Genomic DNA, 72089 nt, shown 5'->3' on the forward strand with positions numbered 1-72089 from the left:
TTGTGCCATCAGCAACCTGCTGAGGAGGCACCTGTCCCTTTGTCCGAGCGGAACAAAGTACTTGTGACAGGCCTCCAGCTAGACCCCATGCCCTGAACATGACCCTCTGGGGTCTGCCATTCATCCAGCTCACCACATATTTACCCAGTCCACACTTCCTGACTTTGACTATGAGGATAACATGGGAGACAGTGTCAAAAAACAATCAAGTCCAATCCTTTGCTCCTTACAGGATTACCTGAAAATAAACTATGTATCTAAATCATTTAATGCTTGCCAATAGAGCTTGAGAAATTCCAGCAATTACCTAGGCGATCATCATAAAAAAACATAACTCTCAGCTTTCCAAGATCTAAATGAGAAAAACAATATTTGTAAAAAATTCTGATGGATACAAGATTGAAACACACTTTGGGCTAAGTATTAAGGTATGGCTGAAGACATCAAAGACTGCCTTTCATTTTCGAGGCTAAAAGCTATGATATGATTTCAGCAGAAGTCTCTGGTTACTTTTGTGCTATGAAGTGCATCATAATTATATTACTTTAAAGTTAAATGCATGTATGTTTAAAAAACCCAACACAGTTTGTGTCAAAGGACAAAAACATCCTTTGAGGAAAATTGCAATATTATTAGAATTATATCTTTAGTGGAAATTACTCTCCAAAATTAGTATGTTATTTAATTAGATGAAAAGTATTTAAAAAATAAAGAGACACTATGAAACATATGTGTCAGTCACCTATAAAATAGATTATATAGAAATACATTATTATTATTATTATTATTATTGTTATTATTATTCTTCAGGCAGGCTTGCATTTTCCAGTTGGTGACAGTTTTAATGTTATTTTTCTCCACACTATGTTAGTATCACAGTCAAACCAATCAAACCAACATGCACAAGATGCACATCCTTGAGGAGAAATCTTACACCCTCACAAGGGAAGTCAACTATGAAGAGAATCCAATGCTGATGTTAAATCAAGGCTTCATCCACTGTGTTCAATTACTGCGTAAATATGCACTATGTGTATGCTTTGAATACCGAAACAATAAATTTCCTCCTACGGTGAGATACTTTCTGTGCTATTTCTCTTAGCATATTGTTGCTTGGTTTCATATATTCTGCTACCTCAAGCTCTTTTCAAATTATGTTATAAAAAGCTCAAAAGATCTGGTTTGTATACACAATCTTCCAATGAAGAAATAACTTTAAGCTCTTCCGGCAGATATTTCAGGAACTACTTTTGGAAAAGTCTTCTTAGATAAAATATGCTGAAGACACTATCCAAAACTGGAGAAAGATCAGTGGATGAAGAAATAGATCAGTGTTGGCAATTTTCAATGTAACAGACAGAAAATTATAAGCAGCCCAATACAGTACTAAGGAAACTCCATGTGCCAAGTCATTATTCTGCACTCCAGCAAAACAAAGTGCCTCAGTAAAAATGGGGTTGTAGTCTTAGATCCATATCATGATTAGACGAACCTTGCTCAGAAAACCTTTATATTTCTTTTGTCTCATTTGTGAATTGCTTTGTGGAAATTTGTACTTAAACACGTTAATTTCTCAGGTCATATAACCATTCTCCTATGGAAAAAAATCAAGCATGTATGAATTAAAGCTAAAACTCTTGTTCTTACACTGTGAAATAATTGTAATTTACTAACTACAGGTTAGAGTGCTATGGTTTTCAAGCTGTGGTACTTGCATTGTTCGCCATTCACAAAGACTGCTTTGTTAATCCTCAGAATGGCACATGAAACAAAATTAAAGAGCAGAGGGTTTGAGGTTAAGAAGGGAACAATTATAATTCTGACAGACTAGAGGAAAAAGGGTCAATTAAGCAGAAAAACGAAACCTGATTTTAGAATGTGGTGCTGAAAATAAACAAGAAGGGACAGTAGTTTATGTAAAGTGTTTATTAAATTAGTATTAGACATAATTTATTAGTTGAATGCTTATTATGAAATATAGCTAATTGTTTGTTAAAACTAATGTTTAGTGGGACATTGTAACATTCTTAACCAATTGCACCTTTCATGGCTGATATAAACAGACAGAAACCTTCACTGAAAACTTGGTCCCTGGTTCCTGGATTTTTGGGAGTCAAATACCACATTATCCCTTCAAACAGCAATTCAAGAGAGGAATGACGAAGGATGAAAAAGCTGTCAGAAGAATGTATTCCAAATACATGAGCTTTTAGTTCAAACAAATAAGAAGTATTATTTCCTTTTCTCCCTTCCTCATGGTTTCTTTTCCTTCTTTCTTTCTTTTTCTTTCTTTCTTTTTCTTTCTTTCTTTTCCTTCTTTCTTTCTTTTGTTCTTTCTTTCTTTCTTCCTTTCTTACTTTTTCTTTCTTTCTTTCTTTCTTTCTTTCTTTCTTTCTTTCTTTCTTTCTTTCTTTCTTTCTTTCTTTCTTTCTTTCTTTCTTTCTTTCTTTCTTTTCTTCATTTCTCTTTCTTTCTTTCTTTCTTTCTTTCTTTCTCTCTCTCTCTCTCTCTCTCTCTCTTTCTCTATTACTCTCTCTCTTTCTCTCTTTCTCTCTCTCTCTCTCTTTCAAGGACAGAATGAATAGGAAGGAAGGAAAAAACCCAGTATGTAAGTAAACAGGGAATGAAAAGACAAGGCATGAAAAATTATAGGCTGTCTCTGCAGTTGTCACTTACCATTTAAATAAAAAAAAAATAGATGGCCTCAAGGTAGAAGCCAGATGGATTTAATGTGAAGACATTGAAATGTTCCAGGGTCTTCTGCAAAAATGTGACCTGATCCTCCTGACTTCTGTCTTCCTAAACGCTATGTTGGTGTGAACCTATGCTGTTGGAGCAGCTGAATCAATATGAAACTTTTACAGAGAGAATAAGGCTTGCTTACCATTCTTATACAAGAACAAGATTAGCAATTTTATTATGGCAGATCTCTTTCCTGATACAACACACCAGATTCTGCTGCCTTGTCGCACACACAGATCTATACAGCTGTCAGCAAACTTATTTCATGAATGAATTCAACACAACGTTTTCAGTTCTGTTTTTAGTTACCTTACAGAAAAATGTATCCTGAATTGCATGAGTAACTGTTAATTCATTTTCCTTATTCTACTCTTGAGATAACTTGTTAAATTAATCCTGCCTTCATTTATTTTATGGTGTCTTCATGTTTAAGTGCTGACTTTGTGAGCATCTGTTTCAGTCATTGTTGCAAAGCCATTACTTTTATGAGCCTTATGTATTTTAGATAGATTTACTGTTGACCTTTGTTAAGAAATTGAATGTTTTTGTTGTTACTAACATTTCTATAATTGATATTGTTGATATTGTTAGTGCCACCAGCGTACTTTCTTTAAATGAAATACTATGTCTTGGCTGATAATCTCACTTAACTATAATAAATCAGATAATTGTTATTTAATTTTTCTTGGCTTTGAAACAAAATGTATCTTTAGCCTCTTCAGTACTAGGCAACTATAAATTGCCACTTATTTCAAATACACCACTGATGTAGTTTGTGAGTTTCTTTTCTTGTTTCCTGTTCCTCACTTTCACTTGCCATCAAATAATAAAAAACAGCTAATAATGCTGCTTAAGTTACTGCTATGTGACTGCTGAGAAATCCAACATAGTCTAAGATGAATGAGGAAATACTTTTTAATCTACTGAAAAAAAAAAAGCATTCTGGTATAGAAAAGCAGCATGAATTAATTTGATTTCCAGCACGTAGATAAATTACCTGAATCAGAGGAAATGTCTACTTAAAAGGTTTGCTCCATGGCATATACGACCTGGCATATGGACTATGGAAACTTTAGTTTTCTCTAAAGCACAAACTATTCTCAGTATCATGCATCAGCTCTTTTGCTGTAAATTGAGATTCAATGTTGCAGTGGGGTCTCCTGCAACATCCAGAGACAGTGGAGCCCGTGGAAAGAAACAGGGAGCAATCCTTGACAGAAGTTTCAGAGATCTTTATTTTCCAGCCACATGGCCAGGGGACTTGGGAATCACCAGACAACCAGGGTTCTCTCCCGGCAGGGGAGCACAAAATAACCAATGGGGAATGGGATTAGCGTACATGTGACCAGGGAGCAGGGAAACCCCATGCCTAGGCAGTGCCTCTACCCTAGGGTCCCCTCTCCCAGGACCCCATGGCGGGGGGAGGAACCCCAACAATTCAAGTGCACAGTTTCAGAGAAACTGTATGTCACTTATAATTTTCACATTGAAGCTGAGTTCAACTCAGTCATCCTTAAACAAAGCACAAACTAAATGTCCAGTGAAAGTGGTGAATATTTTAAAGCCCTCAATTTTTTGAGCCTATGGGATGAATTGTCTTTGCCTCCCACAGCAGGCAATCCTAGTTTAACATATGGGCTAATGTATCCATTTGGTGGCCAGTGGAGGCTGCTTGATTTAAATCATACCAGACAGTATGGACCAAATCCCAGCCTGGTGAGTGATAGGATGCCATTTATCCAACTGCCTCTTCCTTCCTGTTTCTATCAGTAAATCCATGGACACAATCACATCATAGTAATGAGATAAAAGAGTGAGAGAGCTCATATTACACTTTCCTATTGTTAGAGTTATTTAATACTTCTTAGAATAAAATCATGTTGATAATATCATCCAATTTGGCACTGAAGTTCTACTTTGCTATTAGCCACCTCAATATGATTTTTTTTGCAAGTTTAGACAAAATGTTTTGGCTGGTTCTGAAAAAATATTTTGCTTGCTTTAAAAATTATTATTTCAGGTAACTCTAAAAAACCAATACTTTGAGTGAACTCCTTGAAATACAGCAGTTGGAATTGTTTGCACTGAAATCACACTTTCTAACTTCTGCAGAGAAATTTCTGCAATATTTCTAGTCACCATATAAGGCTTTGAAGCCTTTGAAAAATTGAAAAATGTGCACTGAGAAGATTTTTTTCCATGTCAGAAGTCGATTCCCAAAACCCACTGATCCTTGAGGCATTTACCAGATATTCAAGACTCTCAAGGCTCTTGTAGCTCAGTCTCCTAGGACTAAGAAATGGAGTCAAGGAAAATAGAGATGGAGACTTCACTGAGAGCTTTGGAAACACAGTCAGTGCTGCTAGCTGGCCAGGACAGAGCAGAAGGGACCGCAACAATACAGATAAGAGATTTTTGGGGAAAAAATGCAGAACAGTAGAGACTGTTTTGCAGAAAACACTGTAAGGAACAGTGGGTATGATGCCCTGCAATGAGGAGGAGCATCCACAGGATTTGAAAGTAACTAGGCCAAGAGGAAGAATGTAACAATGACAGTTAAGTGGTAGAACTGAAAAAAACAAGCTGGAGTGGTTGTGACAGGACTCAGAAAGCCAGAAGGCACTGTGCCTGCTCAAATTCCCTGAGGTCCACATCAGATCCAAAATACCCTCACTGCCTGCAAGTACAGCAGGTGTAATGGCTATTGCTGCCCCTTGGATCCCGTGATATAGGTCCAGGAAGGCAATGCTTCTCATATCTCTCTTTGATACCATGTGATTTTTAGGGACAGAAAGGACAGAGGAGTAAATGCTTTAGAATGCTTTTTAAAACTTCTGAAAATTTCATATAAAGTACTCACTGAAAGAATGATTGGTGGGATTATGAGCACACAAAAGTAAAGAAATATCAACATTAAAAGTACTTTCAATTTAGGTCATTCAAACATAGTTATTAAATAACCCTACATTTATTTTTACCTCATTCTCCCTCAGTATAAAGCAAAAGCTTGATTTGGGCATATTACTCCAGTTGTCAAGTAACAGAGAGGATGCTGATGGGACCTCTCTCTTATCTGTTGCGGGAGTTTGGGGGTGCCACTGAAATGAGCTAGCGGAAGGGCTAGAGGATAGGGCTAATGGAAGACTAAAGACAGCATAGCTTTGAAAGCAGTGCTGTGTCAGTATTTATATTTCCAAGACATCCTGTCACTGCTGCAGCATCTTTGCTGTTTCAGACAAGTTATAAACCAAAGTTTTCATAGGCAGACATTAATTGTGCATTGCTCTTTTATGGGTGGCATTTTAAGACTATATTGAATGATTTTCAAAGTGCTGAGCATTCACAGCTTAAGTGAGGTCAGTGATCCAATCCTCTGAATCTATTAAATGGTAGAAAATGATAATTATGCCAAAAAAGCTAGCCATATAGTTTTAAATTAGATACCTAAAATGAGTGTACATTTAATAAAAAGATTCCCATTCCTCGGCTGGACGTCTTAGAGTAGGATTGATAATATTTTCGAATGAGGAAGTCAGAAATGAAGCCTGGACAGCCACACCCTTTAAGCGATTTTGAAATAATCAGCATATAGGTTGTTTACCTCATGGCATAGAAATTTTTGCTCTGAGTATTTCAAAAGTTAAGTTTGCAATAACAACAAGAAAAAGAGAATCATGGGAAGTGATACCCAAAATGAAGTATGAAGGGCTTTTGTCTCTAAAGCCAAAAGTCTAATTATATGGGATAGGTTTCTCAACTGCCTTAAGTTACACTAAAGGGGTAAAGCCACAGTTATTACCTTGCTGATTATCAGTACTATAAATAAGCAATTGCTGCATTTGCCACAATGAATGTGAATGTGCAGCTATAGGTAGAGAAATGTCAGCCCTGTATCTCCAGTAAACAAAGGTTCCTTTTGTTTTACAAAATGATTTGAAAATTTTAGATTCTCTGGGCTGAAGTCAGAGAAATGCCGAACAGCTTCTACTATAGAGTAGCATGCAATTCCAGACTACAATTCACTTTGTATCCTTAAAATGAAATACATGCCCTGGAATAATTTTCTCTCACTTCTAGAAATTGCATGATAATCTATTGTTTAAAAATATAAACTAAATGAAAATCATTATGGCATCAAGTGGGGTTTTTTGCAGACAGGGAAAGCACAGGAAATGTGGCAGAGCTTTACCAGAATGGAGCACTTTGCTGCATCTGAATGTATTGGCACATCATGAAGTATTCTGCCAATTAATTCTGCCTGCAAGCAGGATTTCTTTGTAGGCTACACCCAAATGTCTTCTTTTCTTCAATTAGTTTTTCTGTTTCTTTGTTAGAAAAAGACAACAAAGTTTTTATATCATATACATCAATCTGAAATATCTAGTCAACTTATAAGCCTTTGAAAAATTGAGAAATAGATTTTTTTCCATATCAGAAGTTAAGACTCCTGCAACCTACAGATGCTTTAGTTTTATGAAGTCAAAACACATTACTGTCAGAATGAGTTCTTTATATTTTTGACTAATGGCTGAGCTGCATACCTGCAATAATGATAAGACCAGAGAAAACACTAGCAGGCATTCTCTTGTGCAGTGCTTGCAGTGCCGAAAATGCCCGTCTGACCAATACATCAATATAACTCTAAGAGATGAAACTGGACTTAGTACAATATCGCCCTTATAAGATAACCACCAAAAAAAAAAAAAGTAAAAAAAAAAAGAAGAAAAAAGAAAAAAAAGATAACAGCCATCTGTCTTCAATAGTTTCAGTAGATTGGGTGTTCAATACCTGAATCAAATGCCTGCATAAAGCTCTACACAGGCCAGCCCTACCTGATCACACTAGAAATAATCATCAGCATGGCTGAACAACCACGGTTTTTCAATGATAACTTCATTATGGATTTCAGTGGGGCACAGTAATTTTCATATAGTGATTTGTCTGTAAATATTCATGGTAGGGCTTTTCAACAAATTGGCTGATTTACAGAAAGCTCTTTCAAGCTTTAAGGATTAAACTTGCTGCAGCTCTTCAAAAATCAAAGGTACAATTCTTAGTTATTTTTCTTCCCCTTGAACTTTAGAAATAGTAGACCATAGCCCAGCAGAGACATTTGCTATGTGAAGTACCTAAGTGTCTTTCTGAAATTCAATAGTCATTTTCTTGGACTCATTATGCTATTGCCTGTAGTTAAATATCCAGGCATAGCTATAGGAAAAAGAAAGTCTCCCACAGTGGAGAAAAAAACCTATGAAGCCTTAATACAGTTGCTTCTAGAGATGATAGAAACATAAACACAAGGTCGAAGAAAGTATGGTTATATTCTGATATATTTACAACCCCACCTACAAGAGGAGAGGAAATTACACCCTAGGGACCAGGATACATTGCTATGTATTTGCTCAGATATTTATCTTGAACCAAGTTCCAGTTTCTTCTCTTGGTGCTTCTGACTCCAAATACATGAACCTTCCAAGATATATTTAAAGTTTCTTCCATTTCAGTCAGATCCATTTTAAAGGATTTCAATGGCCTACTGTGGAGCAAATGGGCACAAATATGTTGGCCATCTGAGCCAAAACTGAAAGAAAGTTTGGCATACACTTATAATTACACTAAATAAAATAGTATTAAAAAAATAATAAATAATTATATTAGGTTTTCATGGCCAGGTTTTTGTGGCAGGGTGACTGCAGGGATAGCTTCTGTAAGAAGTTGCCAGAGGCTTCCTCTGTGTCCAGAAAAGCCAACGCCAGCTGGCTCCATGATGAATGTTCTACTGGCCAGGGCTGTGCCAATTAGAAATGGTGGTAATGCTTCTGTGATAACACATTTAACATGAAGAAAAAGTTGGGCAGTTGCAATTGTGGCCAGAGAAGACCAAGTAAGAATATGTGAGAGGAACAACTCTACAGACACCAAGGTCAGTGCAGAAGGAGGAACAGGAGGTGCTCCAGAGCTGAGCCAGCGCTGAGATTCCCCTGCAACCTGTGGTGCAGACCATGGTGAAGCAGCTGTGCCCCTGGAGGCAGATGCATGCAGAGGCAGCCCATGGATGGAGGATCATGGGCATGCAGAGATCCATCTACAGCCCACGGAGGAGCCCCACACTGGAGCAGGTGGATGCCTGAGAGGAGGCTGTGACGCCATGGGAGGTCTGTGCTGCAGCAGGCTCCTGGCAGGGACCTGCAGACCTGTGGAGAGAGGAGCCCATGCTGGAGCAGGTTTCCTGGAAGGACTGTATCCTGTGGAAGAGTGACACACGTTGAAGCATTTTGTGGATAACTGTTTCCCATGGAATGGACTCACACAGGAAATTTCATGAAGAACTCTCTCTTGTAGGAGAAGACACTGGAGATGGGGAAAGACTCCCCTTCTTGAGCAGTGGGAGAAACTTGTGATGAACTGACCATAACCCCCATTCCCTGTCTCCCTGCACCACTGGGGGTGGGAGGAAGAGGTGGGAAGGAGGTAGGGGTGGGGGAAGGTGTTTTTAGCATCCATTTTTACTTCTCATTATCCTGCTCTGATTTTGTTAGTAATAAATTCAATTAATATCTCTAATTCCAGCATGTTTTGCCCGTGACAGTATTTGGTGAGTGCTGCCCTCATCTCAACTCATGAACCCTTCATTATACTTTCTCTCCCCATCCAGTTGCAGAGGGGAGGAATAGAGCAGTTTGGTGGATGCCTGGCTGTTGGGGTCCCTCCCCTGCCGTGTAGCCCTGGGAGAGGGGCCCTGAGGGCACAGACACGGGGTTTCCCTGTCCCTGCTCAGCCTCGTTCCCATTGGTTGGTTTGTGTTCCCTGCGCGGGCAGAAGGACCCTTGGTCCCGTGACTGTGACAGTTCCTGGGCAGAGCCCCGGCCATGCGGCTGGAGAAATAAACATCTCTGAAACATCTAGCAAGAATCTGTCTGTCCATATATATTTCCTTTCCACGGGACGCCTGGTTTGGTATATGAATGTTGCAGGATCCCCACTGCAACATAATGGTGGAGAATTGAGAGCAGAACGATCCCCGATCCCTAAGCGACTGATTTGTGTGAGTAAACCCTGGAAACTTTGGATTCCTCTTCTTGGTTTTGCTTTGCTATTCCGTATCTAAACTATGGAGGAACCGTGGGAAGACTCTTGGCTCTCAGAGCCGCATATGGACATTTATCTTAAACTTAAAATGATTCTTGAACAACGATTTGTGAATTTTAGCTTGATTCAAGCTCAAAAAGAACTGAAACACTTCCTGGCATGGTTGTTTAAGAACTTTTTCTATGTTTCTTGGGATTTAATTCTTACCAAGGGCTTTTGGAAAACCGTTTGGACACAGTTAATACTGGAGTCAAAATATATGCCGATGGAAGAATATTTTCGTGAATATTATTTAGTTACCAAGACTGTTGAGCAATGTCAGCTGTGTCCTGGCGAAGGGAAGCCTGGCGCAGGGACCGTGCGGCCCAGGCCACGTGCACCGAGCGCTCTGCGAGCAGCAGCGAGGCAGTTCCCGGGCACCACCGGGTCCCGCCGCTCCCGCCGCAGCGTCGGTGGCGGAGCGAGGCGCGGCGGGAGCGGCGGGACCCGGTGGTGCCCGCCCGGCCCTGTGCAGCGCGTGGCGGAGCGAGCCCCGTGAACGCCCGGCCGAGAGGGGCGGCACGCGGGCGGCGGCAGCGGCGGTAGAACGGAGCCGCGCCCAGCTGAGACGCGCGCTGGAGCAGGGCACGGGGGGTCGTCGCTCGGGGGCCCGGCCGAGACGTGGGTGCAGCGCCCGGCATCGGCAGCGAAGCTGCGACCAGAGGAGGCGACGCATGGAGAACTGAGCGGCGCGGCCCGGCCCGGCCCGCGCAGCCCCGAACGCGACCCCGGGAAGAGCGCGCAGGCACCAGCAGCCCCGACAATTCCAACACGGGAGCGACCGAAAGAGAGAGCAAAAACGCAGCGAGACAGAAAACAGCAGCCACTCGGAGAAAGGAAAAGATCATAGTAACTAAGATCTTAGGGATAGTAAAATGGTATAATGTTAAGCAAAATTATGGTTTTATAACAAGGTGTGACAACCAGCAAGACATATTCGTGCATAGAACTGCTATTAAAAAGAATAACCCTGAAAAATGCATCCCAAGCTTGGGAGATGGAGAAGTCGTGGAATTCAAAATTATACGAGGTAGAAAAGGGTTACAAGCATCGCAGGTCACTGGGCCTGATGGTGTTGATGTAAAAGGCAGTATATATGCTAAAAATCGTAGTCATGTTAGACAGTATCTCTATTGTAAGTCCCCCCTACAGTCTCCCTTTCCTAATCCCACCTTTCCCTTTATCCTATGTCCTGTTACCCCCAGTGTATTCCCAATCCGTTTTTTCACCCATGGTTTCCCTTACAAAACCATGCCTTTGCCAATTGTTTCCCCAAAAATCCCTTTCCAATGCCGAGTGGGGGATGAAAAGGGGAAGGGAAGAAGTTAAACCCTCTCCTGCCTCAGTTTCCCCACAAAGCATGCTCAGAGAGTTCTGTCTCCTTTCTGTCAGCCCTAAGATGTTCCAGAGAATCTGTTTGGACATTTAAAGACTCAGGAGGGTGGCTTGTTTTGTCTTGAAACTGTTCTTGTTATGTTTATCCAGTTGTTTTCATTCTCCTTTTATTAAAATAAAACGGGTGAGGTGTTGGGGTCCCTCCCCCGCCGTGTAGCCCTGGGAGAGGGGCCCTGAGGGCACAGACACGGGGCTTCCCTGCCCCTGCTCAGCCTCGTTCCCATTGGTTGGTTTGTGTTCCCTGCGCGGGCAGAAGGACCCTTGGTCCCGTGACTGGAACAGTTCCTGGGCAGAGCCCCGGCCATGCGGCTGGAGAAATAAACATCTCTCTGAAACAGCTATCAAGAATCTGTCTGTCCATATATATTTCCTTTCCACGGGACTCCTGGTTTGGTATATGCATGTTGCAGGATCCCCACTGCAACACCTGGCATCCAGCCAGGGTCAGCTCATTACAATTACTCTTTTCATTTATTTTTATTATCAGAGAAATAAGTTACAGTGTTTGAAAAAGCACTCAGGCATTAGGTGAATGAAGTTTTGGCTACCACAAAAAGTGAATATATCACTCTTTACTCCTTCCTTACTGCAGGAAGGATCCCAGCAGTATATTTTCTAGTATTTTATCCTAACTAGTTTTAAAAATCTTGTGATAAATGGCTGAAGCTCCAATGGAGAGGGTAATAAAATTTTATGGCTGAACTATATCTCATTGTCTGAATAAAAAATAATAAAAATCTCTTTTTCTCTGTTTTGAATGTCATCATCTTATTCCTCATTATGGATTTAGTCCATCTTGGTGTTTTCATCTAGTATATATCATCATATGTGAAAATATAGGCTATTCTTATATCTTATTCTGGTCATTGTTTATCCAACTTCAGAAAATTAGATTAAGATTTTCAAATACTGCAGGAAGTTTATCCACAGAAGTGCTACTAAAAATCCTCTCAAATCCTTTTTTTAAAATCCATTGTACTGCTTTGAGAATTTCAGCCTTGATTATGAATTTCTGTGGCTTCACCAGCTTTCCTACACTTCTCTGGGTTCTTCATAAGGTCCTAATACATACAGTGTTCATACAAGGATTTTCAGTTCTAGTTACATAATTTCTACTATTTTAACTTATTTCCCACTCCGAGCTTCATGATACCTTATATTTTATTTTCCTAAACCTGAAGTTTGCTGCTGAATGGTTCACCCAACTGATCAAGCCAACCCAGTCATAACTACCTCCTTCCCCCATGATGGTTTTCAAACCTTTTAAAATGGGAACCAGACCTTCACATAGTGTCTAAATTACTGCTAAGGTGGGCTGAGTTGCACCTTATGATAATCTGATGCTAGAAAGACAAGATGAATCTTTCCTCTTTGCTTTTGGTTTTATTACCTTCTAAATAGGATGCAAGAATAAAATCACAGCCCAAATTGTATGTATTAGTGTAAAATGCATATATTTTTCTGAAGTCATCAATCATCTCTTTAATGATTAAAGGCACATTGAACAAAACCACAAGGAAAAAGCATATTAGACTACATTCCTGACTTCCAGATTAAGTATGTTAGAAATGCTGTGCCACTTGCTCAGTTGAGCCTTGTGAAAAGTCAACAGGCTGCCATACAACATCCAGAATGATACAAATGTATAAACTACACAGTTTTAGGAAGTTCTATTCCATAATCCTGCTTTATCCTTTGAAAGTAAAAGGATGAAAGCAGCGTTAACAGAAAAAAATATTAGGTCTATATAATGAAGAATTTACATCTAACACCAGGTATTTCCAAGCAGCTCCAGCACAGTAGAATGTAATCAGTGATAACATATATCAAGATGCAAAAGCCTTTTCAAAACTAGTGGAAAAATAGTTTCTAATTGCTTTTATATGATGTACTAGATGCCATGAATGGGGCTCAGAGGAACAGAGCACTGTGCTAACATTTTCCAAAATAGTCCACGCTGAGTTTTTAAAACCAGATGAGGTAGAAGTAGGTAGGAGGAAGGATCTTGACTTCATTACCTGCTGATGAGATACAACTCCAGAAGATGGAGAACCTGCTAACTTTTTACAAATTGAGTCACTTCATCCCCTGCCACAGTAAGTAGAGAAGGGAAAGCGTCATCAGCAATGATACTATCTCAGAATTACAGAAAAAGAGGAACATTTGTAATTTTCATGATAGCTCAAGGAAAGACTCAGTACTGAAAGACATTAAGGAGACTATGATAAGTTCTAAAAGAACTTTCTTCTACATTGTGCCTGTAACAAAATCTATCTACATTTTTCAGGTTTGTCTCATTCTAAGAGAAGTACAGTGGACTGTATGAAATGGAAATAATATATATTTTCCTGACAAAAATAACATAGAAATCACACTTTGAATATAATTTCTCAATATTAAGTGCCCTAGGTTTAATCTTGTTATGTTGAAAAGTGTAATAAGCTCCACCCAACATATCCAATAAATATATTCCCAAATTTCACCCCAGTTTCTACTGCATCAGGAGTATTGTGAGAAGCTGGTTTTGATAACCATGCTGATAAAGCAAGAGTTGGTCATAAAAAACCCATACCAGTAGGTTAGATTAACACTGAAATACTGGAAATATATCTGTAGTTCAGAAATCTCCATTTCTCACTTAAAAACCTACAAATATTTCAAACCTGGAGGGGTAGAGAGGGCACTAAAGACACAGATTTCTCTTTTGTTTTTACACAAAGTAAGTTATAATATTGTACAATCAATAATTCTCATCTACTTGAGCAGGATGCAGTGGATGTGCGTCAGAATTTAAACAGGGTAGAGAAGAAGCGCACTTAGAAAGATCACCCCCATGGCATTAAACACTCTAACCAAAGAGCGTAAGGGTAAGTGAGGAAAATCTGCTAGAAAGTGTTCTGAATGAGTGATGATAGAGAGGTCATAAAAACTGTAAGAACATCAGCCGTTAAAATTGACCCATCATGACCAAAGTGTTGGTAGTTGATTAAAAGGTTTCCAGGAGTATATCTTGTTAAGTATTAGTGAATTATGAACAATTATAGCTAATAAATATCCAACTTAAGAAAACCAAAATGTGTTAGACACTGAAAGTATTTTCTAAAATACATTGTATCCCTGAAAGAAAACCAACTGCTCCTTTAGCACTACGAAATTTAGTTTACAAGTGCTTTAGGATATCTCAAGACTTCCTTGAAAGGAAAATGCTCCATACCAACTTAAAGGAGCTAGAGACAGACCAGTTACTAGCCATTCACCCATCTTCACCTGGAAGAAGCCATCATCAGGAAGAGGTACAGAACAGTTCCTTTTATCCTAAAAAGTCTGAAGAAAAATTAAAAGAAAGTCATCACTCCACTACCACCAAGCAGGTGTAGGAACATGGTAGCAGTGATACAAGATTGTCTGAAGAGGCAGGGCACTTACCAAATTTTGCAGACTAGTTCTGTGGTTAATATGTCCTGCAACTTGTCCTCTAGGGTGAGAGGGATGGAGGGAAAAATAGTGTTAATTACCCTTTCTCTCCATAAACAGCAAATTATCAGGAAGCAGAGAAGACCAGACTTCCAAGGAGGCTTTTCTTTCACATTAGGAGCATGCTGAACCCAGCTCCTCTGTAATCAGTAGGGAGGTATGGACAACATAGCCACTTGACAACTCTGTAGATGCTTATTATTTCCCACCAACCAGCAAGGACCTCCACAGCATGCAGGTTTCTACTTGAAGCACTCAGCTTGAAGGGGGATGGGACTAAGACCAGGCTCACTGAAGATGGGCCTAGGGGTGGGATGCCAGGGTTAGGGGTAAAATCAGTAGCCCAGCTGAAGTGCATCTACACCAATGCACACAGTATGGGTAACAAACAGGAGGAGCTGGAGGCCACTGTGCAGCAGGAAAGCAATGACGGAAATGTGGTGGGATGACCAGAGTGCTGCACTGGATGGCTACAAGCCCTTCAGAAGGGACAGACAAGGAAGGAGAGGTGGTGAGGCGGCTCTGTACATTAGGAAGTGTTTTGACTGTACAGAGCTCAAGGATAGTGATGAGAAGGTTGAGTGCCTATGGGTGGCAATGAGGGGGAAAGCCAAAAAGGCAGGTATCCTGGTGGGAGTCTGATATAGACCACCCAACCAGGATGAGGAGGTGGATGAACTATTCTACAATCAGCTGGCTGATGTTTCATGTTAGTCAGCCTTCATTTCATTGGCCAAATGTCTACTAGAAACTCACCACAGAAGAGAGGAAGAAGTCTAGGAGGTTCCTCAAGGGCAACACAACTTCTACCCTGGACTTCCAGAGTACAGACTTTAGCCTACTCAGGACACTGGCTCAGAGGGAGTGTTCAAAAGCAGCCCTTAAAAGCGGGTCAAGAAGGCTGGACATACTTTAAAAAAGAGATCTTGAAGTTTCAGGAGCAAGCTACTCCTATGGGTCAACAGATGGCAGGGAAGACAACTGGCCTGGCTGAGCACTGAGCTTTCATAGGAACTCAGGGAAAAAAAGAGGGCATATCACCACTGGAGAAAGGGGCAGATAAGTCAGGAAGTGTATAAGGATGTTGTTAGGTCATCTAGAAATAAAACTAGAAATGCAAAAATTTTGCTGAAACTTAATCTGGTCACTATTGGTTGCACCAGTTTTTTAAAATACATTAAAAACAAAAGGAGGGCCAAGGTAAACCTCCATTCTTTATTGGACAAAGAGGGAAATATAGTCACCAAAGATGAGGAAAAGGCTGAGATACTTATTGCCTTCTTTGCCTCATTCTTCAAAAGTAAGACTAGTTATGCCCAGAGCAGCTGGCTCCTTGAGCTGGAAGGCAGGGATGGGGAGCAGAAGAGAGCCACTGTAATCTATGAGGAAGTAATTAGTGACTGCTGTGCCACTTAGATGCCCACTAGTCTATGGGGCCAGATGGGCTTCATCCTAGGGTGATGAAGGAGCTGGTGGAACAGGCCACTCAGCTGCTTTTCATGTCTTGTCATCAGTCCTGGTTAACTGGAGAGGTCCCAGATGAGTGGAAGTTGTCCAGTGTGATGCCCATTCACAAAAAGGGCCAGAAGGAAGATCCAGGGAACTACAGGCAGAAAAGTCAGCCTGACCCTGATGCCTGACAAGGTTATGGAGCAGATCATCTTGAGGGCTATCACACAGCACATACAGGACACCCAGGGGATCAGGCCCATACAGCAGGGCTTTAGGAAAGGCAGGTCCTGCCTGGCCAACGTGATCTCCTTTTTTGACTGGGTGACTGGCTCAGTGGATGAGGGAAATGCTGTGGATATGCCTACCTGAATTTCAGTAAAGCCTTCAATACCATCTCTCATGGCATTCTCCTGGAAAAACTGGCAGGCCATGGCTTGGACAGGTGTACCCTTTGCTGGGTTAAGAACTGGCTGGATGGCTGGGCCCACAGACCAGTGATGAATGGTGCTACATCCAGTTGTCATCAAATCACTAGGGGTGTCCCCCAGGGATCAGCATTGGTCCCGGTCCTGTTCAATGTCTTTATTTATGGTCAGGATGAGGGGATCAACTGTGCCCTCAGTAAATTCACAGATGACACCAAATTGTGTGGGAGTATTGATCTCCTGGAGAATTGGAAGACCCTGCAGAGGGACCTGGAGAGGCTGGATTGAGGTGCCAAGAGCAATGGTATGAAGTACCAGTGCCACTGCACTTCAATCACAAAAAACCCAGACAGTGCTACAGGCTGGGCGTAGAGTGTCTGGAAAGCTGCCCAGTGAAAAAGGACCTGGGGGTGCTGGTGACAGCAGCTGAGCATGATCCAGCAGTGTGCCCAGGTGGCCAAGAAGGCCAATGGCATCCTGGCCTGTATCAGCAATAGTGTGGCCAGCAGAACCAGGGCAGGGATTGTCCCTCTATACTCTGCGCTGGTGAGGCCACACCTCAAGTGCTGTGTTCAATTCTGGGCCCATCACTGTAAGGACACTGTGGGGCTGGAGTGCATCCAGAGAATCACAGCAAGGTTGGCAAAGGGTTTGGAGCACAAGCCCTGTGAGGAATGGCTGAGGGAGCTGTTGTTGTTTAGCCTGGAAAGAAAGAGAGACTGAGTGGGGACCTTACTGCTCCCTACAATCACTAAAAGGAGGTTTTTACCACGTGGGATTTGGCCTCTTCTCCCAGACATCCAGCAACAGGGTAAGAGGACACAGTCTTAAACTGTGTCAGGAGAGGTTCAGGTTGGACACTGGGAGAAATTTCTTCAAAGAAAGGGTGATTAGACATTGGAATGGGATGCTTAGGGAGGTGGTGGAGTCACTTTCCCTGGAGCTGCTTAAGGAAAGACTGGATGTGGCACTTGGTGCCATGGTCTAGTTGACAAGGTGGTGTTTGGGCAAAGGTTGGACTTGATGATCTTAGAGGTCTTTTCCAACCTAATTGATTCTATGAACATCTAAAGTTAAGCAAGTGCTCATCCAGACCCATGGCCCCTTTTCAGTCTTCACTAGTCTTTCACTGGTAACAGTCTGTTGAGTAGTATGATTTTTACCCTAAACATTTCCCATCTTGGCTCATTCTCTATCTTGAGGTCTACATAACAGTCTCTGAACAAGTTTTCTTTAAGGATATTCACTTGAGTTTAAGGACTTCTTCAGCCTCATCTTTCTTTCTCATTGACTCTTTCTATTAAGATGTATGAAATGGAAGGAATCAAGAGAACAAACTAGGAGAGAAAACTCCACGTATGGTATTCCCTTTGGAATGTATTTGGTTTGAAAAAACCTTACCCTATTCTGAAAAAATAGTTTCAAAAACTGTTTGAGGTGTTCTCTTCACTAATCACATCAGTACCAGTAATGCGCAAACAAATGCTAACCCTTTTCCTGGCACACCTCTCCCTCAACAGTGACAAAGCATGCCAGCTGATGGACAACAGTAAAGGTTCCATCCTTTCACAACAGCAACTTATGACAAACATAATTGCATTGAACAGAAAAATACCAAACAAACCCTAGCCCAAAAACAAAATCAAAGAATTTCTAAAATGCCTCGTAGTATTTAAAGGAACTTCTAAGGAGGCATCAAGAAAAGACATAGCAGGATTTTTTCTCTGTGATACCAATCAATCTGTTTTTATTATTTTAGCTCATTCTTCTTCCTTGATGTCATGATAGTGTTGTGCAGCACCAAGTCCTGAGATAACAGTGTCGTCTCTGGGAATTGATTCCTTCCAGCTGAGCCACACAGAGCTAGTACTCAGACCCTTCCTCCATTTGCAGTATGCCTTCTCTGAGACCAGCTTCCAACAGCAGCAGAATTATGGATTTTTTTACTTCAACTTACACATTAAAAAAAAAAAAACTGAAGTACCTCTCTCATTTCTTATTTTTCTACAGCTCAGTGAGCATTTAAAGACAAAGCACCTGTCCATGGTCCAAAGATCTCTTTAACACAGACAAACATAATTCGTCTTTAAGATAAGTTAAACTCAGAGAAGCTGAAATCAGACTTATAAAAGGTCTGTAATCATCTAAAAGAAAATACAACATGATCATGGAGAAATTATCTGCAACTCATGCAAATAAAAAGATCAAGAGCTTAAAGCCTTAAGCTAGGATTCACTGTATAGCTGCTCAGCTGCCAATGCTGTCAAAGGCTTCCAGTGCAACTTTATACAAGTAGTTTTCTCTAAGTATTGGCTGCCATTTTCCTTTTTGAAGAAGAAACAGTTTTTCTTCTCATCAGTCATCTTTCACATCTATTTAATTTGTAGAGAGCTGAGAACAGAGACTCTGTATATTGAGTAGGACAGTGATTTTTGGAGTCTTTTGTCAATACTGTGATAGATAAATATTTAGTCCATAGGTACTAGCTTAAACTGATTTGGTGATTTTTTTTTGTTAGGCATCTCATGGAGTTTGCAGTTTTACACTCCGACAGTGTCTACAGACTAGGCACGTGCATATACATGTGTACTTTCTGTATTAAGGTTGAAGATTCAGTCAAAAGAGGAGACATGACAGTATTAATGTGATCTCAACAGTTGCTCTTGTGTCCATTTGCTTTATAGCGTCAAAAAGATTTCTAGGGTCCAGCAATGCTATTTATTAGTAAAACACTGCTGCATTTAAATTCCATTTAGGAATAAAGAATAGACCTTTTGAAATAAAAGCAGTGAGAGAAAGAGAAGAAACATACTTCCAGCACTTGAATTACCTCAGATCTCCTCTGGGATGTGGAAGGCAAGATGGGAAGTGTCAAGAAAGTGCAGAAGTAGCATAATTTCTGCTTGTATTAAGCAGGACATAACAAGAAAGGTATGTGATGCAGAAGAAGGAGGGCTGTTGCCAGATGCATGACCTCCAGCCATCATCTACTCCTACAAGACAGCTGAATTTTTTTATGGTAGTACTGGATTTAGTGGTGCTTTACCATCAAGCTGGTAGCAGTTCTGGAGTTGGTCTACCTCTGTGGGTTTATCACTCTCCAGCTTACCTTTAGACAAGAAATTCTCCTCTGGGCCATCGAAGTCCTATTGACAAAATCATCATTCATATGAACTTTTTTCCATAAAAAGTTGCAGTTTTGAGAAACGGCTATTTTCTGCCAAAACAAAGAAACAAGCAAAAAGTTTTTGTCAAAAGAAATTCCCATGTAGCTCCATTATTTTGTCCCTATGCAGACCACAGCCTTACTCAATGTATAGATGGAGGAGAGCCTGCAGAGTAAGCTGTTATTCACTATTTTGCTTTATCTTCATGCTGCAGTGTGCAGTCCAAACCTTTGTTTATTTTCCGCTATTCAAACTTCCCTCTAAAGACAGGCTCATTAATTTCTGCATGTGCTTATATAGTTCATGAAAGTGCTTGAAAAACAGGAATTTATTTTTCCAGCATTGTGCTGACAGAGAGTTGAGACAGAGTGATTAAAGTCAGAAGTGCCATTCGTGTTGAGTGCTTGATCTGATACCTCGAAAACCAAATCTCCTAGGCTGTGTATTGTTACATAGGGCTTTTTGTATTTGCAGCTCCCTCCCTCCTGATTGCAGGTAGCGCAGTCAGCAGTCAGGACTTCCCAGTCCTTCAGAATGCCACTTGGTCACTCAGCTAATAAGGAGCACAATTAGGGACCATCCATGGGAGGTACTTAGCCTGGACGGGGGATGAAGTGGTGGTCAACAGGAGAGAGGACTGGTTACCCTGGATGGCCCGAGGCTTCTGCAGCCTCCTTCCCAGTACAGTACTGATTTTTTCACAGGACACAGCCTACATGCAACAGTGTGTGAAATCTTGCATGATCCCCCACCCAGGGGACTTCTAAAGACCGCATCTACTGTATTTCCATCTAATTTCTCCTGGTCTTTGGTGATGTGAAGTTGTTTAACGATATTGCAATTTGACCAACCTTGCCTTTTTCTTTTCATTAAAATGGTGCCGAACACTGTGTCATGTAGACTGTGTATTTTTCTGAACTTAAACATTTTTGCATGTAACTTCTAAAAATTCTCAGTGAAGCAGCCACAAGAATCAAAATTTTTGTCATATACAAAGCCAATATGTTTTGTTAGTTGGCCTTTTTTCTCCCCTGAAGCAGAATACTCAATTTTCCTAGAAATTTCTGAAAACAAAATTATTTTACATAAGTCTAATTGATATATTGGAAAAAAATATACCAAAGTAGACAAAGTTCAGCAAAGTTCATAACCAATGTAGATAAGGTGTTAAAATATGACATACTGTGGAATGATTTGTTCTGGCTATAAAAAATAGAGCTTGAGAGCAGAGGGACTTGGGACAGAGGGGAAAAGGACTGTCACCAAACTGTCATTGACTTCTTACTTCAAATCCTTTCGTTAACACTTACTTAGCAGCAGCACTCCCATGCATGCTACTGTTGTGTTGTGCTTAGAATGGCACTAGCTAATCATAATTACACGGTATCATATTCCCCGCTTCTCTCACCTTGTCAAAGCTCTGAATGCAGAGAGCATGCCCTTTGCCAGCCACAGAGTACCTAAGAATCTTATCCTCAACTGCTTTTTGTATTTGGCACCACTGCCAGCTTACAGCTCTTCTCCCTGCTCTTGCTACACCTTTCCGTATCAAAGCCATCTTTCAGTTCCAGAAGGATGGATGAGTAGGCAGAAGACACATTGCTGTCTCTCTACCCAGTAATACTGTCTCCCTCAATTGTTTTTACAGTTTTGTTTTATCTATGGGCCACACAATAGTTGTATGTGTTGCAAGATATTAAACTTATCTCTCTTATAGATAAGAATAACACAGATGTTAAGACCCTCTCGACTGCATTTATAATGTTGAATAGTTTCTCCTTTTGAGACACTGGTAACCTTTTCTGCTTCCTGTTAGCAATTTCTTGTTTCCCCTCCTCCACCTCCCTTATCCTTTAAATGGAAACACAAGTCTGCCATTTAATAAAACCCCAATAATGATCCTGCTTTAAAGGACAAGGGCTAATCACTTACTGCTTAACATTCCAGACACATGACAGTGGAGGAGACTAAATCAGTTAAACAGCAAGATGCAGCACAACTAATTTTCATGTAAAAGGGGGTGATTGCCTTCTTTTTTTTAACCATTGTGGTTTTTTTAAGCTGTTAAAGCCCAAACATTCTCGTCTATCAGTTTATGAATTATTAATAAAAAAAGAGAGAAAAGAGGCTTTCTTTTTCTAAATATCATCTGCTAAGCCACCACAGACTGAAGTGCCTCACACTGATTCCTGATTTACATAGTCCCAGTTGGAAGTTAATGAAGACTGCTGAGCCACCTTTCAACATGCAGATAAACCTTCATGTATTTAAAAGCAGGGAATATGTGCTTGTTGCTGGCAAATTATTCATCTAAGATCTGAAGTTTCTGACACCGCCTGCGTCAGATAAACTGTCACCCAAATTGCAAACTAATTAGTGATTCAAACATTTTTGAGCTGATTGATGACAGAATAATTTACGCTTGTTTCTCAGTTTCCAGCTGGCATAGGCTGCTGACTGGAGCCCTAATTAACGCTAGTACATCAGTCATGTTCTGCCAAGGCAGCACATACAATTAAAAGGCAGTTTAAATGGAATATCACATTAAAAAGGCTGGTAGATGCAAATGTGAGGAAACAGCACTTTAGGATAAAATGACAACAGAACCCCAGAAACCAAAACAGAATGGAACAGGGTTGGGGTTTTTTTGTTGTTGTTCTTGGGGGTTTTTTGTTTGGGGTTTTTTTGGTGGTTTTGTTCTGTTTTTTAATGGATAAGTAAATTGTTTTCCACATAGGCTATTTAGCAAAATAAAGCAAGTGTGGAGGCAAAACATGCACATTAAATTCTTCATAACAAGTTTTAGCTAGATGCTGTCTCTTAATATTTGTTAGCAAAATTGATGTGTACTTGCATTTTGGATTTCAACTCTGTAAAAATGAACTAGAGGGCAGCAGTGATGGCTGTGTAGTTATTTACAGTGATAGTATAAGAAAAAACAAATATCAATATGCATTCCTGTGAGAAGCTACACTGAAGCAGCCTTAAAAATTGTTTCAAATAATAAAAGAACCAATCCAAAACTCAAAAGTTCTGGATTTTTAAAGTGGAGGGAAAACTGGACATGGGACATGTTGGAGTGTACTGCAAATATCTAGACATACCTATTCTTATTTTCAGGTGAAACTGATAGATTTTGATAACAGCAGTACTATATTATAAACACACAATATTTTCTAGGGTTGTTCTCCTGATTAGATCATAAAATATTTGGGGAAAAAGTAGTTATTGTATCAGTTTAAAATATTATCTTTATTGCCACGGGTACAAATACAACCTGTGACCTGATTATGTATCAGGCACATATTGCAGCCTACAACACAGAAAGACAGTCCTCTGCAATGTCATTGTCAGGCAGCAGTTTAATTTTACTAGGTCTATTTTATTGTATACGTATTATAACAATGAAACCTGTATATCAGCTCTTCACTGGGTATTAAGCAGTCAGGTAAGAGAAAATGCATTTCGTTATTTCAGTAAAAAGAAGTGAGGGTAGTTGTAACCTGTGCTCTCATTTACATTTGAACTACAAGAGTGCTGGCCGTTTGAAACTGTTCATCAAGCTAAGGACAAAAACAGCCCTCCTTGACACAACTCACAAAAAGTCTTAAGCCTGCAATGCCAGACCCCTGTTGCAATGTATGCTGCATATTTGATGACACAGTTTCTCTTACTCAATGTGACCTCTGCGGGGGGGAAAAGTTTTCATGAATATAAACAGCCCTGGGGTTCATACCTTGTCTGTTAAGGTGTTTTTGAGATTATCTATAGCACATGACAGATGAGCCCTTGACTCTTACAGCACTCAAGTACAGAACAAAGAGAAGTCACTGTAGTAACCACAGACAGACCTAGAGACTGGAGATGTGTGAAAGCAGTCCATTTGTTTCTAGGAGCACAGCAGACTGAAACCTCACATCAGTCAGTGCAGTCACATTTTGCTGTCAAATGCCATTTTGCAATGCCATATATTTTCACCTTTAAAAATTTTAGATAAGTAATAATTTACATTGGTATAGTGACGAGGGGTTCATACATTGGCTTTGACAGCTGAGCTATTTTAAGGTGCTTTACAAACCAGTGAATTGGAGATGAGGGGTGAAATTCACCTTATACACAAATAAGTCCAAGTTTTCTGACTTTGCTAGAGTTGGGTGAGATTTTTGCTTGAGGCATGATGAAGGCCATGTGCTGCTGACCCTGCTGTAGCCATGAGGGAAGAGTTACCAGAAAACCTTAGGTTTTAGATGCCTAATCACATAACCTCTGCTGATTTGACCGAGTGTCTAACACTAAGCTCACCGGTAAGCACTGAGAGTGCCCAGGGACAGCAAAATCCCAATGGCCATGGCAGATGGGATGCTCAGCAGCTGGTAGAAAGTATGAGATGGGAACCATCTGAAAAGGGTGCATTGGGATGGTTAGCCAACAGCAAAACAGCAGTTGTCAGGATTGCTATATAGGATTTAGGGATGTAAATTTTCACACTCCCACTCCAATGTCCTCTTTTTAGATCTGTTTTTTACAGCTTCATGTACAACAAAAATATTTTCTTGTCAGTTGTAGAACATGGTTTAGGACAACAGGATTATGCTCTCCTTTCTAAAAAATATGCCAAAAGCATCAATCTATCAGCAAACTGATAAGAAAGAAAAATAGCAAAGAGTTTTATTATTAAAATCTTACATTGAAGAAATAAAACAATTCAAAAACCTTTTGTGTTTTCAGTAAGAAAGCATATTCTGCATAGTGGAGGGCAGATTTTGATTTTTATCACAAGACCTTTCTTAAAGATCTCATATAAAAGACTTGCAATCTATAGTAAACAATCATGTACACAGAGCATTGGAGAGTAGAGTCAGAGCTTGTGGGTTAAACAAGTGGAGCGAGGAGTGTTCCTACTACTGCAGAAACCTCCTGTCTCCATGCTGCTGCTGATCACAGTGCTGGCTTGTTACTTTTCCCCAGAGGAAAGCAGTTCCGTTAAGAGGAGGAATTCTGAATTCCCTCCGGAACCTCAACCTTTTAATGTGCAATGTAAATTCAGCAAGTGCTAGCCAGTTTGTGTTTATAATGTATTAACCAAGTGCAGTATCACCTCCCCAGTGGGGAACCCAGAAAAGCCTGAGTGCTCAGACTCTTATGTGTTTTCTCTAAAGCTCTCTATCTAATGCTGAGCACATGCAAATCTTTCCAATATGAAATGCCTCCTTCCCTTTTAAACATTTTCCCCTCAGGTTTCCTAATGTCAAGGTTTACTTTCTTTGCTGAGAATAGAGCTTACACAATTAAACATGATCACAACATGATTTCCTATGGTAACCCAAGGGACAGAAAAGCATTCAGGAAAACAGGTTGGGAGGGCTATTTAAGGGTTTTGGCTTTTTAAAGAGATTTTTTAATATTCTCTAAGTTTAAAAGGAAATTTTAAATATCAGCAGAGATTAAATAAAGTAAATACAGTGGGAATAGAAATAAAGACAGTGTTGCACTGTCAGACTGTGCGCCTTGGAGAACTAATTTCAGTTCATTGTTTTTCCACAGACTTATGTGACCTTTGGGAAGTTACTTATCCAATGGCACCTCATTAACCAATTTGTAAAGACGGTAAAATGACATCTTTCCTCTATAACAATCTTAGCTGTTCATTTGAACTTGCAAAGTACGAACTTCTGTTCAAGATGTGATTATATACTCTTTGGTGCTTAGCTTGAAAACTCTTCAGCATTGTCTCTGAATATATGAATAACTAGAGCCAATCATATTTGTATTTTTCACCTGAAGTTATAGATAGGTGAAATGACTAAAAGTTTCCACAGGCAAAGCCTGGACCCTTGCAGTTGTTTTGTGAATACACATTTTTTGAACCTTGCTACAGCAGACTCTCTCAAGATTTAGGAATATTTTTTAACATAGAGGACTTATTCACAGGAGGTATATTTTAAAAATGCATTTTACTCAGGTTAATCTTAATTTTTCCACATATTACTCTCCCATAAATGACACCCTCCTCCAAAGTATTCATCCCATGGTAGGAATCAAACCACACATGGCTCTACTTCAATGTGCATTGTCTAATGAGAACTGTCACGACCAACAAAATCTGAATTCTTTCTGGGCCCATGCAATCATAAGGGAATACCTCATTGTCATCCTTCATGCTTTAAATTTCCTGTAGGCCTTATTTCTTATTCTTCTATACTTCCAGAGACAAAATATTAGAAAATATCCATCAAATTTGGCCTCTGCTCTGTGGGATTTCAGTCCCCAGTTATGTCAGCAGGAATCATGTCTCAGGGGTGCTTGATTTGAAACCAGGAGCATCTCAACAAGAAGGTGGTGACCTGCTGGAAATAGTAAGGCTTGAAAGAAAACTAACCCTAACGCACATCATGAGTAAAATGAGAGAAAGATGGGAGGAAAAGGAAAAGGAGGTGAAGATCTATGGGAAGCAATGATTTTGAAAAATGTCTTATAAGTGTATCAAACATCCACAAAGGACAGATTAAAGAAAGTGCTGAGCATTTCTGGAACATAGTACTGCACAGATGATCAAGCACTGGCACAGATTGCCCTGAGGTTGTGGAGTCTCCCTCACTGGAGATATTCAAGAACCATCTGGACACAATCCTGTGCCATGTGCTCTGGGATGCTCCTGCTTGAGCAAGGAGTTGGACCAGATGACCCCAGTGTGGTCCCTACCAATTTTATTCATTATGGTGTTCTGTGACAGTTCTGCAAAAACCAAGATACAGTGTGTAGTACTAGCAGTAGGCCAGTCAGGAGCACAAAGAAAGACCTGTTAATTCTGAATTGGAAACAAGCTTTGGTTCTAATCAGTACTGAGATCACTCTCTGACTGACTGGCTACCTTCTTTTTCTTTAGGTTTTGCAGTTTGTTCTTCAATGGTACATTTCAGGATTACGTTGTAATATGTGATTCACATAATACTCTGAGATGCTGAAGAGGTCCATTAAAGCAGTTGTTGTTGATGAATCATCCCCTTCTGTGTCACTTATGGTGGTCTGAAGGTACAAAATTTGATTGCATCTCACCAGCACTTAACACCAAGACAGAACAAGCTATCCCTGGACCATGCAACAGATAATACCAGTGCTAAACAGGAACACGCACTAGCAATCACAATAGAAGTAACAAGTAGCCTAGAGGCTTAATATAGATAATAGGAAGCTCAAAGAAAAACAGATATCCTTCCTTTGCAGGAACAAGGCTCTTTTTAACACTCTGCAAAATAATGGTACTATTCTATCCATTAATTTTGACAGAATTATATTGGTTTTATGAAGGTGTAGCTCAGAAAAGAATTAGGTTTGTTATCCACTTGGGAATAATTCATGGTATATTTATAAAGCATAACAACAAACAAGCTACTAAAAAAAAAAAGAAAAAATGAAAAAAGAGAAAGAAACAAGACTTTCAAGAATAGAAACAGCTATCTGGAAAAGGAGTAGTTTGTGTACATACACAAAGGAGAGAAGCTTCTGCTTCCTGAGATGCTTCCTCTAATCATTTTTCTATCAATCTCTTCCATCTTTTAATCCATTGCACCTGAAATTTTATGGATAACTTTTTTTCCCTTCAAAAGATTTTGCAATTGGTACCATCTTCTTTCCTTTTAAAGTTGCTTGAAAGTTTTCTCCCCATCAGTATCTTCTCTCTCTTGAAATGGCAGCCAGTGGAGGAAAAGGAGCCAGCTCCTGCCCTGACACCTTGTAGTTCTTACAAACTGAAGGTGTCTCTCCTTTATTCAACCACAGTTCTGCAGATTTTACATACCAGGTACTAAGTGTATACCAAGGCTTTATAAATAGTTTTTCAATAGCATACCACATTTTAAAAGTCATAATATTAACTGAATTATTCTCTATGGACAAATTCAGTGAAATTAAACTTCCATCCTTCCTCCTCTCCTCAAGTCTTTTATTTCTATCATTGATGACTTTCAGACAAATAACCTTGGTGCTGTTTCAGCAAGGGACACCCTAAAAATCAGGAGGGATGTGAAACACCATGTGCCTCTCATAACCAGAAATAATTAATATCAAAAGTACATGAACACTTTCCACTTTTCCAGTCTAATGAAAAATTTTCTGGCAGAAGAAAGCAATTGTATGTAATTACACATTTACATGCATATATGATTTTCGGTCACACGTAAGTACACGTGTGTGTTACAAGTACGTACACATATATACCAGCATGTGGCCACAACCTCATCTGCTATAAATTACTGACTTCAATGGAATTGCATTGCTTCACTTTGTCTGCTGATTTGGTCCCATGTATGTGCCTCTATACACGCTTACATTCCAAAGTAAGACACATTCTACATTCTAAAACTATTTTAGGTCTGGCTGAAATCCAAGTCTGGTATAACAGCAGTACATTTTATACAGCATTTTATTATCTTTAGTTTTTCAGTAAATCACTTAATATGGGAAAGTATTTATACTACTGTAATGCATTATATACTTGGTGAAAAATATTATGGAAATGTAGGTGATATAATGGGTTAAAATTAGTATTCTGTGCTTAAAAGTGGTCATGTTGTCTAGTAAGTTTTTCAGGAATCAATAACTGCATCATGTATCATGCATTGTTGACTAAGTGCCAAAAGAAGATGCAAAACTACTATTTTTTACATGGCTTTTAAATACAGCTAGATTACCAGTGTTTTACAAGAGCAGAGTATTCACTTTGATAGAAAGTGATAATTTCAATTTATTGCTAATAGCCAGTCTATTTTCTTCCTCCTGAAACAAGAATGAATATTTTTTGACTGGTGAAGGATGATTATTCATTCCAGTGGAACTGTGAAAAAACTTACAAAGGAACTCCTATTTTTTTTCCAAATTCCAATCACAAGCACTACTTGCCTATTCAACAAAATCTTATACTTAGGTAAATCAATCACCAATCATTCCATAGAACTAATTAGAGCTGAAAAAATCTAGGCAATAAAAAAAATCTACTAAAGTTAAGATATTAAAAAACCCCTGTATCTTTGTTGTTTCCTTTTTGTGCTTTCTGTTCAAATCCAATGTAGGTGCATTCACTGGCAGGAATGTTGTAGGAAAACAGTGCATTAAGTGAAAACTGAACAATGTCCATGGAAAAAGAATTCTAAAGGTGTTTAAACTAGAAGCCTAATTTTAAACATATAATTCAATTTACCCTCCAAGAAAAGTCCATGTCTTTCCCCCCAACCCTGGCTCTCTTCCATTGCTCTTTTGTTGCTATTCTTACACTGATCCCTACATTGTGCTGGTAAAGGATTGGTAAAGTAACAAGTTTGAGAGCCTGAATCAACCGAAAACAACAGTAAACAGAGGGGAACAAGAGGAATTTTTAGCTGATTAGTTTATCAATATGGTTTTCTACAAGGCTGTGCAGTTAGTTGTATTGTGGTGGCACAATACAGAAGAAGGGCACATGAACAAGTACTTGGCAGAACAGATGGGATGGCCACTTGGTAAAAATTCTGCTTTAAATGAATATCAAGTAGTAACTGCACAGTTTCTCTCATTCTACCAACAAAAATACATATCACTGGCTTCATCATCACTATTTTTACAACTAAATTGTAGAATATTCTGAGTTGAAAGGGACCCAAGAGGTCCATTGACCCCTTAAGGGAATGGCCCATAAGAGGGATCAAACCCACAACCTTGGTACTATTAACACCACGCTGTAATCAGCTGAGCTAATTTCATAACTAACCATTGATGAAAATTGGAATACCCTTTAGAGCAATCGCATTGAGATCAGGCTGTAGCAGTAGTTCCTATACCTAATTTGTGACCCATGGATCTGAGATCTGAGAATTTGCTTATGATTTCCAGAGAACTGATTTGAAATGCTACATTTCCCCCTGTAATACAGGAAATGAAAACACTGCTGGTACCCAGAGAGAGTACAAATATCAGGAGTGTTGGCAACCTGCTCTCCATGCGTAAAGTTTCTAGCACTCACAGTGTACTAATCTGGAAGATTTAGTAGAAAGACATAAAAACATTGGTTCTAGGTATGCCCTGTCACACTGCCTGATATTTTTCTTCCATGTAGAGGTGAAAAGTACAGTATGTGCATGTAGGGTTTTAATGATAACATCTACCTCAGGGCTGACAGTCTCCACCAGAAAACCAGCTAGACTGCTGCTGATGGTATTGTCTTGAGTGTGCCAATGCTATCTATCCAATCCTTGGAACAGTTAAAAGAGAACTGTAGCATGAGAGAGAGATGCTTTCACTTAAAGTCAATTTAAAAAAAGAGAAGCTATTCGCAGAAGTGGCAAAGGAAGAAATTTGTCATTTTCTCACTCCCACTTACACACAATTATTTGTATGAATAGTCCAATTGAAACAAAAGTTACAGTTTGGGTGTTAACCCATTCACCATTCAAATAATTTCATGTTGCAAGTGTTTTTAAGAAAAATCAGGTTTTCCTGAAAGCAGCTCCTCAAAGGGAAAGAATATTCAGCCAAACATGTTAGGTATATTTCTCCCCAAATTCTAAAAAAATAAAGGAATTTTATGTTTATACCACCAATGTTATTATCTGCTATGTGTGGTAGTTTTTTGTCTTCAGATTTACATTTCTAAATTCATTATGTTAAAATTCCCTTCTTCTCCAATTCTTTAATTTCTGCCCCATCAATAAACAGATTTACCACATTCTTGTTTTCATTCCATCTATCACTCCCTATTTCCCAAAAGCAGAGCTAGGTGTTTAATTCTTCTAATTGTGCTGACAAGCTGCAGTCAAAAAAATTGCAGTATAGGTTTCAGGAAGAGGCAATCCATCCTTTATCCTCAGTCAATCCATATCTTCCCAGACAAATGGGGAAAACATTTTTTCCAAAGAGCTGCCATATGATGGTCATTAAGATAATCACAAGGTCAACTCTCCCCTTGTTGCTTCAAGAAGAGCCATCTAGCATGTTATATAGGTAACACCACCCAAAATCAGGGCAAGCCTGTAGAAGTTTATGTTTCTCCTTTCCTAATTAAAATGCTACAGACAAGTGCTCAAAATAGTTTAAAAAGATGCAACAGAGTCTACTCAATTTGTTCTGTTACTTAAAGCCAACTCTGGAATAAAAATTTAGTAATTTTGGTTTAAAACATGTAGTCAAAAAATGTACTTTACTACTGAGATGTTCCTCTGAGCCAATGTGATAATTGCTGTGGCCTGTTTAAGTCCAACACTAAGTGACCAGTGCTTCAAAGATGCTTCAGAGGAATAATTTTTAAAATCTAGAGTTCTAGGATAATCTGTCCACTCTTTTTCCACTCTTCTGTATACCTTCCTACCTGCCTTTCTTATACCTGCCAGTTTTATCATAAACAGGTCTAACTGTTTCCAGTCCCTTTTCATAAGAGCAGTTTTCTTCAGGCTGATCTTTCAGTTCTCTTTAGCTGTCTCTAAAGTCCTTTACTTTGAGAGACCATTCCTGAGGTAGAGTGACCCACATTAGTTACTATACCCCATAAATTTTCACCTTGTCATTGTCATGTTTTTTACATCACTTGCTACCCCATTCTTCCTTTAGTAGAAAAGATTAGTACCACCCACCTCAACAAGGAAGTGTGACAGAACACTATTTTGTAAGGGAAAACACCATGGAGAACTCAAGGTATGACAGAAAACTGTATGAAACCCACAGCCTACAAGATATAAACACACTAACTCCTAGCTGTGAGCAGTATAGAATCTTTTAGTTCTGCTGGCAGCATGGGCAGGACAAGAAAACAGACATGGGCAGTAAAATGTCATCTATAAATGAATACACTGATCAGAAGTCCTAACTGTGTGCACATGCTGAATGTAAGCCAAGCCATGGCATGAGAGCTTGTGTCTTCTCTATTTGCTGTGAGATTTTCATGACAAGACAGTTGATAGTAACCCAGTCAAGGAAAGAAGAATTCGATGAGCACAGATTCTCTTCTTATGAAAAAGGGAAAAAACCCCAAAAACCCTTCAGCCTGAAAAGCATGAAAGCCTGAAATCACATTATACCTCAGGCTTTCCAAAGTGAGAGCCGCCAACATTATTGTCACTGACAGAGCCTGACTGAGGAGGAGAATTTTTGGCAGAGAACAAGATCTTGCCTCCCATTTCCACTGCTCAAAGCAGTGGTGTCAATATTTCAAGAGCCAGTGTCCATCCAAAAAAAAGAAAATCCATTGCAAAATAAAAGCATTGATCCAGGAGCCTGTAAAGGTAGAAGTAAACAATGAAGCTATCAATAAAAGATTCTGACCTGAAAGGAGTATTTAACCTGGAGGTAAATGATATTGTTTTTACATTGTGCAAGGACAATATTTGAATGTCTCTTTTCCAGGAAGGGTCCACGCTTTGTTCCATGTTTGCTAAGTTTGTTGCACAACAGAATCCATTAAAAGGCGCAGAAGTAAGACAGTAATTTATGTACAGAGCAACTGTGGCAAGACCTCTCCAAGACCTACAGTTGTCTCAGTCTCTCTTGAACTACCATCTTAAAACCATTTCTCAATAGGCACTCCTGTCTTTCTGGTGCAGTTGTCAGCAGACCTTATTTAGCACTTCCACAATGCTGTGATTTCCAAAGCTGCATTCTCTGCAGATTCCTCTTCTTCATGGTGCTGAAGAGCACTGAAACCCATAAAGCAGGAGCCAGACCTATAAACAGCCAAAGCCAGTTCAGTCATGCTATGGTTGTTCAGGAGCAGCCAGGACCATTCCTGAAGGCAACCTGTCACCATGTCAGGCCATGGAGGGAAGAGAGGAGTGAGGAATGATGTAATAGAAGTATCTGCTTAACTGAGGGAGGAGCACATGGAAATTTTATGTTGAGTATGAGGTATGATGAAACTCAGATGCCACTTAACTTGAATGGAAGTAATGGCAGAGGCATCATGGGGTCCTTGGGGAGCTCCAGTTATTGCCCTACAGGGCCTTCAGTGGGAAACAGCTTGTTCTGCTCACCATGAGACACAGAGGTGAGAGCAGTGACTATCGGACCAGTAGTTCAGCCTCTTTGAGGGAGCAAGGCAAAGCCTCTGAAGCTGGAGGCTTGGCAGCATTTTCTGAGTCAGCATGCCCAGCTGATGACATTTACCCGGCTGCTAGTCCAGCTCTAAAGCACTGCTGAATTTATCCAAAATGTAAATCACCAAGCTGGACAAAAATATGTAAGCTCCAAACATCTCACAGAGTCACAAGGCCAGCACCAAGCTCTGTGAGTGTGAGAGAGGGCAGGGACATGGAGGACAGAAAAGGGTTTAGTTAAGAGGATTCAAAGAAACAGGGAGAGAAGGACAGAAAAACAGGTGAAAGTGGATCAGAATAGGAAAGATGTTGAGCAAATGGGGAAAATAATGAAAAGTATGAGCAAGGTAGAAATACTGGTAATAAGGCAGTGTCAGAGTCAGAAAAGAAAGAGATTTAAGTGATAGGTGTCAGGTTTTGGAGAATAATGTAAACTTTTTATGTTTACACTGTGAAATCACGGCATCTCACTCAGACGATAATAAAAATATATGACTGTTGCACCAAAGGTAAGAAAAAGGAAGGAAAAGTATAAAGCAAGGCCAGAATTATTTTCTTCTAAAATTCTGCATTGATCTAAATGTTACACTTCCTAGCAAGACATCTTTGGAGCATTATTCTTAATTAAAATTGCAAATATTTTAACTATACTTCATAATATAAAAAAACTTGCTAATCTAATAGATATATATTAACTATTACTGTTATTATCATTAAGGATATATGTCACATTCATAGCTCACTTGCACAGTGCTGAAACACAGGTAAGTCAGCCTGAGCTGATGCCATTTAACCAATGAGACACCAGCATCAGGACTCTTCTATCAGAAGTTAACTGCATTGTCTCTACTGTGGGAATGGCTGTGGCTTAACCAGAGAACCTCTGCTTTCCCACGGAGGAGGCAAGCATGGCACATGTGGTCTCAGCCTGAAGAATTACAAAGCAAGCCAATGCATCACCCAAGACTATTCAGTGCCTTGTACAGGGACACGGTGCCTCCCGTTTGTCTCCTTGTAATACTATCTCAATAGCCAGGTAAATATAGCTCACAGAAGGCAGCTACTTACACCAGTCTGCTGTTCTTCAAAGTACAACCGAGATGGAATTTTAAACAACATAGCCAAAATGCATTATTCCCAATATGATATAATTACTAAAATTACTATACAACTCAACAGTTTTCTCAAAATATGCCTAGAGAATAACACAGTATGGTACCATGCACTAGGAATCCTACTGCAAGGGTGTGAGAGACTGGAATGTTAATGGTTAACGACTCAAAACAATCGACCATTTGCAGAGGCAGCAGGGTGCGTTGCTGCGGAGGGGTTTGCACCCACGAGGTTACATAATACTTTTTATCCTGCCAAAGTCCTCCTTTACACGACTGACTCAGTCCTACAACTTTGGGGAAGGTATTGGCACATTCCTTCTGATGGGGCATAATTGGCTCAAGTACACTGATGTGAGAGGCAGCTGTCATGTCTTGGAAGGCGTCATATACCATTAAAGACCCTCAATGTTCTCCCAGACTAATTTCTGGGGGCTTCCATAGGAGGGCTGTCATGTTCCACAGTGTTGCATCAGACAGTGTAAAGCTCCCCCCCACCAGGGAAGATGATTGGGTGCTCCCACCTGAACCTGGATGTATATAACCCGTTGAACTCTACGTTCTGTGAGCTTCCCCCAAGACTGACGGATCAAGACTGTGACCATCGCTTCAACCAAGGGACATCTAAACTGCAACAATCAAGTCTTGTCACTGGATCCATAAGTGGTGATATCTTTCTACTCTTATCTTTTCTTTCCCTTTCTTTCTTTTCCTTGTATAATTTCTTAAGTGATATTTTCATGCTTTTATATTGCTATATTACTACAGATAATAATAACCAAAACGGCTACATACCTGCTTTCAACTGCAGCCAAGTAATTTTAAAATAAACCCTACATATATACATTTATAAACGCAGATCATTGAGTGTCATTTTACTCTAACCCGCCCCAAGGGATATATTAACAAAAGCCTGGGTTACTCTCACCTTCTGGGGCAGGTTATAACAAACAGGCGACCTGGGAATGGTCCTATTATAGAAAGAAAAAAATATTAGCTCAGTTCTTCACTCAAATATCTGGTCTGTCCCTGGCTTACATTTATTTAAAGGTTACATCAGAGGTGAGAAGGGGGAGGCAGTAATCTCAGATTGAGAAAAGCTGCCAAAACTGAACTACAGAAGCAAATGCCAGGCGAGGCAGTGTGCCAGTTCACTTATCCTTACTAGCCACCTGCAGGCTGTATTATCAAAGCCCCTGAAGTTTATTATTGCAGTTTATTATCCCTTCATTATGATATAGAAAAAAAGGCATTAATGTAAAAACAATTTTGACAAAAAGTTTCTCTCTCATACTTGTCAGTGGAATCCGTTAATGTTTGCATAGGAACAGGATGTGGGACAAATTTTTTATCTATCACATGCTACAGATTTTATCTCTAACCAGATGCTCATGCATATACGTAACTTCTCATTGTTACCACTGGGGAAAAAAAATTTCCGTGAGAAACAGGCAAAGTAAAAGAGGCATCTCATCAGGTAAATATTAAATAATTGCATCCTAGGAGGGGAAAGTACCACCATTGATTTCAGTGGAATTGCACCAAAACAGCTCACATGCATGCTGGTCTCAGCAGATAAGGAAAGGTCTCACAAGACAATGACATGTATATAATAGTATCAAAGCAAGTCATTCATATTAATATCCTTCAAATTTTGAAACAGAACTCAAGATAGTAGTCATCAACTACTGCCTTTCCCCAGACAGAATGGCATTTTTTGAATCACATCCTATGGCACTGAGTGGGCATTTCTAATAGTCAAATGATCTTCTGAAAAACTGTATCTTGAAGATTTTCTCCAATTACAATATTCAAATGCAAGAAAGCGTGTGACTCCGTGTAGTTTGTTTGTTCTTCTTTTAAATACAGGTTTTTTGCATTAAAGCCAAGGGATCAGACATCCCATATTTTATGGGATTATTTATTCTTTCATCAGATGGGTTGATATCATTTCTAGCACTGATTTAGTACTGTTATAGCTGTAAGACTCTGAGAATATTATTAGCACAACAAGTTCTGTAAGGAAAAATCGTATCTGTTATGTAGACTAACTGACATGTTTGGGAAAAAAACCCACAAACAACAGACCAGCTGCAGATAGATCTGTCTTCCAAAAGGGCTCATCTGTTATTCTCACTACATCAGCCACTCTGTTGAAAGACAAAAGTTCCCCTCCAAACTTTGCCTACTGTCACTTGTAATTTAAACTCTGGGAGTCTAAATTTCTTTCTTTTGGCAAAGAGAAGAGTCAGAGAGGAGGATATAAAGGCAAAACCAGTCAGATTGGTAAATACTGGTTTCCCTCAATTGGGGCATAAGCATTTTCCTTTTTCTCCTATTTTTAGGGCTACTTAGGATCCAATCCTTGGTTGTTTTTTCCACGCAAAATGAAGCTTTCCTCAATAGTAGTATGAGGGACAGAGCACTAGAGAATACTTAGAACAGGTGGCCCAAACTCTGAGCTCCTAGTGAAAAAAAGAAACAGTGGAGCCCAGAGGAAGCCCAACATCAGTGTCCTTTTACAGCTTTTTTTTATATTTCTGAGCTACTCTTCATTGTTTAAGGGTTTATATCATGGCCGTAGCTAGGTAAAACAAAATAATGAGTGCTAAGTGTTGTTGACCAGGAGTGTGACTAGCTCAGGAAGTCACTTGTATCAAATACTCTGTCCCCTGCTACAATCGCCTCCAGACAGAAGAATGTTGTTAACACCTGCCTTCTAATAAAAAGGACAAAGACATAAAAGGTTTTTCTCCAAGAAGTTAAAAGCAACAGTAACAGAAGGCAATGCAAAGAACTTCACTTGACTGCAATGAGATGGGATAATACACCCAGGATCTCCTGTTTAGAGGAAGCTGTCTTCACAAGGAAATTTTCATTGTAATGATGAAAGTTGGCTTAGCCTGAGGGTTACTACTCTTTGGATGCATAAAGTATTTACTGAAGCTGGACAATTCTAAGTACATTTTCTTGCTCTTTGTCATGTGTGTGTTTGTTTGTTTGTGGGGTTTTTGACTGGTTGGTTTGGTTTTTTGTTTGTTTTTTCTTTAATTTGTTTTTTTGGTTGGGTTTTTTATTATTTTCTTTTTGATTTTTGTTTGGTTTTGTTTTTTGCTTGTAGCAAAAATACACAGTTATTACGGTAAACAAAAAAAAGTCTTCAGAACATCATTTGATGGTACCTATTTGCAAGATTCATTGTGATTGTTTTTACGATAATAGAGATTTTCAAGGTATAAACAGCATGGTCCAAGTTAATCTCTGCTGTAAAAGGACACAGCTCCATCAGCCTCAGCTGCCATTTGACCATGAGTGAATTCTCCATCAGATCTCATTTAGCAAAAATGAAGTTATGCTTCAAGTTTTACTGACGTGCTTATAGAGAGAGACCTAAATAAATATTTTGAATATATACTTTTATGTATTATCAACAAATGCCTCTTCTTGTTAATTTTGTCAGCCAGACAGTACTTAAAGCTCACTTTCACAGGGATGTGTGTATTTGCAGGTCAGCTTCATCAAACATTCATTGTTCAATACAGTGACAGCTGGTAGCAGGCGTACATACTCTTCCCTTGTTTGGTTTTCTGATAGAACCTGTCAAGTACTGGTTGTCTGTATCTGAATTTGTCACCCTCTCAGCAAGGTTATAGCTTTTCTTACCATCAAATCAAACAAAAAAGAAAAATTATACAAACTCTAATGTTAATTTTTAACCTCAACCAGAAATGCAAAACCATGGGGTTTTAATCAAAATAACCGTTATCAAAGAGGTGGAGTTCATTTTTGTTTCTTCACTCAAACAGACTTTAAAATCATGCCCCTAGGAGCAGTTGTTGATCCCTTCACTAGCAATAAAGCAAACACTCACCATAGAAGGTGTTATATACTCAGGGATGCCAAGGAAAGATCAAGTATTTCTGGCTTGTCAAGTGTATCTGTACAGCAGGACCGACCAGTCAGTGGGTTATTGAGCAGCAACCATTCAGTATAGGCAGGGTCAGTTTTGCACAGATTTGGAGACTCTGCCTGCATTTCAGCCCCCAGGACTGAGTACATTATGCACTTGCTAAGTGTGGAGAATCTCCACTGAGTTAAATACTGGTGTATTAGTGACTCAAGTGCAAGCACATCAAAACCTGGGGCAGGGTGCCACACATTGTATACACTTATAAAACTTCTCATACAGAGAGAGCAAGAGAAATGTGACCTGTTTGAGACAATCTACTCTGTCTTGACAGAGACCACTGCTATCCAATGCAGCTCAGATGTGATGAGGAGGGTGACACCAACACAAGTAAACTTGCCAAATGAGATGTGCCTTTTCAAGTGCAATATAAATTCCCAATTTGATCCTACATGTAGTATAAAGATTGCAGTAGTTATAACAGCGGCCTAAAGTACTGAAAAAAACACCACCTATAATAAAAGCAAGAGATCCAATTTAAAAGACTTTTAAATGCCTAAAGCTCTCACAAGTGTCTCAGGAAATTTAACAAGTGCTGAAATTCCTCTGACATCACAAAGAAGTACGTACATAGGCAGTCTGTATGTTTTTGTACATTGTGTGTGGCAATTTTTTCCTTTCTCAAGACAACTTGATAATATTTCAGTACAGGACTTCTCTCTGTTTCTCTATAAACATTCATCCCACAATGACTAACAAAAGTAGAACCAAAGATAGAATAAGCAGAACACCAAGAAAAGAAGCATAGTATGATACAGACAAGTTCAAATTGCATTTCTCTTGAGGATAACCTTAGAAAAATATTATTCAGTGTATCTCTTAATCCATGCTTAGGAAAAAAAGAAGACATTTATATAGTTTAATCAACATGACAAGAAGAAATAGAAAATATATAGTAGTACTACAAGACCAACAATCCATTTTACATAAAAAATGTGTGAGAAAAACATCTCTCATACTCCTGTTCTTTGAAAAAGATAAAAACCACACAGTCTTGCTAATAAATAAATAAATAAATAAAAATAGATAGATAGAAATCTAGATAGATAGATAGATGTGTATGTGTAAATATATACATGCATACAATTGATGCAAAGTCTGGTTGCAGAGAAACTTAGCTTCACTACCCTAGTTCAAGTGAGTATTTAAAGCCCAGGAGTGAAGAATTTTTTTCCTAAGATTGAAACTAGACACAGGCTTAAGTACCTTATTAAATGGAGACATCTGTTCTCCTCAACGTAAGACTACAAAGAGAACTTTACCCTTTGTTTTGTGAAATGACCCAGACACAAGAGGAAAACCCATTGTCTCTTGAAGTCCCATAATTTCACTCTGTATTCAGGCACTTTGACAATTTCCTTGAAAAGTCATTCAGTTTTTATTCTTGATCTTGAACAGCTACAGGTCACATTCTGCTTTCAATTACTTCATTGCCATTGTCTTCTTGAACTACTTGAACAACTATTTTCCTAAGTGTTACCTAAAACTTCAGGACACACTAGTGAAAAGTATGAAAATAAAGGCACACTAAACTTTGAAATCTCCACAAAGTACTGTATTGTCAGACCTTTGTTCAAAATTATGTTTCAAAACCTAAATGTAATGCTCCCACTGAACGCCTGCAAAATCCCAATTACTGCCTCAGGTTTGAATAGCAGCTCTGTTGCAGCTATTGTTGAAAGGAGCTCAGTTGCATCCTGAGAGGCAAGGACGACTTTCGAGACACCGACGTGTGTGCCATAAAACCACTCTCCCATGTACTCTGCTTTATGCATGGAAACAAATGTATTCATGTTTGATCTCTTCAAGAGCGAGTCTGGTCTCTGCAGAGAAAGAAAAAGATTTCACTTCCTGCAAGGAAGACTTAAAAGCAGAATAGGTGGGTTTCACAGGGTCTGAACCACATTTTATTTTTGAGCATTCCCTGCTCCAGCTAGAGTTAGATTGTGATAAGAACTGACTGTGCCACCAAAGCATTTTTGTGACCTACAAATTACCCCTGGTTTAAGAGCTGGTGTATCCTACACTGCAAGACATTCTGACGGGAAGTGTGCCTACAAGAGACATCTAGGCATTTTTACAAACTCTTTAGGCTTCTGGTGTCTTGTGGTATCATATGTGAACAATCAAATCAGTTCTGATTTGAACGCTGTCACTTGGATTAGGGTTTATCTATCGCATGGTAGCACTGAGTTAGCAGGCCGCAGAGATGAATAGAAGTACTGATTGCTGAACTGACAGCCTTGAAGATGAGTAGCATTATTTTATCACATCCTTCTTTGCAGCATGTGCCAGTGGGTTTTAGCTGTCACATTTTTTAAAATTATCAAGCCTCAGAATAAGAAATAGGGCTGGTTCCTTAGTGCATAAGAGTCCCCTTCTCTCCTTCTGATCCTACCAAGGCTTCTGGCTTTTATTTTGTGAAATTGTGTACTTATAGGTTAATTTGAATAAACAAAAGACTTTTTTCTGCAAACCACAACATATGTGGCTACTAACTCAGTGGCTGTTTAGTGCCCTGCTTTCCAGTGCATCTCTTGTTGCCAATATGTTATGAAAGAGATAAATCACAGCAGAAATATTTAAACTCATTTCTGAAGGTAAAAGCTCTGTGTGTTTTTAAGCCACCTTACTCATCACACCTATTAAGGACTATTAGTTAGACACATTTGGATGGCAATGCAGTTTCTCACATTCCCTCCAGCAGCTTGCTGGCCAAGCCTATGTCAGGCACAGTTGTCATTTTCTCATTCAGGTGTTTTCCCTGATACATCTACCTGCCTTCTGCCTCCACGTCTCAGTCTCTGAAGACTGCTTTTGATAGTGTTATGAGGGGCTACAAAAAGTTGCCAGAAAGCTGAGACTCCTAAGTGAATGACAAGTGCCCACTGGGTCCTCTGGAGTTTGAGCCTCATCAGGACAAGGAGAGGAGAAGGCCACGATCACTATCAGCAAGCAATTAGGCACAGTGATGACACACCCTGTCCCATCCTATAAGCCTACCCTCTTCCCATGGTGGAGTACTAACCCTATTCCAGCTGAAAGAGCTCCTGGTGGATGTGGGAGTGGGCTGGTGACAAAAAACGGCTGCAGCAGTTTGGTGTCACAGCCCTGTGCTGCACCATGCCAAGGGGAACAGGCACATTCAGGTGTCCTCCAGCTGGGTGCATGACCCATTGCTCTGCTCCCCTGGAACAGTGCAATGAGGTGCAGAGACTGAGGCATGGAAAACCCCTTGTGTCCCTCAGCTCAGCCCTCTGCCCAGTCTAATTAGTCAGATCGATGGTGTGTTAAATCTGAAAACGTCAGGCTGCACAGAAAGGATCTATTAAATTAGTCAAGCAATTTTCATGGATGTGTGATGCAGTTCCATTTGCTGTCACCTCATTCAGCATACAGTAACTCACACCAAACCCATTCCTGTCGAAGTACACACCAAGGCTGAAACATCTAAATCCCTTTTCCTGCTGAAGGTATAAGTAACAAGACAGCATTCTTTTGCAAACACACAATTCTACGTTTTCTAAAAAGTTTGTGACATACTCTTCCTTCAGTTACTGCTCTGCAATAGTAAGAAGCACATCCTCCTGAAATAGCAAGAAGCATACCCTCCTGACATTGGAATTAAAGAGGCCTCAAGGAAAAACAAACAAAACGAAAACAAAACAAAAAATCAGTGGAACCCAGCCTCTGCAGGGTTAGACCTTGAGTACTTACTTTCATCACTTCTTAAGAGCAGTACCCAAACATTCAACACCCCAAAACATAAAAACTGAGTGGCTAATTACTTCATTTATCATGATTTCATTTTCTGTAGAAAGCAATTTAATTCTTATCCTTCCTAATAAAGGAAGTATTTTATCATCTCTCTCAGCTGTCCTGAGTTAGACTGCACAGATGCCGCCATGACAGTAGATCAAATGTCATGATATTTCTTACCTGAAAAGGCATTACAGCTGCAGATATCAGGAACTGCGCTCACATTAAAATAGATTCTTTTAGCATTTGTTCTCAAAAAGATAGCATTCTAAAAGATTCTGTCATTTTTGGAAGCTTCTTAGGATTAGATTTACAATGTGGGTAATGATTAATAGAAAACACTCAAAAAGAAAATCTTTTCGATGGGGGAAGGGAAAAAAAACCACCACAAAGCCATTTACCTTTTAAGGAGAGAAGAAATGCCTAGACAAGGGATTTAACATGCTTTTGCAAAGAAGGAGTTTCCTCACAAAGAGGAAATAATTTAGTCAATGTAGGAAAAGCAGTTTTTAGATTCATTGTCATAATTCTGCACTGCAGAGTCTTACAATTTACAGTGGGACAAAGGGAAGCACTGTTTCTTTTGGGCTCATGTTGAATGAAAGTTTAAAATAGGAAATGCTGATACACAGTGAGAAAGCTGAAAAATTCTACTAGAGTGCGACACAATCTTATTGCAAATCAATTTAGTGGATTGCTGTCATCTATTTTCTTTTGATTTAAAACTAGAAACAGTAGTATTTCAACCTATTTCTTAAAGTCTTGGGCATATTTTAGTATGAGGAAAGACTCCGAGTTGCTGAGCAATATGTAAACATTTGATAAACTAGTGTTTTCATGAGACTGTGTTTGGATGGGAATTACACATTTTTCTCTTGGAAAATACTTTATGACATAATTTCACAAAATAAAATAAAAGAAATCCGAAAAAGTGCAAAAAGGAGTAATTCACAGAGGTGGGAGAAAACAAGAACAAGCATAAACTAGATCATGATTTCAGATGACAGGAAAAGGTTTAAGAGCTTTCTGAAGGTCTGTTCCCATCGATGCAGAGGTGTATGAGGTTGGCTAGATCCTGTATAATGGATGCTAGAGAATGGTGCTGTGCTGGGTAAGAGTTAACATCCAAATAAACAAAGTCAGCAAAGATCAAGATTGAAAAAGAATAGAAGATGACAATAATGGAGGAAAAGAGAGACAACAAAAATGAGACCTTACAGATCTAATTCTCCAAGGGTCTAGAAATGACCTCCCCTGTACAAAGAACATAAGGATTCAGGGTGGGAAACAGAGGGATCTCCCTCCCAGGGATTCAAAGCATGAAGCCCCTCATACCAGTTCTCTTCAAAGCCAAATGACCTGATAAGGACTGGGTTTACTACTTAAGAGTGAATTTCTTTTCAAAAAGAAGGAGAGGCAAAAATTAAATTTGGGATAAGCCTAAAAACTATGTCTCATGTGTTCCTGGTCCTCAGGACCAGGACTCCAATGTGGGTGAATCTCTTTTAGGTGGGGCATATGACAAAAAAGATAAGCTTAAAACTGCAGGAAGTGGGAAGAAAAAATCTACTTAATCTGCCTGATTAATTTTTAATGAAGGCTTACGTGTTCAAGAACAGTATCATAAGAAGCTGGTTTCAAAGAAGACTATTTTAAACCTGAAGAATTCAAACTGATTTGCAGTGAGACTCTGCTGAGAAGGTGCCAAGACAGCTGAGAGGGCTGCAATCGCACCTGGAACGAGCATGTGGAAAGCGGAAAGCTGGTCACTTGGGGGGGCCACAGAGTGGAAGCAAGGAGACTTTTTGGAAGTCATCACAAATGGTGGAAGTAAAGGTGAGGGGACACCACAGGCCTGGGAAGGAGGATTCCTTGCAGCATTCAGCAGTTTCGCTACTGAGCTTTCCAACAAACAGCAGAAGCCCTTGAAATGCAGGGCAGTGAATCACAGAGACCATCAGCCCCTGCCCAATTGCAGGGGGCTCCCTGGAAAAACACATGCTCAAACACCTTACTGCTCTGAGGCCCAGATGCTCAGCAACTCTCTTGGGAGGAAAATGGTACTTATCTTGAAGAACTGTTATGTTCTCCCTGTGATAATAGATCACTGCTTCTTATAGTCCAGATAAAATTACTTTTCAGTGTTGAAAGAGGAATCACCTGTTTAAGACATGTGCCATTTTCTGAATAATAAAATCTGTACATGACATATGTATGTGGACACAAAAATGCTTTGGCCCTTACAAAACCTGAAAATAATTTCAATATTATTACTTTTTGTTTTATTTTCAAACTCTGAAATCACTTTGATTCATTTTATTTGAGATCTCACTTTCTAAAGCAGAGTTCTAAAGTCTAAAATGTATACGTTTACAAGAGAGCATAAATTTAAAACAGCCTAGGACCTGATATTCACACCTATAGTGAAATATTTTCTTCCTTTTTTATCCTGAAAAAAAAAATCATATCCAGATTAACACTCAATGTAGAAAATATTAACCTGGAGAAAATTTTTATGCAGGCAAGTTATAAATCCTTGGAAATATTACAGTAGCAAACCACACTGACCTTTAGCTCTAGGATTGCAAATGGTAATGCTATAATAATTGTTGTATGTCCTTTTATTGTGTGACTCCCCACTCCCCCAGCCTACTAAGAAATGGGAAATGATGGCCTTTAGCAGTCCTTTAAATTGAAGGTAGAGGGATGCCTTAAGATTACTCCCATTTATATATAACCATGTAGTACTATTATTATTTATATCTTGCTACGGGCACTTGGAATGCAGCTGTTCCTGTGGGTAGCCTTGTAAAGGAAGATGCTATGTGTTTTGAGCAAGAATTAAATCTGTGCAGGTGATGATGATGCCATATAAATGTCTTCTTTTCATACTTTTGGGAATTAACACTGCAGTCTCTGAAGAGAGGAGGATTCCTTGCAGCATTCAGCAGTATGAGAAACAAGCAAGATTTAATGATGGAGATGGACATTTATATATAAATACTATAAATACTCACCATTGCAATAATTAATGCAAGATGAGAAATGACTAATCAGGAAATAAGGCTGGATGTTTGGTGTTTAAAACATTCTCTAACTCAAGTGTTTGGACAAGATCTTGATTGCCTCCTATTGGCACAGTGTTGGGATGGATCTCTTTCCCTTTTCTGCAGAGACTGGTGTAAGGACTTGGGATGAAGTGGGAATGAGAGCAGACTGGCACAACAAATTCTTCTGTCCTAATGATTTTCCAGAGACTGACACTGCTAAAGATCAAAGATGCAGTGCAAGTTTACCAAAGTCAATGAACTAAAAGAAAATTACAAGACCCTGGGATATGTTTTGTTTGATTTTAAATATTTTAATATATATTTTTATACATGTTGCTACCAAATTTGAACCAGACAGATACTGAATTCAGTAAGCTTTTCTCCTTCTCTTGAGAAGACATATATCCAAAAGGCATAACCTGTTTCTTTATGCAGGGGTAAGATTAACGTATAAAATGTATAAATGTATAAACTGTATAATGTGTAAAATAAAACTATTGAGCTATTTTAGTACTTTTCCTGTCATGCATTCAGGATCCTCTAAAGTTGTCACCAGCTACTGTTTCATTTAATTCCCTAGCCTTCAGGGTAATGTAAGAAAATTGAAGAGATTAGAAGCTCTCTCTTTCCTGTTCAATGCATTTGTGTTGCAGTAAATTGGTACCAACCTTCAATCTCATGGTCAGGGCTCTCCAGGGTCCTTCCACTGATATGACAGAGCAGTCAGCTTGATAAATGGTGCACAACCCCTTCAGTGCAATGGAGAAAGCTTTCCTCCCCATCTCTGCAGTTGTCTCTCCCACACTGGAGTGAGAGGAAACAATTAGCCGTCTTATTGCACTAAGGAAAGCCACTATTCTGTTTATGTTGTCTGTGCTAATTAGAAGATACATTTTTTCCCCCTTGACTAATTATTTCATGGGCAGTGGCAAACACAGACTATGAAGGAAAATGGAGGGAAGGCAGAATACTTAGCTTGGAAAATTATTAACTATAGATAAACTTAAATAAAACATATTCAATAAAGAGGCAGCTCAGTAAAGTAGTTAACTATACACTTAACTTCAAGTTTAGGAGACATTGGTGATGAAGTAGGGGGACTGTGCAGTGTTACATTATGCCCTTACTTGATCACCTTGTTGAATCGTAGCTAATAGATACTGAATTAACACAGCCATTAATGTAAGCACTGCATTAAAGTGCATTAGCAAAACATTTAAGCAAATACTTCACTCCTATTCTGGTTCATTCTGGTTCAGCAGTTCTCTAGCACTCACTTCCCTGAACTGGGCATACTTAAACACTGAAAAGGGGCCATCTTGGTCCTTTTCACTGTGTGCAAAAATATAAGGGAAAGATGGAGGGTAATGCAAGTCAGACTTTCAGATTCTTGTTTTACAAGAAACTTGGCCTTAAACAGACAGCCATGTATGTGTTTGTGTGCACACCACCATATTTCAATTTGCTCGTGCAGGCAGCTGATATGAAAGGACATAATGTAAAATTTATAATAGATGGTTGTCTAGAGGATTTAAATAAACAAGCCAACAAGCCTTAAAGCATTATTGACAGGACATAAACATGCAGAGGATCAATTTGCTGTGGGACAATAAATAAAGGATCATTTCCAGTACATGATATATTTATTAATTAATTAATTACAAATCATACCTGTTGAAGATTGAGCAGTATATGTATTAAGTTTGATGCAATTCCCTATTAAAAATCTGTAACAATGTTACAAATAACACACAGCATTAAATAATGCTATTAAGCAGGCTAGATATGCACTAAAATCAGTCACTTACTAAACAGTCCATGAAAAGTGACTGAAAATATTTGGGAAGTGTGCAGTTGAGGGGTTAATATTAGCTTGTTCTCAAACTGGGTACACTGCAGATTTCAAAACATATCAGGTGTTGCATACCACAGTCATATTTTATATTCCTGCCTATTCTAAACCCGAGGAAGAACTGACCTACCATTTCACTTCAAACTGAAAGCTGATCACCTTCTCCTATCTGTCCTTTGTGCCTCTGGCAAGGCATAGGACTTGGAGAACAGCATGTGATACATGCCGAACAGCAAACAGTAGTTGCTGGTAAATCCAGTGGGGTGAGGTAAGGACAAAAGGAACAATCTCGTCTCTGAAATTCCTTCCCTTAGTGCATTTGCCAGAGCATATGGGCTAGATGTTCAAAGCAGTGTGTGCAGAGTCAGTTGCCTGTAGCCACTCTTAGGGAATACAGTTGATTTTCAAATTGCTGATAATAGATTGTTGGTGCAAAACACATGCCATGCAAGATACAAAAGGAGCTGGAGAAATCTTAGAACTGTGGTTGGAGTTACAATCTACTTTTCTAAAAATGCATGTTACCGGTCCCAAACTTACAAGGAAAGCATGGTGGGTTGACTCTAGCGAACAACTGAGCACCCACACATCTGCAGGATCAAGACACAACAGAAAGAGGGTGAGTGAGCCCATGGATCAAGTTAAAAGACAGTTTAACAGGTGAAGCAAAAGCTGTACATGGAAGCAAAACAAAGGAATTTGTTTACTAATTGCCATGGGTAGACAGGTGCCCAGCCACTCCCTGGAAAGTAGAGACTGAGCACACAAAACAGCTAACTGGGAAGACAAACACCAGAACAGATGTCTTTCTTGTCTTCTCCCTCCCCTTGAACCTTTGTTGCTGAACATGACAAATTATGGTATAAAGTATCACTTTTGTCAGATTTGGTCAGCTCTCATGGCTGTGTCTTCTCTCAATTTCTTGACCTTCCCAAGCCTGCTCAATTTGGGAACAGAGGGCAAAAAATAGAGGACCTTGAAGCTGTTCAGGTATTTTTTTAGCAACAGACAAAATATTGGTGTATCAACACTGTTTTACCAAAAAAGGAAATAAAGAACCAGCACATTATGGGTTACCATACAGAATATTAGCTCTATCTCAGCCGGACCCAGAACAGACAGCAAGAGAGCTGACACCCACCAACAGTGTCTTTCAATCAAGTTGTCACCAAAACTGCGGGAAAAACTCTCCAACAGCATCTTTTCAGTGTTAGAGAATCAAGGCATTACCTTTATTCTGGCCAGTATGTGCTATAGAAATCATTTCATCGACACATGCCTGGCTTGTGCAGTGAAAATCATTCCATCACACATGGTTCGTTACCAGACTTTTCACACACTTATAGAGAAAAACCCCCCAAAATTCTTGTACATTGGTCTTAAATTACACAGTTCTTAGTATTCAATCACCTGTTGGTTATTGATCCCTTTGCCTCTGATGCTAATTTGGTCCTCATTCTTTGGTTCTCTTATCAATCTTTTCCTAGACCAGGTGTGTCAGACCACTCCAGGGGCTGATATTGGGGGTAATATTCATTAATGTTGGCTTATCTCCCATGTATCTTCTGTCTACTCCCAATCTGTAGCCCATCGGGCCTTACCAAATGAACAGTCTTTTAAAGAGATACTTCAGTTCCCCTGCCCCTGGGCAAAGGAGAACAAACTCCTGCCTAAAGTTACATAATTTTTTTTTTAAAGTCATATCATTTTCAACAAAGTCAGCCCTTGTCCCTGGGACAGAACCTTCCACAGATTATAGGAACCAACATTTGTGGGGACAAATCCAGTTCATCTCCTGATATATCTGATTCCTTTTCATTTCTATTGAGGAAAATCAATCTCCTTGGCAACTTGCACTGATTATGACAACATTTATGACAACTTGCACTGATTATGACAACAACATTCACTCTTCTGGGCTCTGCTAACAACTGGGGCCATGCTGCCTCAGAAGTATGGGTCAGGAAAAGGGCTTGTTGTGTGAGGTGGTGACTCTCACAGACTCTCACTCAGTCTGGTTAAGATCAAGGACTGAATCTTTGACATCTTTTATAAACAGCAAACATGAACTAAGATGCTACTGAAGGAAAAGCAGTAGAAGATCTGCATCACTGATACTTAAATCTCACCTGTAATTCCCCTGTTAGCACAAAGAGATTTGGAGAAACCATTTGAGTATGTTTTTGACTGAAGATCATGACTGAATTTTATTTTTTTCTCTGTATGTGACTCCGTTTGAAAATTCATAAACCTTTTGCATTAGGGAATAAATATTTGCATTAGAAGAGAAAAATTGCATAATAATTTGAATTAGGATCACTCATGAATAAGGATCACTCATGTCTCTACTCAGATGTTTAAAGACCACTGTTCTTCATTACTTCTAAAACTGAGTTCTGCAAATGGTAGGTGATTTGGGATTCGCAGTTTAAGAGAATTCTAAAATTGGAATAAGGGACACATGCACTGTCTCAAAATCCTGAAAAGCATCCCTAAATTTCTTCTAAAACAAGATGGTAGCATGCTGTAGGTTACTGACGTGTTCGGTTGGGACGGTCGGTGACGGAGACGAGAGATCTCTATAGGCAGGTCTTGGGACACATGGGGTTTATTGTAAAAGGGCGTGGGTATAGGGGCACTGCTCAGAGCTGCCAGACTCAGCTCTGAGCAGGCCCAAGAGAGCAAGAGAGTAAGCGGATGAGAGAGAGAGAGAGAGAGTGTAAGAGCGAGAGTGGAAGTAAGAGCAGGAGTGGAAGAAGTATTAAGGAAGTAAGTGTCTGAAGTCCTGGTTACAATACAATAAATCAACTTCTATACTGAATATTCTAATTGTCACTAACCAATCTAATACAAGATACAAATCCTATAGCATTTACATACAGCCTATAAGAGTTCTTATATTACCATAGAGTGTTACATCTTAACTTCTAAAAACTACTCTTTGGACCCCTTCTGCTGAGCTAGTAGGGTCTGCTCTGACCCTTGGACCTGCTTGCAAGCAGAGGGTATTGTTCCATCAGGAGGGGATTACCTTCAGTCGGCCATACCATTGTTTTCTAGTTGTTCAGTAACTAAGACTTGGTATTTCAAAAGTGGCTTTCATTTCGATGTTGCCTGTAGTTTTCATATTCCCAAAATCTTTTGTCAGGCAATCATATTTATAAGGCTTTCCTGTTTCATCTTCCCCAACAGCATGCAAACATATTACTGAACAAGCTTATAATTTTTTAAATTATCACTGGTGAGCTCATATTCATTGTTTTCTTAGCAAAAAGCTAACAAAATTTTTTTTTGCCTACTGCTTTTTTTGTCACTGCCCTTACACATCATGGCATTTAGCCTGTTCAACATTCACACAGTAAACAAGCAACTCCTCTGAGTGCCATGAGGTCTTCTCAAGGCATTTCATCAAACATTTATTTCCAGTGGAGCCAATGGACACTTATTCACTGTTGATCCTGAAATACAAGTTCCAGAAAAAATGTTGGTAGATTGAGTAAAACATGCAGACTTGTAAACTAGCACGGCATATTTTCTTTCTCCAGTGTCAGGTCACCATGGGTGTCTTATTCAATGCCGAATAGCTGCTGCAGTTTTATCCTACCAGCGTAATAACTCATGACCTGAGTAATAAAGAACTCATTAAACCTATTTCCTGCTTTTCCTTTACACATAGACCTCCCAGCAGTTTAAGCCATACATAATGAGTCCAAGTATTTTAAGGGATAGTGTTAAAATTATCTACCACTCTTTTGTATCTGAAATCACCCTTTTATTTTCCTCCACTACATTGCTAGCATAACTAGGAAACAATATATTTACCTAATTACATGTTATTTATTAGGCAGCAAGCAAATAAGTCATTCAAAGACAAATCCCTTTAGTTATTCATGGAGCTGCTTTGGATGACAAAGATATAGTAAACCGAGCAATCTTTCATTGTATTTACTGCACACTCTTTGTACTAATGAACAATAACAGGCTTTACTTAAATAATGGCTTCTGTTCTGAGTTGTGGTAAATGCTATGCAGACCATAGTCATCAAAAGCACATCAAAACCATGGATGACCTTTATTTCTTTGGCTTGCACTTGAGGAATTTGGGTGGCTGGTGAATAGCAATGATTTAAAGGGCTTAATAAACATAATGTAAAATAATTAGTGTCTTTAAAAAAACAACATGCATAATGTACTAGTGGCAGCTCAGCCCCTGAGAAACAAACAGTGAAGATGTTAGCAATTTATTTTTATAAGCCTTACCTTTCAAGGAGCCTATGCATTCTCTTTGCTTTCAGTTTGAGACAGGCTTTCTCTGTGTTGTTAAGCATGCATTAAATCTGCACCACAGTGGTAAGAAAACTTCCCATTAACTTCACTCATCACTTGGAATTAATGAAGGCTCTAAAGCAAAAGAAGTAGATTTGAATATGAATTCACAGAAAGAATGAAATAGGGAAAAATTAAGAGAAGAAGAGGGCTTTGGACTTGACTGTTTTAGGTTAGGTTTTATGTGCTTTTTGGAGAGGAAACTGAAATCCCTATCTTCTTTCTCTCACATAGAAATCATACACAATATGAAAACACCCTCTTTCTGCTGCTGCATATTTATGCTTCAAAGAAGCTGACTCAGGACAAGACAGTATAAGAGTATCCTTGAGTGTGATGGCCTGAGTCATCTCCCAAGAACAGTGCTCAAACAGCCTTTTAAGAACTAGATATTAGAGAACATGGTCTCCAACAGACCTGGTAGAATACTCTTCTTGAGCATTGGCTCAGAGCTCTAGTTGTCTTTAAGTCGCTCCAGGTATTACCTGGCAAAAATATACTAAGAATGTCTACTGGATAAGACCTTTCATGTGGGATAGATAAGACACTGCAGTGAAATATGCAGGTGCTTAATGTTACCAAGCTTTGAGAATCCTGCACGACCACAAGAGAAAAAGAAAAGAAACTTGGCAGAAAATTGCTGGGGGGAATTAATGATTTCCATGGTTGTACAACATCTGTGCTAACACTGAGGACCTACATTTTGAAGTCAGCTACACCAATGGCAATTAATAAACCCTCAGATCTTTTTTGAAATTAAGTATTTCTTCCATCCTAATTGTCCTTAAGCATTCTTAAATGAAGAATTCTCTGATGTCCATTAGCAAAAGAAAGATCCAACTAACTCTTTCAATGAGCCTTCCTCTAACTTATTAAAACCAACATTATGTTTTTATTTTTAGAAGAGTTGAGTAAAAATAACAACAAGCTGTTTCTAACATTTCAAAAAGAGTGTCCTGTAAATGTAGTCCAGTAAATTCAGTCTAAGAAGTTGATTTCTTATCTGTCTCTTGTCTTTTGTGACTTAAATTGAGCAAATCAAATTAATTTATAATAATAAGTACAAATTGCTGTGTCTAATTCTTTTAGAAACACATACATGTATTTGCAGAAGAGAATGAACCACAAAATGATAAAATGGTTAGGGTTAGAAGTGACCTTAAAGATCACACAGTCCCTGCTGTGGACAGGTATACCACTCACTAGATCAGGTTGCTCAGGGCCCCATACAACCTGGCCTTGAACACTTCCAACAATGGGGCAGTACCTCCGCCTTCTCCCTATCCATAGTTAGTGTTTTCCACTTGTGTTCAGTGTGGTTGGTCTTCCTGTTAAAGCTGATATACCTGCAGAAGCCTTTATTATTAATCTTGTCAAGTTAATCCTCAGCCACACTTTGATCTTCCTCACCCCATCCCTACACAACCAGATTGTGTCCCTATATTCTTCCCAGGTTACCTGCCTCTACTTACACTGACTGTGCTTTTGCATCTTGCCCTTTAGTCTGACCAGAAGCTCTTGATTCATCCATGTCAATCTCTTGACATCCTTTCCTGTCATCCTACATGTGAGAAATGAGAGCTGTAGTGCTCTATGAAAAGTGTCATTAAAGATCTGCCAGTTCTGTTCTGCTTTCTTGTTCCAGAAGGCACTTTCCCAGAAGGCCCTATAGATTAACTCCTCCTCCTAAAATTCAGAGTCCTGATCCATATTCCTCAGGTTTGCAAACTCTACCCATATGTGATCACTGCAGCTCAGGCTGCCTCTTGATGTTCCCAGTTAGTTTGTTTACATTGGTGATAATCAGGTCCAGTAACACATCATTCCCTGTGGTAGAGTTATCTGTTACCTGCCTCAGGAAATTATCCTCCATGCATTCCAGGAGTCTCCTGGGTTGCCTGAAGTTTGCCTCTATATTGTATTGGGTTTACTGCTGTGACAATTATGCCAACATTTTAGCATGAAGATTGTAAATGGGTAAATTTTGTTTTTAAGGCCCCAAAGATTCGCTGGATGAGACTCTTAAAAGGACTGAGTTAGATGCAAGGAGAAATATTGACAAAATATTCTCAAGAGGTCAAAGAACAAAAAACTTTACTGACAACCTTCAGAAAAGCAGAGAACTTTGGCAAAAGTGTAGAGCAGCATTCAATCAACATAAAACATTTCGCAAAGGATTAACTTAGCCTATTCAATGTAGCAAACTCCAAGCCCACCTGATTTTAAGTTACTCAAAATTCAAGGAAGAGGGAATTAGAAGAAGAAAAGAGGAAGAAAGAAAGACAGAAAATATATAAAAAAGAACAAATATAGCTACCACTCCTGGTGCCAGCAGTGTTCAGCTGGTAGAATTTCCAAGAGGAGGTAGGGTCAGGACATGTGCTTGCCACAGGCTTTGATTTACACACCCTTTGGCCTTCCTGGGCTCTTCCCCCAGGTGGGACTTCAGGCCATTTGGCCACTGCAAGGCCAGACGGGGGCTCCAGGGGTGGGGTGCGGGCACTGCCTCCAGTGTGCCAGGGACTGGTGGCCGCTGCGGGGCTGGGATACAGGCCCGGGCTGGGCTGTGCGGGGCAGGGCCTCGCCTCACCAGGGCACGGCCCGGCCTGCCCCTTCCCCTCACACACACCCCCCCCAAATGTTCCAGCCAGCAATCCTCACAGTCTCTTACACTGTAACCCAGACTGCACAACTATCCAATTCTATGATCAGAGAGAAAGAAGAGAAAAATAAAAGGTTGATTAATACAATGTCACGGATTTTACAGTTTAACACAGGAGTTTGGGTTGACATGCTTTCAGCTTTTTGGTAGTGGGAGATATCTCACTGATGAAGACCACGTCACCAGAACTGTTGACATAAAGTGCAATTATTCCATACAGTGATCACATTAACATGATATGCTAGTCATCTCTAAGCAACCCGTAGTCATCTATATAATTTCTTGTGTCACCTTAGCAGAAGACCTCATCTTGAGTTTGTCTGAAACACTTGCTGTCTCAGTCTGCTAATGTTGCAGAGGCTGTAAATATCAGAGTGCCATGCTTGGACGAGAATTGTTCTCTTCTGAGATGCCAAACATATAAACAAGATATTCAGTCCAAAATTGTCTTGCCCTACAAGCTAAAGTAATTTTGTTCACCCTTTAAGTGTCAGGGTAGTCTTTCATCTAGGTCAATGGTAATGAATTATGCTATACAAATATATTTGCCTTCATTGCTTTGTACCAGTAATTAGGGCCAAAAAAACCCCACCCCTCTTCCTCCTGACCCAATAAATATAAAAAATGAGGTGAATTCATGCAGACAGAAAGTGTTAGCTGGACTAACAATGTGCCTGTTAGATGAACTATACTGTGTTCTATGTATTTACCACGTGTCCATTTGAACAGCGTTATAGTAAAATGTTATCTAAAGTAACATAATTCCCCTGATCCATTCTTCTGCAAGTCAGCTTGGAAGTTAGGTACCTGCCATATAAACTGCCATATTTGTTGCTTTATATACAAGGCAAATGGATCATCATCAGAAGAAAACCAAGTAGCAGTGCTAAGTCTCCTTCACCTTTCACCCTGTAGAAGGGGTGTGTTCTCAAGAGTAAGGGTGAGTGCACCCACAGGACAAAAAGGAAGCCTATACCATGATAAATGGCAGGGAAGATAGGCCATTAATATCCAGCATGATGGATGATTAATGCTTGTGAACACAAAGAGTTACCACTAGGTCCCAAGCATAATGATGAAAAAGCCTGCATTACTTTAACATGTGAAAAAGCATATAGCCACATTCAATTATTGAAAATGCACAATGAGACATATATACCACCTAAACCTGTATGAAGCTTCTTAGAGGAGTAAATGCTCAGAAAAAGCATTGCTTATGAGCTAAAGAATTTAGTAAATATGTAATTACTAACTTATTCCTTGCTGCTAACATAGAAGCCAACTGCATCATCATGTATCCAATAATTCTCCATTGAAATAGTGAATAAATAACTCTGACAAATGCTGCCACCATGTAATTGGTTTAATGAGTTTCAATGGGGCTGAGGTTCTGAGAGTGATTCCTAACTGGAGTAGACTAAGAATAAATCATGGAATCATTAAGTCTGAGATCACTGAGATGGGAGTCTGACATGAATTTTGTGGACAATTGTTAGAACAGAACTGCTGAAAATAAGAAATTCCCTCAAAGATTAACCAAGACATAAATAAAATGTTATAGATCAGATGCGAAGCATCTTACAAGCTGCTTTAGAAATAATAAAAGTACAAACTGCCACCTGAAATTAAAACTACAAAAGGTCTTGTTAGTTATTGCTTTCATTTGTTCTGCCAGGTTTTAAAGGATGTTCAGAAATAAAGTGTTAGGATAAGCTTGTGCTCTCAGGGACAAGCAGGACAGCTTCTTCTTTCAAGGTTCAGCTCTGTTGTTACACAGTTTGTGCTTAAGGAACTCTGAGCTGAAAAACTGCCATTCTTCTCTCTTTACAGTTCTGTTTCCTTGCTGACTGCATTTTTATCCATTTGGCTGGATTGGGAGGCAAGTACATTTCTGTAGAAGTAATCCAGCAAGTGTTTGATACAATAAGTTCAAGGCTCCTTTTGTCATAAAGTAAGACATAACAAAAACCCTACAAACATCTCAATTCTGTCCCAAATTCAGCACCACACAAATGGATAATACTTGTGAAATTTACAAAAGATTGTCACCGTTTGCACTATACTTTATTCTCAGCAAAGGATGGTGAAATTGCTTATTTTTTCAAAAAATAAGCAGTAGATACTAGAGTTTACAATGACTTTTTTTCCCAAAAGTAACACTAGATCAGAGTTCACGACATCTCTTCAGGTTTCTTGCCTTAGGCTTACTTTCTTTCCTAGAAGCCTATTTGCCCTCTCTCTACTAAGGTGCTTTTAATAACTTTTTTAACGTCCAATGCTGATGGCAGAAAGTTACAGGGGACAGAATAAAGGGATGCTAGGGCATTGTGCTTTTCCTTCTTTTTTTTTTTTTTTAATTATTATTTTTTTTTTTTATTTTACTTGTTTTCTTTTTGTCTCCCTTAAAAATATTGTAAAAATAGATCCTTGTGAATGAAAGAGGAGCATAATTGGATGGTAACTGTAGTATCTGTGATGGTTATATCCCAAGGGGACAGTTCAAAAAACACAGACTCATATTTAGTTAACTGCTGGGTGCATCTGACATATGAATGTGAAAACCATGGACAAGTTCTTAATCACCCAGGGACAAAGGAGCCCTGATTAGGTGAATGTGGAGAAACAATGCTCTTTAAAACACTAAAGTTTCTTTACATCTATATTGTCAATTTTCTGTTATCCTGAATAAACAGTCAGACACCAAAGTTGAGAAAAATTGTCTGAATAAACAGAAATATGACATAGAACATATATATAAATCAGAGGGAAGACAAGGAGGATGTAAAGGATAAAAGAAAATAGTGACAGCTGATGGTGGAACACAGATTCCTGAGCTGGTGACCAAGAAAACAGATGAGTACACAGGACAGATTGGCTGAACATGGGTATATTCTCCTTCATATCAGACTGGCTTATATAGACCAGCCAAGCACCTTAAACCCACAGCTGAACTTCTCAGATATTTTATCTACAAATGCTGAAAAACTGACTGGAGCAACCAAATGACAAACGATGTGGAAGAAAAAGATGTTAGCAGCATGTGCATTAACCACTGTGAGTTACTGATGACCAGTCCATGCACTAAACCAGTGTAAGCAAGCATCTAAGTTGAAAAAAGGTACGTTTACGTATCTCATTTTAAATTTTGTTTTATTAAAGAAAAAGAATAAAAAACCCCCACAAAGCTGGAAGATGTATACACAGTATACACAAAGATTGTTTGCTTCTTCTTATTCGTTTAACAATGCTCCTATCTTTTAGTTTCTTCATTTTTCCAGTGTTCTCAAATTCATTTCCTCAGTATCTCCTGCATGATCTCAGACAGCTATTCATAGATATAATCAATCTATAGCCTGACATTATTAGGATGTTTGCATTAGTACAGTGAAAAAAATGCTTGAGTGTAAATTACCGTTTATGTGCAGAAGGAAGGATAAGCATACACTGTATGGATACAAGCCACTATGACAGGGTGAGCAGTGTGAAAGGAAGATGAAATTGTACCATTCATTATGCCAAAGTGGCAATGACCAATATGTCACTCAGAAGAGCAGTTTCTGAAACTCTCTTAGAACATGCCTTTCTCTTCCCTTGGCTTACTCTACTACCTCTTCAATATCCAGATGAAAATTGTTCATTGTAAAATAATCACCTGGGCACACTGGCTGGTCTGGTGTGGTTGTGAGAAGGTCGTAAGCAAACACAGAGCTAAGGGATTGACTGGAATTTAGCAAGAACTTCTAACCAGGGAAGAGATAGTCAGGGAGCCTGCTGCTGAAAGCCGAAGTTCAACATCTACAGCACTTACTGTTGTTGCATTTTGCCCAAGAGGAGCCAGTACATCTCCTGGTTACTCCAGGACCCTTGTTCCTCAGTCTGGAGTTGTCATCCCTCAGCTTTGTTCCCATTCAGTCATGTCTCAACACTACTTCAACAATTATGCAAACCATACTCAAGGGTTGCAGTGACCCAGCCCACTGCTGGGCTGGGGCAGGCGAATGCCAATCAATTCAGGGCTCTCTCTTGGCTAGATTTCCCCACCCAGGACAGTGACTATGAGGGTGGGTCGATGGGCAGCACAGAGACCTAAGCCACGTCCCCCTGGGCAGCAGCCGGGTTCAAACCGCCTCCCCCTGTTTGGGAAAGTTCTCTGTTACTCGGTTGTTCATGGGCTCCTTGTTGTAACTCCCGCCTCCCGGTTTCCCCCATTGGTTCTTGTTGAATTGTATCCTCCCCCTGGCTTGTATCTCATTGGTTGCCTTCCCTTTCCCCACGGTTTTCAAACCCCCTATAAAACTGAGGGCGAGAGCCACTCGGCGCCATTATTATTATTATTCTGGTTGCTGAACTTCTGACAATAAACCTGTTGGAAGTAAGACCAGAAGCCCCTCTCTTTTCATTTGCCTCCGGATTAACGTGAGCCAGACCATCGGGCCCCTAAAGTGCCTCCTCTGTGGAGGAACCAGCATGTACGCCAAGCCAGCGCCTTTTCCTGCTACCGAAGCCGGTCCTGTAGGACATCACAGAAGTAACTCTGCATTTCTTCTGACTGAGGACATGCCAGAGCTCGTGAGTATGAGCCAGGACAGCGTTAAGTTGGCGCCCAAACAAGGGGCTCATGCGCATGGTCCTTGCCGTCGGTGGACAGCAAGAGTAAACAGCTTTGGAGCCGCTAACGCCTCTCGCTGCAGCACACTGTTTTAAGAGGAGTGCACCGAGAGAAGGCTGCCAACTCCCGATCTCGGAGAACAGCCTATCCCTGGAGGACCCCACCCGTGCTTTTTGGTTCCAGGACTGGACGCCTGTAACTATGAATTTGTACCTGTACTGAACTGAAATTTGTGTGAGTATCCCCAGTCCCTGAGAACTTTTGTTTCTTTTTTCCTTTTGCAGGTGATGGGTGGAAAGAGTGTTGAGAGAGCCATAGGTTCAAAACTTTCTCAGCACCAAAGAGAGGTATTTGTCCAAATTGTGAAATCCCTTGAAGTTATTTGGTTTAAATTTTCAAAAGCGTTGTTAAAACAGTTCACTCGCTGGCTTTTCTTTTATTTTCCTCAGACGTCTCCCACAAATTTAAAATTGCCTGCTTTCTGGCAGGCTGTAGCAGATAATATCGCTGATTTGAAGCAGAGAGGGGATTCCTCTGGATAAAAATTCTTCCCCCTAGTTTTAGTCCTTCAGGACTTGCACAAAATGAACCAGAAAGTAAAAGAAAAGCTCTAAGTTCTCTGCAGTTCTCCCTGTATTCCTCCCTCCTCTCCTCGTGTCCCTCTCCCCACTTCCCCTTTGTTGGAAAAACCGAAAGCGGTAAAATGCCCAGAGGCACCGGGCTGCTACCCTCTTCCTGACCCCTCTCGGTCTTCTCAACTACCTCATCAAGATAGCCCTGGTCAGGCTGCCTCGACCTCTACCCAAAACCAGTATCCTTTGCTCTCTTCCCCAGTTGTAAGTCCAGAAAATTGTTTTAAGTGTCGTCCACCATTATGCCCCCCCCCCCAATCCATGTGTCTACAAAATGGCAGAGACTGAATGGCACAGTCTGCCCTTCCCTCTTCTCCTTCCCACAATTCCTTTCTCTCTCCTCCTCCCAACCCTTTCCTGTTTCTGCCCCCAGACATGATGTCTTCGGGCTCCTCCCACATGTCGGGTATCGCCCCCTGCATTGGGAATCCCCACCCTTCCTGTGACCACTCCTCCTTGTCCTCAGTTCCTACCCACTGTGATGGACCTTCCAGTTCCCACACCTCCTCTTCCGGTTCCCACAGGGTAGAAACCAGAACCAGCACCATCTTGAAATCAGGTCTGGAAGCCCATTCCTATCCCTTCGCGGCTCTGGTTACCTACAACCGAGCAGGCAATAATCCCGCATGGAAACCTTTTGATCCATCTGGGCTCAAAGAGCTTTGCAAAGCCCAGAAGGAGTTCAGGAGGGAGAGTCAGTATTTTAAGAACCTCCTGCAGATAACCCTCACCACTACAGTGATGATACCGCACTACCTCAAAAGCATTTTTTCCTGTTTGCTTTCCCCATCTGAATTCCAAATGTGGGAAGAAGGTTGGAGAAAGCAACTGAGAGAAGTCCTCTCGATTCTACTGCAGGATCCAAACAATGCAGGAGTTTCCATAGATCACCTTACTGGTGAGGGGTTATTGGCCAAGACACAGAACCAGGCTCAAAACACACCAGAGCTGGTCCTAAATGCTGTAAAGCAAGCAGCAGAGCAAGCATTTTTAATGATGCCCCCTAAACTGGCACCTCAATTTAATTATACAGAGATTTGGCAACTGCAAAATGAGCCATTTATTGATTTTGTAAATAAACTGAGGCTCGTGGTGGAGAGACAAGAAGACCCAAAAACAAAGGAATATATTATAACGCAAATTGCAAAAGCTAATGCAAATGAAGTTTGTAAAAGAGTGATTTTGAATCTTCCATTTGACCCTCCACTGACCCTAAACCAAATGATTCGTGCTTGCACGACATTAGTTCCAATTAACCAGCCAAATTTAAAAATGAGGGGGAATATAGTGGGAACTGCAAGTGCCGCTGAAGCAACAGCATCTCAGGACAAAAGAAATGCTAATTGGGTCTGTCACAGGTGTGGTAAACCAGGGCATTTAGCCCAGAATTGCAGAGCCCTGGCTCCAATTAATCCGAATTTCCGAGCTGTCTCCCCAGGGCAAATGACATCACATGCCTGCATTGGGATGCAGCCAAAAAACTAAGGAAGCAGCATGGATTTGCAGCCCCATGTGCAGAAAAAAATGAAAAGGCCACAACCAGAAAGACTGACACTGTGACCACCGCAACTCAAATGGACTCAGTAACACCCCAAAGAGTCATCATGAGTTGCAAAAACCTGAAAGACTGTACATTGTTCATGTTTGGAGATGCTGTACATGCACCATCTGACATCTGTGTAACACCTGAAATTGTACAAGTGGGGTCACAAGGGCTTTTCACGATTAACATCCAGTGTATTGACCCATCCTTTTTCCTTGCTGCTAACCAGGTTGTTGCCCAAGCCCAGCAGTCCACTACAGAACTCTAACCCCTCTGTCTTCTGGGCTGAGGTGGTTGGGCAAGACAAACCTATGCTTGGCTGCAAACTGTCTTGCCAAGGCTTGGACATCAGCCTGGCAGGAATGATGGATACAAGAGCAGATGTGACAGCCATTTCCTCCAATGACTGGCCGTCACACTGGGAGTTGCAGCTGGCAGAAGGTATCGTGACTGGTGTAGGGGGGGTCAATATCTGCCCAGAGAAGCAGGGATATTGTTGACATCGAGGGTCCAGGGGGACAGATAGCATTGGTCCACCCGTTTGTTATTAACTCCAGGTTTACATTGTGGGGAAGAGATCTCATGTCCCAATGAGGGGCCCGGGTCGAAATTCCTTCTTGATCCTGGGATTTTTAATAGGGGCCACTGCACAGTGCCCCACCCAGAAATTAAACTGGAAAACTGACAAATTTATCTGGGAGGATCAGTGGCCTCTAAATAAACACAAATTAAAGGTGCTCACCGCACTCGTGGAGGAGCAATTGAAAAAGGGAAACATTGAACCCTCCAATAGCCCTTGGAACTCCCCAGTATTTGTAATCAAAAAGCCAGGGAAAGACAAATGGCGCCTCCTCCATGACCTGCAGAAAATAAATGCAGTCATTGAGGACATGGGACCCCTGCAGCCCAGAATGCCTTCACCCTCCATGCTCCCCAGGCAGTGGAAGTTAGTGGTCATTGATATCAAGGACTGCTTCTTCTAGATCCCACTACACCCAGACGATGCACCTTGGTTTGCCTTCTCGGTACCTTCCATCAACCGAGAGGCTCCCATGCAGTGCTACCAGTGGCGAGTTCTGCTGCAAGGCATGAAAAACTCACCCACCATCCACCAATGGTATGTTGCTTGCATTCTGTCCCCCATCAGAAAGTTAGCAGCAAAGGCAATAGTGCTCCACTATATGGATGATGTTTAGTGTCTGCTCTCAACCAGTCCCATCTAGACTGGACATTAGGGAAGGTAATCGAGGCCTTAGAGGAAAATGGATTTGAGATCCAGTCCGAAAAGGTCCAGAAAACCTCTCCATTTAAATACCTTGGACTGAAAATCCATGAACAAACTGTGGTTCCCCAACAAGTCAAAATTAATGCTAACCCTAAGACCTTGCAGGAACTCCACCAGCTCTGCGGGTCCATAAATTGGGTGAGGCCACTCCTAGGGCTGACGACAGAAGATCTCGCTCCTCTGTTCAACCTTCTGTGAGGGAAAGATGACCTCATGTCACCTAGGCATCTAAAGAGGAGGCGAGACAATCCATCTGTAAGGCACAGGAAGTGCTGTCATCCTAGCAGGCACACTGCTGTGCCCCAGGTCTGTCTTTTCAATGTATTGTATTAGGGGAAATGCCATACCTCCACGGGCTGATATTTCAATGGGATGAGGTGCAGAGTGATCCCCTGTTGATCACTGAGTGGGTTTTCCTCTCGCACCAGCCGTCCAAAAGTGTCACAACGCCACAGGAGCTCATGGCTCAGCTGGTGATGGAAGCTAGATCCCGCCTTCACACCCTTGCAGGGTGTGATTTCACATGCATCTACCTACCATCTGACAACCAAGTCACTTGACCACCTAATACAAAACAATGAGTACCTCCAATTCGCCCCAGACAGCTACCCAGGCCAAATTTCTATACACAATCCAAAACACAAACTGTTTCATTCGGTCTTCAAACTCATTCCAAAAGAAATTCAAAGCCAAAAACCCTTAGATGCCCTAACAATCTTTTCAGATGGCTTCGGACGTTCCCGCAAGTCTGTCATCACTTGGAGGGATCCTCGCACTCAGAAGTGGGAGTCTGATGTGCAGGTAGTTGAAAGATCCCCACAAGTTGCAGAACTTGCAGCCGTGGTCAGAGCATTTGAGCGGTTCAGCGAACCATTTAATTTGATAACTGATTGAGCCTATGTAGCAGGTGTAGTTTCCAGGGCAGAGAGAGCCGTACTAAAGGAGGTTGCAAACCCAAAAATTTACAACTTGCTTTCGAAATTGATTCAACTGATCTCCCACCAAAAGCAACCATTCTATGTCATGCATGTGAGATCACACACTGACCTGCCAGGTTTTATTGCCGAAGGGAACAGGAGAGCAGATGCCCTAGCTATGCCCATCGAGTTAGCGAATCTGCCTAACAGATTCCAGCAAGCCCAGCTGAGCCATGCAATGTTCCATCAAAATGCTCCAGCTCTCATCCGAATGTTCCACCTCACTAGAGACCAGGCGAAAGCCATTGTGGCGACATGCCCCAGCTGCCAAAAATATCAGCTTCCATCATTAGGTCAGGGGATTAACCCCCGAGGCCTAGGCAGTTGTGAGGTATGGCAAACAGATGTCACCCACTTCCCCCAATTTGGTCGCCAAAAATATATTCATGTTTCTGTGGATACCTTTTCCAGTGCGACGTTTGCCTCAGCCGACTGTGGAGAGAAGGCCAAAGATGATCTTAACCACTTAATCCAGGCCTTTGCTATGTTGGCGACACCAAAGAAAATTAAAACTGACAATGGCCCAGCGTACACCTCCGCAGAATTAAAAAGATTCATGAGTGAGTGGGGTGTGGATCACATCACTGGCATCCCTCACTCGCCCACAGGCCAATGCATTGTAGAAAGGAAACATCAGACACTAAAAAAACTGTTAGAACAACAAAGAGGCGGCAATGAAATCACCACCCCCCTCCTAAGACTTTCTAAAGCGTTGTTCACTTTAAACCTTTTAAACTGTTCCTATGAAGAACCCAACCCTCCTGTCATGAGACACTTCACAAACTCTGCTAAAAATAAACTAACTGAGAGACCTGAGGTCCTAATTAAAGATCCTGACACATTACAAACACATAGTCCATACCCCCTTGTCACCCAGGGTAGAGGCTATGGGTATGTTTCCACCCCAGAGGGTCCAAAATGGATCCCCTGGAAGTGGATCAAGCCTTTTCTGAAACCACCAACAGATACCCAACATAATAAAGAAGCTCTCACAGCCTGCAAGAGGAGAAAAACCAAACCACCTAGAAAAAAGACTCCTCTTCCAGGCCCGAAAGACAAACCCCTTCCCAGTCTCCCTAATGTGTTTCCCTTCCCAAAAATAATCCCTCATTTTTTTTTCTAAAAGAGGGGGAGTCCATGGGAGCCATCATTATTTAAGATAATTGTATTTGTGTTATACTTTTCCTAGTTACCACTCTTGACTGCATGATGACCTCCTACCTGCTGCTGTCCCACCTGGGTCGATGGGCGACACAGAGACCTAAGCCACGTCCCCCTGGGCAGCAGCCGGGTTCAAACCGCCTCCCCCTGTTTGGGAAAGTTCTCTGTTACTCGGTTGTTCATGGGCTCCTTGTTGTAATTCCCGCCTCCCGGTTTCCCCCATTGGTTCTTGTTGAATTGTATCCTCCCCCTGGCTTGTATCTCATTGGTTGCCTTCCCTTTCCCCACGGTTTTCAAACCCCCTATAAAACTGAGGGCGAGAGCCACTCGGCACCATTATTATTATTATTCTGGTTGCTGAACTTCTGACAATAAACCTGTTGGAAGTAAGACCAGAAGCCCCTCTCTTTTCATTTGCCTCCGGATTAACGTGAGCCAGACCATCGGGCCCCTAAAGTGCCTCCTCTGTGGAGGAACCAGCATGCACGCCCAGCCAGCGCCTTTTCCTGCTACCGAAGCCGGTCCTGTAGGACATCACAGAAGTAACTCTGCATTTCTTCTGACTGAGGACATGCCAGAGCTCGTGAGTACGAGCCAGGACAGCGTTACTCAAGCAACATTATCGTACTGTCACAAGACCTTCAGTCTCTTCAACAAAAGTCTGCAAGAAGCTGTAAGGCTGGAAACAGTCATGAAGAGAAGCTCTGAAAATGGGATGAAGATAGTTCGTCACTCTGGATTTCCACTGGGAAATTTAGACCACATCCAAGTTTTGAAATCACAGAGCTGCAATCATTTGGGATGCAACTGGTAGAGATGATTGAGTCAGAAACACAGTCAGGAAAATGTAAACAAGGTGCCACAAAGAGAGAGAAACAAGAGTATCTGGACAGCTTTGTTTTTAAAACATCTTTTGAGGGCCAGAAAGAAGGGAACTGTGGAAAGAAAGTGAATGGATCAAGTCCTTAAACGTTGCCTTTGAAAGGCTTTAAGCCTCTTAAGTATCTATGAAACTAAGAGATGAGTGAGTACAAATCAACTCCCAAAGCCACTTTAGAGCAGAAGCATTTTTATTGTCATTCTTATTAATACTAATCATTGTGAAAAGAAAAAAAAAAAACCAACCAAAAACCAGTTACTGATTTAAAGCTGATTCAGGCCAATTGTACCTGTCTGCCTCCACTCTCAGCACTGCAGAAGGGAAAGGATTTATTGGATAGACCCTTCAAACCTTCTTTCTGCTTTACATGCAGTTTAACCTTTCTTGGGGTAGAAACAGGTCAGGAAAGGATAAGCAGGGACAGGCATCAAGCTTGGCTTGTTGCTGCTCTCTCTGCCCAGGCTGGATGCCTCTCATTCTGATTCTGAGATACTTCAAATTCAAAGATCTTTTCTAAAGCAAACTCTTTTCTCTTCTTCCTCCCCTTTTCACCTCTACCTACACATTTCTCTGTGATCAGTCAATGAGAGAAAATAAAGACTTTGCATTTTGAGCACAAGGATTCAAGAAAAAGAAAGAAAAATGCTTCACTGCACCCCCATAAGTTTTTATTTTACTTTGCTCTAAATGAAAATCTAAGTTCTTGTGAGACTACACCTTATGACTTAGTACTACTTTTTTTAGTTGAAGGTAAACTTTGTATTGCTGATGTGGGAAGACCTGTTACACAGAAAAGAGGAAAAAATTGACCCAGAACACAAGAGCAAAATAGCACAAGAACCTTAGAAAGCTCAATATGGAAGTTGGAAGAAAAGGAAGACCTTGCAATTTGAGAGGAAAAAACACATATACCTGTGTTATACAGATCAAATGCAGCACCATTAGCATAAAAGTGAAAAGAAGATTGCAGGAATGAAGTCTGCTACAGACCATTTTGGCATTTAGGAATCCTTGGGATTGACATGCAACATAAGAAAGTTCACTTTTGCACAAAACTGAGAGAGCTCAGCACTTTGTTTGTATGAGGTTGGGAGGGAAACATAACATTAGAACAGCCAGTTCTGTGTTTGTGGCTATAGATTTGTTTCTATATATTTTATAATCTTTGTACTTTATGTCTCCATTTCCTTGATGCCTTTGATTCTCTAAATCAATAATGCAGAATTTCCAAGAGAGTAAATCTAAAGTGATTTTATAATTCATGTTCATTAAAAGACTTATGACACAAAAACAGTCTTTATATGATACTCAGAGGAACAAGGTAGACAGGAATTATTGTAAAAGCAATGTTTAATTTCTCTTGTGCTGTATTAACATTACTCTAATGCTGCTCATGTTTTCAGAAGCTGAACTCCCTTTCTCCCTATGATTCTATTCGTGGATGGCTATAATGCAGTAATTTTCAAATATAGCAAATTATATCACAGGTTTTGAAACATGAAATAGTCCAAATGAGACTAGGAATCTAAGGTAGGTTGCCACTGAGGTCAATATAGACAGTCCTACTCAGCTGTGAATAAAACCCTTGGGAAAGATCACTATATTAATTTCTATTCATACTCTAGCCTAAGAAAAGGATCCAAATCTGCAGAGGAAAAATGCTAAGTGTCTTCATCTTTAGGGTTTTCTTATTTCCAGGTATTTTCAACTACTGTTTTCACAAAATGTCTCTAGCTCTGTCTGTTCCGTCTTGGAGGCCACTGATTCTTGGTTTATCTGTCTTGCACAGTCCTTGAACTATGCTCAGGAAGCATTAGAGACAGTAGGTGATTAGGGAGATACTAAGTTTGTTCACCACTTCAGTTTTCTCAGATTCACATAGCTCTGCACAGACATGATTCTGAGATTCAAGGCAGACACTTTAGAAGAGTGTATCATTGCAGGCTCTTCATACACTCCCTTCCTGCCTGCCACAGGCAGTGGCAGTTCCTCCCTTCCTGCCACACTGAGTGCTTTCTGAAGCACTCACAGAGTATTTGTTCTACACAAGGCTTAATAGCATTCCCAGAGAGCATTTACAGAGCTACAGCTACAGGCCACGCATCTTGTTTCAAGTGCTTTTCCTGAAGATATGGGGTTCAAAAGTTTTGAACCCCATTGATTAAAGATCTCTCTGTGGGTTTTTTTGCTAAAGCAGTGCACCAGAGAAGCAAATATCTTTTGTTCAAAAATATGTGAATATTTTTGGATTTTTTTTAAATTTACCAGCAACTATCAGAACAGTGCCATTGTATCTGACCCTTAAAAAACCAGGCTGAACACTGCCAAATAAGAATGCTCAGGAAAAACATTCAATATGACATTGGAGAGGGAAGAAGGGTGAACATTACTGCTTTATGGTATAAAGCTGCCAGCAAAGGACTGTCAGTACAAAGATGTTCCTCTTTTACAGGCTTTTCAAATTTTGAAGATTACGCAGAGAGAAGTATGGGGTAATGGCTCCTGGCTAGTTTTGGAAAGTTCAGTCAAATGGATGAACAGATCACTGGGATGCCCCAGCTGTTATGCAGAGGTCTGGTACATACAATCAGGGAAGAAAGTGGCTGAATTCAACATAAAAATATGTCCAGTTCTTTGTACTGCACTAACTTAGACTACTTCCACCTTTGGAGTTTTCAAATAATAATGTTAAATCACTAAAATTGCACCTTGCTTTGCCTCTTATAAATTTATTTATTTATTAAATTCTGAGTTAGGAAAAGCTTGTTTCCTGAGAGAAACTGTATCTTTTTCACTCTCTCTATATGACATAGCAGAAGTGCAAAAATGCAATGGTTTTAGCCTTTTGAAGAATAGTTGAGTATAAAATTCGAGCTTACTCAATGTCAATCACTTGGTAAAAACTAGGCACTAATTTCTAAGCTGGTTTTTTTTTCCTATAGATTACCAAGATATGGGCTACCTGAACCAGACAAAAACTAAAATAAAGATTACTCAAGTGCCTGACTTCAGGTGAAACCCAGGACATGAAATTAAGGCAGCTATCTGCCTTCTGAATTACATTGCCACAGATTCTCACAGAGCTAAAAAGGCCAGGATCTGGTAACAACTGTAAAAAGGTCATCTTATCTAGCTTCCAAACTCTCTTTTCTAATCCATTCTTATCTAAACTGTAGTCTTTAGAAGACCAGATGTGCCAGCCAGAAAATTAACAAAACAGGAAATTAACAAAAAATATCTACTTTTTGTCACCTGTCTTACATACAAACGTAATTTCATATATAAAGTAAAATGACATATTCAAAGAAATATTAAAGGCCTGTGATTTATAGACTAGTTGTCATGTAATGCAAGATGGAAGCTTTAAAAATATATCAGATATGGTAGTGTTGGGGTCTCCTCCCCTGCCATGGAGCCCTGGGAGAGGGGCCCTAGGGGGAAGACACGGTGTTTCCCTGCCCCTGCTCAGCCTTCTTCCCCATTGGTTGGTTTGTGTTCCCTGATAACGCCAAGGACCCTCGGGTCCCGTGACTGTGGAGTTCCTGAGCCATGTGGCTGGAGAAATAAACATCTCTGAAACATCTACCACGAATCTGTCCATATATACTTCGCTTTCCACGGGACTCCTGGTTTGAAATATACTTGTTGCAGTAATCCCCGCGGCGACAAACTGGTGGAGGAATGCGAGCAAGATACCGATCCCTGAGGACAATTCGTGAGTAAAATAACCACTCTAGACCTCTCTCTTCTCGTCTTGGTTTGGATATTCTCTCTGGACTACGGAATAATCGTGGGAAATGGGGCTCTCTGAGCCACAGAAAGAAATGTACCTAGAAGTTAAAGGAATCCTTGAACAACAAAACAAGAAAGTATTGGAACCGGGAAATCTAGAACATCTCTTCATCTGGTTTTTCAAAAGGTTCTCCTATATTTCTCGAGACTTACTTTTTGATATCGAACCTCCTGTATCTTGTTGTTTCTGGGACGAGATATGGGATAAAGTATGGGATCAAAGAGAAGCTTTCCGTGCATACCTTAAATCAGGGAAGCTCTTAAGGAGAATTTGTATCGTCCCATTACCCCTAAAGCAGAGGATCATACTTATCCTGGGGCCGAGGCCGCGCGGCCGCCATCCCGGGAGCACATGACTGCAGCCGTGCCGGCGGAGGTGCCTGCGCTGGATGCGCCCCGCCCCCTTGGGAGCGCGCGCCTTATCGCGGACCCCATCCCTGTCTCGGGGTCCCCGGCCACACGGCGGCGAGTGAGGGAGCGATGCTGCAGGCGCCGCGGGTGCCGTGGGCCACAAGCGGCCAGGAACCGGGCATCGGCGTGGCAGGCCGCTCTGAGCACATGGCTTGGAGAGCTCTGTGGAGGGAGAAGCGGCGGTTTCCACAGTGACACGAGAAGCCGCGCAGCGCAGCACCGAGCCGAAACGGGGCCGCTCTCAAAGCAGCGTGGAGTTGGCGGAGCGGAACCACTCCCAGGGCGCGGAGCCAGCGGCGATGGCAACGCGGGGCCGCGCAGAGCCCAGACACGCGCCGGAGCAGCGCCGCTTGGAGAGCGCGGAGCAGCTGCAACGCGGGGGCCCGGCCGAGACGTCGGAGTTGGCGAGGCGGCGGCCACACGGGACCAGCAGCCACAACAAACATGCAAGCACGTGATAGGAGGAGTTGTAGCCACGAAAGTTACAGGAACTGTGAAATGGTACAATGTCAAAAACAACTATGGGTTTATAACATGAGATGATACAGGAGAAGATCTATTCATCCATAGAACTGCCATTAAAAGGAATAACCCTAAAAATTACCTACAAAGTTTAGGAGATGGGGAAGTTGTACAATTTGATATAGTGCAAGTAAAGAAGGGTTTACAAACAGCGAATGTTACTGGGCCTGGAGGTATTCCAGTCAAAGGCAGCCGTTATGCACAAAATTATAAACAATATCCATCCCAGCAACTTCCCTACCCACAGCCTACTTTCCCCTTTTACCCTATACCCAGTATGAACCCTTTCCTAAGTTTACCCTATCCCCAGTTTATTCCTAATCCGTTTTTCACCCCATGGCTTCCCTATACAATTCCATTTCCCTACAATTCCTCTCCGATGCCGAGGGGGGGATGAAAAGGGGGAGGGAAGAAATTAAACCCTCTCCTGCCTCAGTTTCCCCACAAAACATGCCCGGAGAGTTCTGTCTCCCTTGTGTCAGCCCTAAGATGTTCCACAGAATCTGTTTAGACATTTAAAAATGTCTAAAGGATGGCTTGTTTTGTCTTGAAACTGTTCTTGTTATGTTTATCCAGTTGTTTTCATTCTCCTTTTATTAAAATAAAATGGGTGAGATGTTGGGGTCTCCTCCCCTGCCATGGAGCCCTGGGAGAGGGGCCCTGAGGGGAGACACGGGGTTTCCCTGCCCCTGCTCAGCCTTGTTCCCCATTGGTTGGTTTGTGTTCCCTGATAACGCCAAGGACCCTCGGGTCCCGTGACTGTGGAGTTCCTGAGCTGAGCCCCGGCCATGCGGCTGGAGAAATAAACATCTCTGAAACATCTACCACGAATCTGTCCATATATACTTCGCTTTCCACGGGACTCCTGGTTTGAAATATACTTGTTGCAGTAATCCCCACTGCAACATGGTAGGAATTCTAAAAGTTAAAAATCATAAAGATAATTCAATTTGAAGAGTATTATAACCTAATGTACACACATCATGTTCAAAGGACATATCTATATAAGAAATGTCTATATATAGAACTTGAATAAATAATTCACCCTGGCCTCAGGAGACTCAAGGATTAAAATCAGTTACTACAAAGATTTGTTGTTGCTGTTGTTTTGCACAGAACAATAAATATGCTACCTTGCTGGATCTTTAGATTAGGTTTTCTTTACATCCTTAAACGTAGTTCAAATCTATTGCCTTGTGTATGTATCATCTTATCACCTTCAGCAAAGTTCTTCAGCATCAGCATTTTATGGACTACTAAAATACACCATGCAATATTTTGGAGTGTAAACCATTCCCAGACTTTCTGGCACTCAGGTTCCCAGTGATAAGTTCTTGACATGAACAGAAAGGATGAAGTAAAAAACCTCCAAGCCAACAGCAAATAAAGGTGGAGATATTCAGATAACTATATTATCTTTTCTAGAGAAATCACTGATTAAACAGTAACTAAGCTTAAGAACTGAGTCAAAAGTCATAGCTGAAATTTTTCTGGATTGTTTTTAAGAAAGCAGCATTTCAGATTCTTATGGAAAGAACATGAGCAAAATGATAGGAACACTTTCAAACTTGGGGATGAGACACATTAGAATTCCAAAGAAGACACTGATCAGTATTAGCAATGAGATTTCATTTGCAGATCTCATGTAAAATTAATTTTCATAATTCTCTTAGCTCCTGTCTACATATACAGATTTTTTTTTCTCATTATCTACTTTATTACCATATTTGAATTCTTCTGTTCAATGTCTGGGAAGAAAAGATGAGGGATAGGCATTTTACTATGACTCAAAGAAAAATGTGCTCTCAAATCTGAAACCATTGGTCCCAAGCCCTGAAGAAGAGTTCTCTCTAAAAATGCTAGCATTTCACAAAAAAGGGGACAAAGTATTAACTGTTCCATTGAATAATCAATTTGAGTGAAATTACTGCTAAAGTTATGTAGTTATGTTGGGATACAATATTTAAAGTGCTTCTTATGCAATGAGATTTTCCATTCAAAGCTCAAAATTCAGTTTGACACGTTCTCCTAATAGCATATTTAAAAGCCACAGATGGTGATAATGCCATCAGCAGTGACCCATTAGCTCCACATCAACAAGAAAATTCAGCACAGTCACTCCTACTAAATACACCTGAGTCCTTCCACTTAAGTATCAGGAAATGTCTGACTGCTTAGCTAGCAAGATTTAACAAGATTTAACAGCTCTAGGAAGTGTGGCTACAGGCTGTTGTCACATTCACTCTAGCTCATATTCATAATGTCTTCTGATCTATCTCTAGACTCATGATAGGCAAAGGGAAAAACCCCAACACACGGATTTTATTTTTCTGCCAGCTTTATAGCTAAAGAAGAAGAAACAGAATCTTAGAAATACATGCCACTACTTCATCAGTTTGGGCAGGCAAGGGGGAGAAAGGAGCCATGTGTAATCCATATCATATATAGGTTATATGAGTGAGATGCTTACCTTAAGAGGAATTTGAACATCTTTGACAAACCATCCCTGTCCCATTCTCTAGGGTAGCAATGTGTTATCAATGGGAAAACAGACTTCTAAGTAAGCTAAATACGAGCATGAGCATGGCTTCCTTCTGGCCGTCCTTTTATTTTTCACTTCACTGTGAAAGAGGTACATGAAATTGGAACAACTTGGCTGAAAGATGCTGTTTAAACACACATTTTCTCAGAGGGAAGTCACAAACAATTTCGTA

The 72089-nt window shown here is 40.4% G+C and overlaps 1 long non-coding RNA gene across 1 annotated transcript; it reads right to left on the reverse strand.

Moving 5' to 3' along the window:
* Positions 1-9252: 9252 nt before the first annotated feature.
* On the reverse strand, positions 9253-20313 carry LOC116438595. The gene is made up of 3 exons (XR_004237835.1): positions 20302-20313; positions 11589-11592; positions 9253-9344 (listed from the first exon to the last, which is right to left on the reverse strand). It is a non-coding gene; the product is annotated as an uncharacterized LOC116438595 (long non-coding RNA).
* Between the last annotated feature and the right edge of the window lie 51776 nt (positions 20314-72089).

The sequence above is a fragment of the Corvus moneduloides genome, chromosome Z (assembly GCF_009650955.1).
Source record: "Corvus moneduloides isolate bCorMon1 chromosome Z, bCorMon1.pri, whole genome shotgun sequence".
Lineage (NCBI taxonomy): Eukaryota > Metazoa > Chordata > Aves > Passeriformes > Corvidae > Corvus > Corvus moneduloides.